Source organism: Tiliqua scincoides, chromosome 12 (genome assembly GCF_035046505.1).
Source record: "Tiliqua scincoides isolate rTilSci1 chromosome 12, rTilSci1.hap2, whole genome shotgun sequence".
In the NCBI taxonomy this organism is placed as follows: Eukaryota; Metazoa; Chordata; class Lepidosauria; order Squamata; family Scincidae; genus Tiliqua; species Tiliqua scincoides.
In genome coordinates, this window is record NC_089832.1 from 4916180 (window position 1) to 4988268 (window position 72089).

Consider the following 72089-nt stretch of genomic DNA (forward strand, 5'->3'; position numbering starts at 1 on the left):
GGCTGGGTTTGATATATGGTTACCTGCAGAAGCTTGATGGCAGGCAGCCCAAGAGATAACCACACCGTGAAGGAAACCTCTGGTGAACTGAGAGTTATGTGAGACTGTTCCACTGAACAAACTGTAAAACCCCCCATTTAAAAATGGTTTAGATTAGCCTGCTTATGTAAACTGCCTTGAAAGCTGTGTGGAAGAGTAAGGTGGTATTTAAATACATGGTGGTATATATGAGGGAGTCAGGGACATGCAGTCATGGGAGGCACACATGCTCCACTCAGTTTCTGAGTGGTTGCAAATTTGTCGGGGAGGCTGAGATGTTGCTACCACAAGCTGTAGTCAATTGGAAAGAGTCTCTTGGAGACTACAGCTTGCGGCAGTGACATCTCAGCCTCCATTGTGATTGAGTAGGTGCTGGGCTTCCAGGTAGCTTCCAGTCCCCCGGCGATGTGACATCACCCTGGAGCTCCAAGTGCTGGGTCTCACCAGCCCTGGACCTCCCTGTACATCACTGGTGGAAGCAAACTAATATGTCAGGTCATCTGATTCTACAGACTCTGCAGGTGAGCATCTTCCAGAGTAGTGTGTATCAGGGTCCGCTGTCCTACCTTGCTTTTCATGTGTGCTGGGGTCAACCATGGGACCCTCCAGCTCAGACAAGGCCTTGCCTGGTTCTGAGATGTGGTGAGACAGAGCAGCGGCATCCTTCCAAAACAGGACAGTTCTGCTCCTAGAAAAAGAACTCTCCAAATCCACTTCAAATTTTATCCCAGGCAAAATTCAGAAGCAATTTTTCCCCCCCACTATTGCCTTCACAATCCATCGCGATTCTAAATTATGTATCCGTCTCTCCTGTCCAGCTGCCTCCGTATGCTGAGACCGCGGTTCGTTTCTGGCTGGCTCATCTGACTGGTGATCTACAAACAGATGTCACAAATGAAATGGGAAACCCGCTGCCTTTGACATGTATTATCCCCCAAGCCAGATGGCGGGGGAAGAATGACTACCTGCCACGAGAAGGGAATTGTGCTTGACGTGTCCTTCATTTTGATGAACAGCATGGCACTCCTGGCCAAACTCCACATCTGGTCCATCAAATGCTATTTGACAGGACGAGGCATCTGACTGCTAGAATGGCAAATGCCTGGCGATGTTTACATGACATAATGAGCAAAGGGATGGTCAGGAATAGGGCGCAAGGAAGCAGGAACCCAGTACTGAACTGGAAACTAATTATTTCACCAAGCTGTACCCTGCGTTGGCCTTTGCTTCTCTCATAAGTCACCAGCGAAAAAGGACTGCTACCTCCCATCGCTTGTCCAACGTGACTGCTTCTGAGCAAAATGTGTGCCATGATCACAGCTGGGGTGTGAGCTTGGAGAGAAGGCTCATCTGCAACAAGGACTCCTGGGATTTACTCATGGAGCTAAAACTTGTCTGTCCCGTCTGTCGTGTCCAAGGTGGCTAATCACAAAAATGAAAAGAATCCCTGAAATGCTAAAATCATTACAATAGTAAGACGAAGCCAGCACAGAACATTCAAACATTGTCCTCTGAAAGCTTGGAAGAAAAACTGCTATCTTCCCCTGATGCCTGAAACAGAGACAAGGCAAGGCCTTGGGAAAGTGTACTGCAATCAGGGGGTCATCACCAAAGGAATCTGTCTCCAAACATCACCCTCTTAGGGTCCAAACCCATCCAACTTTCCAGTGCTGATTCAGCCATGCCAGGGGGGTGCTCGCTGCACCCTGCAGTGGGGAGGTAGTCATGGAGGCCTCCTCAAGGTAAGGGAACATTAATTCCCTTACCTCAGGGCTGCATTGCAGCTGCACCAGTGCTGGAAAGTTGGATAGGACTGGGCACTTAATCTTGGAAGCCAAGGACCTCTGATGATCTTGAATAATGGATGGGTTCTTATGGGAGCAGGTGGTTCTGCTCTCTTAAGGGACTACCACCTTTTGTCATTTGCAGTTCTCTATTGTACCTACTCAGAAAATGTGCATCACTATAAAGGGTGAGCTGTTGCCTCTGCTGGCCTGGTCCCAAGCCATAGGTTTGTTTCTGATAAAATCGCATTACAGCCTAAGCTACATCCTGAGCACTGGCTCTGGGTGTCACAAATATGCCATATGGCAAATCCATGGCACCAAGAGGAGAGGCCATTGGTACTGAGCCCCAGCACCATGTGAAGGGCCGGCCAGTGCTCCAGCAGCACCAGTTGGTGGTAAGTCATTTCAGGTTGTTTACCAGGACTTACCAGTTGGTGGTAAGTCGTTTCAGGCTACTGGGGCTCTTCTTATGTTCTTATGACCAGCGGAGCTCTGCTCTGCTGGATCCTGAACTCTGTGTTGGGTGGGAAGACCTTACATGGAGTCTCTCATGTCTGAGTTGACAAAACAGCCAGTGCAGACTTGAGAAGCCCCACTATGGGGCTTGGGGCTTTCCCCAGGGAAAGAGGACAAAAGTCCCCTTCCCCTGAGACCACCAGCAGCCTCGGCAGCCGCTGGTTTCTGGATTAGCCGCTGGTTTCAGGATTAGGCTGTATGTCTAACTGAACACAATGGGCTTACTTCTGAGTAAAATAAATAACACCTTTTTCAAACACTTCTACATATAAGACTTTGTAGGTCAGTCTCGATTTGCGCCCAGAAATAAAATGAAATGGGAATTTTAGCGTTGCCTCTTCCACGGACTTTAACGGCACTTTTGTAGGAAGACACTTTCGCTGAGATTTGGAGATCCTGGGCCGGGCAAGAGTTTTCCCCTTGCAAACCAAACTCAGAACGCAAACCCTTTCTAGAAATAGGATGATGGGTTCATATGACAGCCCTATGACTCAGTACGACAATTCTTATTTCTTACCAATATCAAGTGAGTCGTGCAACAGCTGTTAGGTACTAAGGGGAAAGATGGCCATTAGACTCCAAAAGAGATGTCCACAACAGCAACAACAAAATAGCCTTTGGCAATCAAATATTGTCATCATTATAAATCCAGCTCTCAGTCCGACTACATTCCTGGGAGAATGCCAATGATTATTTTGCTTCTCCAACGAATGTTTGTGCCCGCTGAGACTCTTCAATGCATGAGATACAAAAATTGATTGTTTATTTTTTGCTTTGAAGAAAAAAATTATTTGAGCAATTTGGAATTAGGAATCGCAATCAAGTTCTAAGAATGCAGCAACAGTAGTTTTATTCATTTATATCAATATGCATCTCCACTTTCAATTTTTGCATTCCTGAAGCATGATAGAGGAATGAAGAAGGCGGGAGAAGGGTAGCATTACAATTCCCCGCTGTTATTGGTCCTACAGACATTTAATTTTCATCCTTTTTATACTGTCCCTCAAATGGAAAGCAATTCAAAAGGAGACTAATGATACATATGGGCAAGTTTTGAAAAGCTTCCCTGAACTGACAGTCCTTTCTTTTTGAGATCTATTGAAACAAGGGAAAAGTTTGTCTTGAAGAGTTGACCAAATATCTTAAATTTGACATCTCAGCAGTCATAGAAGCAGTAAAAAAAAAAAAATCTAACCATCGTTCAATCTGACGTATAAAAAGTCTAGCACAGTGTATCTCACTTGTGGATTGGGACCCACCAGTGGGCCGTGAGTTGATTTTTGATGAGTTGTGAAGTTTTTGAAACATTTTTTTTAAAAGCATTAAAAAACTTTGCAAGCACTTTTGCCCGGTTTGCTGGAGAAAATCATTAGCTGGAATGCTCACTTGTGCTAGGAGGTCATCTTCATGCTCCCCCAATTTAAAATGTCACATTTTTCCTATTTTCTCATGTGAACCTAGTTTCAGGCTTTGGCCTGGAAATCGCTATCTGCACATCTTGTTCTCCAGTTCACTGTTCTGGGTACCTAGAATGATTGTAAAGTTTTGGAGGAACAGTCCTTGAAATCCATTTCTAGGGAAAATCTAGCAAATGTCAACACACAAATACTATGTATAAGGTCTCTAACAGCCTTGGGAGCACAGGACCCCAATTATTAATTATTCTTATTAATAAATAAAAATATTATAAACATACTAAGCTTTTGCGGCTGAATGAGTTTAAAATGTAATTTAATATGCTGCTCGAGCCTGTATGTCACAGATTAAAACACATCCTATAACGTGCTTAGACTCCAGCAACGTATTAAATTATGTCTTAAATAAAAATATTATTTCATTCCAGATTTTTTTGGGGGGAGAGGGGATTGGGAGTGTCTTGTGGGTCATGATAGACTATCATTTTAAAAAGTGGATCCCAGTGCTAAAAAGTTTGGGAAACACTGCTCTAGTACTTAGATGGATGAAATGCATATGGAACCAGAGCCTGTATATACTGCACAAAGATACACTGAATAACTCTAGGGGGTCTCTGTTCACAGAGGGCAGACCAGCCACAGGTGAGCAGATTTTACACCACTGCAATGTTTTTGTCAAGCACAGTGATCCTCCCCACCATGTGAACATCTTGGACAAAGGGTTGCAACTGGAAAACACCACTGGAATATAGACTGAACTGGTCCCTTGTCCCGGTGACAAAAGTGAGTCAGGTTTTGCTCCCTCTCAACTGTTTTCTTGACTCATTTGTGTTACCCCACAGACTTCGAATGTGAGCCCCACCCTGAACCCATCTTCTTCCTAGACGATAAGAGTGCATAAGTCACTCGATATTCCCTTTATTGTGACATCCTTGTTCCTATCTCCTACCAAAGAAATGAGCAAGTATGCTGGCAAAGCAAACAAGCTGAACTGAAAGCTAGAAGGGGGATTTCTGTAGCAAGCTGGCTCTGACAGCAGCTGCTACAAGCGCTAGGAGGCCTCTGGACACATCGATGGCTATTCTGCAAACCAGACTACAGAGGTTCCCCTAAACCCAGAGCTTTTGAAAAAAAAAATGGACAGAAGCCAAAAAAAATAATTTTTCAAAGTGAATCCTTTATTTCTGCTGGCACTGCTTCTCAGGTGGGTAAACTGCTGACCAAGGGCACTAACCAGATGCTCAGCAAAAGCAAGAGTGGAGTCAAAAAATAAACCCCAAAAGCACCAGGGATTTGATTCACAATGTAAATTCATTTCCCCAAACTGCAAACTCAAGCATCTTCTCTTACCTTCCCAGATGTGAGCATCTTCTCTCACTGGAGCTCGCCAAAGGCTCCGTTGACATCTCTTAGAGTAGGCTTTCCTAGCTGCAGATCTTTAAATGTCATCCCTGACCCCAATGCTCCATTTTGTTGAGAGGATGAAAGGTGGAGCCAGTTCTAGACATTAGAACAACAACAACGAAGTTGGATGTGCAGGTAACCATTGCTTATCCATGGCAAAACATCATGTGGTTACTGTTTCCTGGGGGGGGGGGGATCTCCTGTCATTTCTGTAGAGCTGGGGCACACTCATCAAAACCCCTTTCAGTGGTCACATATCACAAATACACACGTTACAATCCTATACTGCTGCAAAGGGCATTGCATCCCATTTGAATTGCTTAGTTGCCATCACTAAGGGTTCAATCCTAACCAACTTTCTAGTACTGATGTGACCACAGTGCAGCCCCTTGGTAAGGGAACAAATGTTTCTTTACCTTGAGGAGACATCCATGACTGCCCTCCCAATGCAGGATATAGCACAAGCCCCATTGACATGACTGCATCAGTGCTGAAAAGTTGGATAAGATTGGACCCTTAGTGAGGGCAACCGTGCTTCTGGTGAGCACGTTTAGGTATGGGTAGTGTCTAGATGAGGGAACCCCATGTTCGTCTCCTGGAGCTATACTGAAGAACAGTTGGAACAGTAGGAGAAAAATAACATAATGAATCAAATAAATGTAGGGCCACACAAAATGTGTCCTGGTACAGGAGACGACTACCTGATGACACGAAATATCAGTTGGAGACAGCCCTTTAGATACTTGAACAGCAATAATCTTTCCCCTTAGTCTTCTCCAGGTCTAGCAAGCTAAAGACAATAAACCTAGAGGAAGGATTAATCTGGCTGTTTTCAGACAAGAACTTTGTAAATCATCCAATGCTGAGAGAGAGAGAGAGAGAGTTTTCTGACCCCAGCCCACACAGACCAATACAAGTGGCATTGCCAATTCAGCACTGAATGCTGAGCTAAATTACTCTTACATCTGCCACAAATATAGTTCTCATGCAAGGCAAAAAGGGGCCAAAGTTCAATGATAAAGCACATGCTTCGCATACTAAAGGTTCCATGTTCAATCTCTAGCACACAGGTCTGGGAAGGACCTCCATCTGAAATCCTGGAGAGCTACTGCCTGTTTGGATAGACAGCCCAGAACTAGATGGGCAATTGCCTGATTCAGGATAATGCAGACTCCTGTGTCAGTTTTGCTGTTTTGAAGATAGTAACGTGGATACTGAGAACCTCTTTATTTTCTTTTTAAAGTGAAATCTGGGGTGTGCATGAGTTTTAATGGAAACAGCCAGTCTTGTAAGAAAAGAAAAAAAAACATAACCAAAGGGAAATGTTGGCAGAGAAAGAAAAGACATCACATTCTGCTTTACATTATATATTCTTCTGAACTGCAAGAAAGGAAAATAACAATAAAAAGATGTATTTAAAGAAGGACAGCACCCTCATGTGGTTCAGTGATAAAGTGGTAAAAGATAGGGGTTGAAGCTTGGTGAGAATTAAAAAAAAACACATTTGCTACACAATAGGGCTACAATTTAGATTGGGTCACCTTGAAATTCAGAGTGCCTTTATGAGTTTCCTTGCCACAACAAGCAAAACACTCAGCGTCTAACGAGTAACTGAGAAATACTTAAGAACGAATGCCCCATTGGGGTATTCATTGTGACAGTTTAAATTGTTAGCATGTGATTCTATGAGCACATTTTCATGCTATATGAGAGATGTGCTCGCTTCCAATTATTTAAAATGCTTATGTATTCTGCATAGTTGTGCACAGCCTTGCATAACCCTTTTCAAATCCAGGAAGAGGCACATAAATTGTGAATGGAAAGGCGTTCGGTGAATGTGTAATTTATCATCCTATACAAATATGGGGAATGATCCAGGCAAATGTTACGCACTTGCAGTCCCTTAGGTTTCACTGGGAGGAACTTAAGCATGTATGTTACTTTCCTGTTGAAATCAATGAGACTTTAAGGCCCCATGGCTGTGCCCATGTTTTTAGGAGTAGGTCCGATTTAATATTACTATTAAAAACAAAAATCGCTGTCCCAAACGAGATCACAATCTAAAAGGAGACACAGTGGGGATACCAGCAAGCAGTCACTGGAAACAGGGATAAGTTGCACTCCCCTTGCTAAATCTAAAAGAACCACCACTGAAAAGGTGTCCCAGTTAACATGCACAATTTTGTGGGACTTCTGAGTAAAGCATGAATGTCTTGCATTGCACTCGGTATGTGCAGAATTGTGCCCATTGTGTGTGTTGTAAATAAATATTTCCTATATTCAGAGCATCAATTACAAGTTTGCCAAGAAAGATCAGGATGGGAGAATTGGCTTGTGGGCCATTTTTTTTTTAAATGAAAGCAAAAATTACTATTAATGAAAAAGGGAGCTGCTAATGAAGATGTGAAGCGAGCATCTGTGTCCTCTTGTTTGTTTGTTTGCACCTTCCAAGATGAATGAAATTAAGCATGAAATTAGAATTTTGCTTTCATGCTCCATATAAACTTTTCTGAAAAAGGACCAAAGCTTTGAGTTCAACAGAAAATGAAGCTTTGATTGTAGAAAAGGGTGGAAGGTTAACCCTATTCCACTGGTAGGCCACGGGCCAATTTCTGCTGTACCACTTAGTGCTTGCAAGACAATGTGGCAGTGGCATCACTAGGGGGTGCATTATGCTCTGGGTGACACGCATGTGAGGGGTGACTGGCCAAAAACTGGCCAAAAAATTTTAAATCTTGGTATTTTCGAATAATACCATTATGTTATATATCATTTGATGTGTGTTTTCATGCAGAATGCAAAGGAACAAACCACAATGTACAACCATTTTAATAGTATCTAAAATAATTGATTAAAAAAAAGAATCAAGACAACTGGTATTATCTGAGAATTCAGTTAGCCAATAGCCAACAGGAACTTTTAATGACACGCTACAGGGAGCTTCCATACTCTCAAAAATTAATAGCTATCATGAATAGCAAATTATATGTATACGTAAGGTACCTTTTGAGATCAGACCATGGGTTTTCCTGATACAGAGCGTGGCACTGCTTTGGCACACAAAGCTTCAAGTCATACCAAAAGTCATTAGAAAAGGAAGCGAGAATAAGATAAGATTGCTAATATTAACATGCCCCTATACAAATTATGGTGCAGCCACATTTGAAGTACGACGTGCAGTTCTGGTCCACACACCTACAGAAGGATACCCAGAGCAGAAAACATACAAAAGGGTGGCTGAAATGCTCAGGAGCATTTTCCTTTCAAGGAAAGGCTACGACATTTGGCCCTTTTGTAGTTTAGATAAAATATGCTTCTGGAGGGAGCACGGTAGAAAATTATGCATTGTGTTGAGACAAAGGTTTTCTCCCTGTCTCACAATCCTAGAATCTGGCTACGTCACTCAATGAAACGGATTGACAGGAGATTTAGGTCAGACAAAGAGAGGCGCGACTTCACACAACACATCATTAGTCTATGAAATTTACTTCTTTACTGCACTATTTATATACTGCCTCTCTCATAGACTTGAGTCTTGTAGACTCAAGGTGGTTTAACAAAGACAGGCTGACAATATTTTTCTTTTACAAGTGTTACTCTATGAGAGAAACTCATAGAACCCTCAATTTCTCCGGATGTTTTTCTTCATGGTGCAGTTGTCAGCCTGGCTGCACAGCTCTTGCGCTTTCCAGGCTACCAACTGCCAAAAATGCCTGCCACGGGCTGGATCTCAGGATGTTTTATCTGTTTCTTGCCAGTTCACTTCCCTTAGTCTCTAGCCAGCCAGCGGCTCCTGGTCTCCCAAGTTGTGGTGATGGCTCCACTTCCTGGCCAAACCTCCTGCCAGAATTAAGTGCCAGAATAGGGACTTTCAAAAGGGACTGTACCAGTGGTTCTCACACATTTAGTGCCGGGTCCCACTTTTTAGAATGAGAAACTGTCAGGACCCACTAGAAGTGATGTTATGACCGGAAGTGACATCATCAAGCAGGAAAATTTTTAACAATCCTAAACTTCAATCCTACCCACACTTACTCAGAAGTAAATCCCATTTACTATCATTACTAAAAGCATATACATAGTAGCTTGTTAAAAGTACAGAGGTGTAACATTTGCCCAAATGCAGTCACATACCATGGTAGCATCAAGTCTAATATATTAAAAATAGAATATTGAAATGAATGGGGGTTCATCTGAAATTGTCTCGTGACCCACCTAGTCGGTTTCAACCCACAGTTTGAGAAACAGTGGACTGGACAAATCCATGGAGGCACATTTATCAATGGTCACTAGCTATGATGGTTGTGTTACCTTTGGGTTTGGCAGTAGGCTGCCTCTCAATACCAGTTGCAGGGTAGCAAAGGTGGGAGAGAAGTCTGTCCCTCTCACTTGAAGGCTTCCCAGAGGCAGCTGGTGGGTCACTGTGCAAACCAGGATGTTAGACTAGATGGGCCTTGGGCCTGATCCCACAGGGTTTCTTATGTTATCCCATAAATATCTAATTAGCATGAATGGAAGGGAGAAAGATACACACACCCTTATTAAGAAAAATGAACAGGAGTCTAAAGTCTAAAGAGAAATTTGTGCTGATTTTGTTCCCATTTACAACTTTCTGCATGGGCAATAAAGACAGATGTCTGCCGTAACACCATTAATGTTATTGCCATCTTTATTAGTATATTTTTTACCACAGCAGACAAGATGTTATTCTTTCCAATCTTAAATATGATGTTCAATAGGATCATTCCAGACACGTCTCCTCTGCTAGCTATTTTATTACATTTGCTGCAGATGATGCAATACTCTCAATTATCTGCCTTGTTACTGCCTTGTTACTGCTGCCGCAGACTCTGGTTTAGTAGCCAAAACCACCATTTACAGGAATAAGCTCCCTTTATGACTTCTATCATCTCCAATGTAGCTGAAGTGATATTCATGACCATACCCCTCACTATCTCCAATGTGAAAAATGCCTTCCAGTCCTTAGAAGAGAGAACTTCCCATGTAAGTAGTGGGGAAAACGTACACGAATGCCTTCCACTCTGGTATGAATGCAGGTGCTCAAGACAAGTTCACCTGGCTCATGATGACACCCCCCTCCCCCAAGCTGCTGATGCAGCATGCTGTTCCCAGAAGTTACTGGCGATTACATCATTGCCAGTTACGTCCCGGTTCGGAGACAACAAACACTCAGGCAGGCCTTTCCAAACACACAAAAAACCACATGCAAGAGATCTGTCCCCCGAAGTGAGCCTCCTGCTTCAGTTTTGTTGTGTGTCATGGTCTTGCTACCAGGGAGCAACGCGACACATAGTTTGGGAACCCTGGTTTAAGGGAATGGCCATAGTTCAGTGGGTCTTGAGTAAAAGCCCTGCAATATCCAGGTAAGAGTGGGGAAGACCCTCATCTAAAGCCATGGAGAGGTGCTGGCAATAAGTATAAATGACCTAGATCAGGGGTGTCAAACTCGTTTCACACCAAGGGCCAAACAGCATTCATAATGCCTGCTGAGGGCCAAAAGTGATGTCATTAGGCAGGAAGTGACATCATTAAACAGGTCATAACCAAAAATAAGCACTTTTTCTCACTTAGGAACTCATTAGCTACAAACGACAGAAGAGAAAATACACAAATCTTGATCATATTTCAAGATATGGGAGGGCCCAATTTTCATGCGGGCTACCCTTACAGCAGTAACATCTCAGGAATGCTCAGCAGCCGAGAGCTTGAAGGCCGGATAAAAAGCTTCCGCGGGCCGCATCCGGCCCCTGGGCCTTATGTTTGACACCCCTGACCTAGATGGTCCAACAGTCTGAGGGAAGTCTCATATGGCAAAACTACACCTTTTGGATGTCACTCCTCATGCCAGTGATTGCTTATCACTAGACTATAAGGATCAGAGTGAGTCACTCAGTTTCAATTCTGCTAAACTGGTGGCAATAACACAGCAACCCTGAAACAGAAAGTAGCTATGAGATACTTCCTTTTGTCTTCCTTGCCCAGTTTTGCAAATTCTGGTTCCAGTGTTGCTGGGGAGACATTGACTCCCATACAAAGCCCTCAAGAGAGTCTTCTGAACCTAGGGTCTGCACCTAGGGTCACAACTGCTTTCAGGCAAAGGGCTAGGGGTTGTCAAGTTGTGTACATGTACCTAAAAAGACCATCAAGGCTCTGAGTAACTTTTGAGGCTATCTTTTTCCCCAGATCTGTGTTCCTTGAGGAAAGACAAAAGAGTAGATCAGGCCAGGAAGATCAGGCTGTCTCCTGAAAAAAAAAACATGAACAGTCCAGCAATGTTGCATTTAATATTGTAAAGTACCTGGGTACCTTGATTAAAGAAGAAAGGTGGTATGGAAATGCATTAAAATAAAAAAGGAAAAATCACAGCATCCATGGAGGCAACCACTAGTATTATCTGAACACAACAATCATTAAACTTGCCGAGCTTCCTCTAGGTCATTCATCAATCTGGAAATTCCAGGTGCACAGTCTTCCGTCACTATATGTACCACATTTGCAGGGGTTGGTACGCACATCAATATGTGTGTATATCTAGTTCTCATTATCCTTTCATGGACTGTGCAAATTGAGCAGCACACGTATATGTGGATGCATGTCCAGTGCAAACAGACATTGGGGGATTAAGGCTTCATTTATTTTCCTTTCTTTATTAGCTCAGAGGATGTACTTTATCCTTTTAATGCTGGGCTATATTACATTTTATGGTTGTTATGCACCTTGGGGGCTTGAAGAGGTTCAAAAGATGGATTATGCATTTACTAAACAAATTAATGAATAAATCATATTTATAATTTAGGAACTTGTAGGTGTGAAATATGGGGCTGGAGGAATGAAAGACAAGCTCTAAGTTCCATGCAAAGAAGACCCAAAGGACAAGAAAAGGAGGCAAAAATCCTCTGAAGATAAAGCCAGGGATATACCTTAGAAATGAAAGCGACTTACGAAATTAGACTGACAGGCAAGGGAAGTCTGTTTTGATGTGTCTATTTTCACTTCTTGTCCTTTCTAAAACTTCCCACCCAATTTGCAGTTTAAGTCAGACATCTGCAGGTACAGAAATAGCACCTCCCTTGATCTTCCCCACAATGGAAGGAAGGCTTTTTCCCACGTCACAGATAATCTCTCACTCACAAAATATCTACTACAAAACAAATTAAGCTCTCTTTTCATCTTCCATGTGATTGTCGACACATATAACTCTACGTTCATGGATCTTTGTGAAGGACAAGTTGCGCCTAGTTTGTGGGCTCTGGTGTAATCTAACACACTGAAGAAGTACATAAGAGTAATTTAATAGAAAGACGATCAGCAGTTTCATTAAGGGCTCGATTCTGAGCCCTGCGTGCCGGTTTACTGCCAGCACGGACTGTTGCAAACATGCCATAAGGCACGTTTGTGAGCCCTTACTGCAGGCACAGAGTCAGAGCTAGCCCAGCAAGAGCCTGTGCTGGACCAGCTCCGTTGCTAGGCCCGCATTCTGCCAACCGGTGGTCGCCTGGACCGCTGGGCAGTGGACAGGTGAGTGGGAGCAGGAGGGAGGCAGGGCAGAGAGGAGGTGTGGCAAGGGAGGGCAGGACTGGCCGAGCTCAGCTCCACCTAATCTGAGCCCCATGTCAGGCCACGCTGCCCAACACAGGACTCTTCGATTCTGCGGTAGCACTAGAGCTGCCGCAGAATCAAGTAGCCCCATTGAGAGGCTACTTCCCTTACAGGGGAGAAGAGGACGAATGTCCCCTTCTCCCAAGGAAGCAGCTGTGGCTTCCTGGGGTGTGCAGGATACCATGGCAGCTGTTTTTGATGCTGCAGCAGGCTCGTGTTCCGGGCAGCTCAGGACTGGACTGCCCTGCTGCAAAGCTTCACCTTGCCAGAAAAATAAACTCAAGCTTTAGTTGATTAGTTAGAAGGGACCAATTTTATTTGGCAAGGCCAGTAGTTAAGAGCACACTTTATACGTTACTATATTATCTAGGTTCTGGTGGTAAACTGAAAAGCTTGCTGACTACTTCGTAATTTTTTTGGGTCATAATGAAAGATACTTTAACTGGTTCTCCAGTTTTACACCAACTAGAGAGCCTTGGGCTGTATCCAAGTTTTATCCTGGAAGAAGAAAGTAAAGAAACCTTAGCATACAACCCAATGTCAGTAAAAGCGAGATGCATTGCTGCCTATTAGAGAAGTGATTTTCAACCACTGTGCTGTGGCACATTGCTGCGCTGTGAATGATCTGCAGGTTGCCTTAGGAGTTTGGAGAAGAGTCATTTATTAGTAGAGCCACTGGGGGATGCGAGTTCCTCTCCACTGGCAACATGGGGTGCCTTGTCAACTGCCCCCAAACCGATGGTGTGCCTTGACAACTTTTGTTCCTTGTCAATGTACCATGAAATGAAAAGGGTTGAAATTGCTGTGCTTCAGCAGTGGTTCCCAACCAGGGGCACGTGCATCCCCAGGGGTGCTTGACTGGACCTTTAGGAGTAATTGAAAAAGAACTGAATAATGGCAGGTCTATATCAGAATGCCGAGGCCTGGCAAGGCAGAAAGCAAGGCAACTAGCTGGCTGTCAAAGCCCCACCAACTGCTAGTTTTGGGTTAACAATTCATGTATTATCCGATATGGATCACTAGTTGAAAACCAGAACAGTAAAAAGGCGGAAACCCAATGAGGAAAGTTATCAATCTCTTAAGAATTTCTCAGGACGTGTCTAACACTTCAGTGCTAAACAGTGCAAAGCCAGTCTTCCATTCTTCAAACAGATAAAAAGATAAAATACTGCAACTAATACATGAAGTATGGGTTTTCGTATATAGGAGAAGAGGACTGTTCTCACGAGGAAATGAAATATGGGTTTTCGTATATAGGAGATAAGGACGATGCTGCGTGTGGGCTAGCATGAAACGTTCCTTACTCTTGTGGCATTTACAAACAAAACATGACTGTTATACAAACAAGGATATGGAGCTAGTGGAGAGGGCTTTCTCTTCTTAGGCCTTCATAAAAGATAAATACCTAATTAAGCTGAATGCACCTCCAGATTTAAGATTGTATAAACAAGCTCAAAAAGAAGCTCAAGGTTCACACTGAACATTTCCTGTGTATCAAATATTTGTTGTTTTATAAAATCTATTCCATTGCTTTTTAGCACAATTATTGGGCCATTGATTTAGAGTTACAACATATAGATTTAGAGTTACAAAATACAAAGACCACAGGCAGTCTACATCTCCATTCTTCTAAGAACACCAACCGCTAAGGGAAGGTCAACCTAGTACCAGCCATTGGCCGGACAAGGCGCTTGGTCCTCCAGACTACCAGAAAGAGTATTTTATTCCAGCTACATGCTAACTTTATTCTCACTTGCCTTGGACCTACAGAAGAGACCAGTGCACCTCGCTGTTTCCAGACAGAGATACAAGGGCAACTAGGGAGGTGTGTGTTTTTACTGTCAGTTGCCTTGGATATTTACTACCTTAATAGCCTGACTTTTTTCCACACTGAAACTCAATGCAGCATTCATAGGGTTCCCAAATGGTTTCCCATCCAAGCCTTGACCAGAACCAGACCTGTGCCTGTGTCTACTCAGACTTAAGTTCAATGAGACTTATTTCCAACTAAATGCACATAGATCACAGCCTGATCTTCTCCTCCTACCTGTTTGGTGTTTTCTGCTGGTCGCAGAGGTGGGTAACTTTCTAGCTTAGCCAAAAGGCTGCTAGAGCATCTCTCTGAGGTCTCCCACCAATGTCCTCCTGTTGCTGCCAGAGTCCTATCTCATCTTGCAGCCATCAATTCCAGGGCTTTGTGAAACTTCGCCAGGTAGTTTTACACCAGTTGGAGAACCTTGGCTGTAGCTTGGCAGAGCTGTTTTTATGGTTGTGCTCTCAGCCAGCTGCTCCATCTTCAGGTGCTCTCTATGTAAGGAAGTCAAAAGAATGATTCCACATGTGTTCAATTCTCATTTAAACTTTAAAGAGCTATCACTTTCTGCAGTGTGGAGTTTAGGTGACCATTTTAGCCCTCTTTATTGAATCTGTAGAATGCCGTTAGAGTGGAGGTGCTGGAGAATCGATTGCAGAGCACCACTCTAGGAACCGCATCACCTGAAAGCAGCAGAAGGATTAGTGGGGCCAGGAGGTCCTGGAATGCCAACATCAAACATGGTGGAAGTTATTGACAGTGGGTGAGGGGGGTGCACTGACGAACAAACAAGTACTTGGGTAAAATGAAATCACTTACAGCTGGAAACATGGAACTGCAGTGAAAGACTATTCTAAAACAGACAGCTCTATTTATCTGCCTAGAGCAGTGGTTCCCAAACTCTTGGGATCCACAACGCTTCTCTTCATGCTACAAATGCAGTGTGTGGCTCCTGGAAGTAACTGGTATTGATACCATCGCCAGCTACTTCTAGGTTTGGAGGCCCGAAACAACTCTACAAATAAAGGTACGGGGGTCAAGGCAGGTGGGTGGGATTTTCCCGGTGCACAGTTGGAGCTCTTCCTGCCGCACCAAGTCTCCAACCACTGTTTGGAGCAACGCAGTGTGTTATCACGTCACCATTGCAGATACATTGCAGGACAAACTGAACATAAGAACAGCCCCGCTGGATCAGGCCATAGGCCCATCTAGTCCAGCTTCCTGTATCTCACAGCGGCCCACCAAATCCCCAGGGAGCACACCTGATAATAAGAGACCTCATCCTGGTGCCCTCCTTTGCATCTGGCATTCTGAAATAGCCCATTTCTAAAATCAGGAGGTTGCACATACACATCATGGCTTATAACCCATAATGGATTTTTCCTCCAGAAACTCGTCCAATCCCCTTTTAAAGGCATCCAGGCCAGATGCCGTCACCACATCCTGTGGCAAGGAATTCCACAGACCAAACACACGCTAAAGAAATATTCTTTTTGTCTGTCCTAACCCTCCCAACACTCAATTTTAGTGGATGTCCCTTGGTTCTGGTGTTATGTGAGAGTGTAAAGAGCATCTCCCTATCCACTCTGTCCATCCCCTGCATAATTTTGTATGTCTCAATCATGTCCCCCCTCAGGCGTCTCTTTTCTAGGCTGAAGAGGCCCAAACGCCGTAGCCTTTCCTCATAAGGAAGGTGCCCCAGCCCCAAAATCATCTTAATCGCTCTCTTTTGCACCTTTTCCATTTCCACTATGTCTTTTTTGAGATGCGGCGACCAGAACTGGACACAATACTCCAGGTGTGGCCTTACCATAAATTTGTACAACGGCATTATAATATTAGACGTTTTGTTCTCAATACTTTTTCTAATAATCTCAAGCATAAGAACATAAGAACATAAGAACAGCCCCACTGGATCAGGCCATAGGCCCATCTAGTCCAGCTTCCTGTATCTCACAGCGGCCCACCAAATGCCCCAGGGAGCACCAGATAACAAGAGACCTCATCCTGGTGCTCTCCCCTACATCTGGCATTCTGACTTAACCCATTCCTAAAATCAGGAGGTTGCGCATACACATCATGGCTTGTACCCCATAATGGATTTTTCCTCCAGAAACTCGTCCAATCCCCTTTTAAAGGCGTCTAGGCTAGACGCCAGCACCACATCCTGTGGCAAGGAGTTCCACAGACCGACCACGCGCTGAGTAAAGAAATATTTTCTTTTGTCTGTCCTAACCCGCCCAACACTCAATTTTAGTGGATGTCCCCTGGTTCTGGTATTATGTGAGAGTGTAAAGAGCATCTCCCTATCCACTCTGTCCATCCCCTGCATAATTTTGTATGTCTCAATCATGTCCCCCCTCAAGCGTCTCTTTTCTAGGCTGAAGAGGCCCAAACGCCGTAACCTTTCCTCATAAGGAAGGTGCCCCAGCCCCGTAATCATCTTAGTCGCTCTCTTTTGCACCTTTTCCATTTCCACTATGTCTTTTTTGAGATGCGGCGACCAGAACCAGACACAATACTCCAGGTGTGGCCTTACCATCGATTTGTACAACGGCATTATAATACTAACCGTTTTGTTCTCAATACCCTTCCTAATGATCCCAAGCATAGAATTGGCCTTCTTCACTGCCGCCGCACATTGGGTCGACACTTTCATCGACCTGTCCACCACCACCCCAAGATCTCTCTCCTGATCTGTCACAGACAGCTCAGAACCCATCAGCCTATATCTAAAGTTTTGATTTTTTGCCCCAATGTGCATGACTTTACACTTACTGACATTGAAGCGCATCTGCCATTTTGCTGCCCATTCTGCCAGTCTGGAGAGATCCTTCTGGAGCTCCTCACAATCACTTCTGGTCTTTACCACTCGGAAAAGTTTGGTGTCGTCTGCAAACTTAGCCACTTCACTGCTCAACCCTGTCTCCAGGTCATTTATGAAGAGGTTGAAAAGCACCGGTCCCAGGACAGATCCTTGGGGCACACCGCTTTTCACCTCTCTCCATTGTGAAAATTGCCCATTGACACCCACTCTCTGCTTCCTGGCCTCCAACCAGTTCTCAATCCACGAGAGGACCTGTCCTCTAATTCCCTGACTGTGGAGTTTTTTCAGTAGCCTTTGGTGAGGGACCGTGTCAAACGCCTTCTGAAAGTCCAGATATATAATGTCCACGGGTTCTCCCGCATCCACATGCCTGTTGACCTTTTCAAAGAATTCTATAAGGTTGGTGAGGCAAGACTTACCCTTACAGAAGCCATGCTGACTCTCCCTCAGCAAGGCCTGTTCGTCTATGTGTTTTGAGATCCTATCTTTGATGAGGCATTCCACCATCTTACCCGGTATGGATGTTAGGCTGACCGGCCTATAGTTTCCCGGGTCCCCCCTCTTTCCCTTTTTAAAAATAGGCGTGACATTTGCTATCCTCCAATCTTCTGGCACCGTGGCCGTTTTGAGGGACAAGTTGCATACCTTAGTCAAGAGATCTGCAACTTCATTCTTCAATTCCTTAATAACCCTTGGGTGGATGCCATCAGGGCCCGGTGACTTATTGATCTTTAATTTATCAATGAGGTCTGAAACATCTTCTCTTTTAACCTCTATCTGACTTAACTTCTCGGTTAGGAGGGGCCGTTCGGGCAGCGGTATCTGCCCGAGGTCTTCTGCCGTGAAGACAGATGCAAAGAACTCATTTAATTTCTCTGCCATCTCTAAGTCTCCTTTTATCTCCCCTTTCCCTCCCTCACCATCCAGAGGGCCAACCGCTTCTCTGGCGGGTTTCCTGCTTCTAACATATTTGAAGAAGCTTTTATTATTCCCCTTAATGTTGCTGGCCATGCGTTCCTCATAGTCTCGCTTGGCCTCCCCTATCACCTTCTTACATTTCTTTTGCCACAGTTTATGTTCCTTTTTATTCTCCTCATTAGGGCAAGACTTCCATTTACGGAAGGAAGCTTCCTTGCCCTTCACAGCCTCTCTAACTTGGCTGGTTAGCCATGCGGGCACTCTCCTGGATTTAGTGGAACCCTTCTTTCTTTGCGGTATACACCTCTGCTGGGCCTCTATTACTGTTGTTTTAAGCAGCCTCCATGCACTCTGGAGAGACTGGACTCTTTTTACCCTCCCTTTCAACCTCCTTCTAACCAGCCTCCTCATTTGAGGGAAGTCCGCCCGTCGGAAGTCAAGGGTTTTTGTTAGAGATTTGCCTGGTATTCTTCCCCCAACATGCACGTCAAAACGGATCGCAGCATGATCACTGTTCCCCAATGGCTCAGTAATGTTTACATCTCTAACCAGGTCCTGCGTACTGCACAAAATTAAATCCAGAGTCACCTGTCCTCTGGTGGGCTCCGTGACTAGCTGATCTAAGCCACAGTCATTTAGCACGTCAAGAAATCCGGTTTCCTTATCGTGACCAGAACACAAATTGACCCAGTCAATATGAGGATAATTGAAGTCCCCCATGATTACAACCCTGTCCTTCCTTGTCACCTCCCTGATCTGTTTCCTCATTTCAAGGTCCCCATCAGATTTCTGGTCTGGAGGACGATAGCACACCCCCAGTATTACATCGCTGCACAAGCCTGGTAATTTAACCCACAGAGATTCTACGGTGGAGTCGGACCCACCTTCAATCTCTACTTTGCTGGATTCTATCCCTTCCTTAACATAAAGGGCCACCCCACCTCCAACACGCCCCTGCCTGTCCCTCCTGTAGAGTTTATAGCCCGGGATTGCGGTATCCCACTGATTCTCCGCATTCCACCAGGTTTCCGTTATGCCCACTATGTCAATATTTTCCCTTGTCACCAGACATTCCAGTTCTCCCACCTTTGCTCGTAGACTTCGGGCATTCGCATAAAAGCATTTATACACGGAATGCCCCAGGATGGGCTGCTTATTCGCTCCTTTGTCCCCGCATCCTCTCATTTTGCCAAACCGTCTATCACATCCCATCTCCCTACCTTTCCCAATTTCTTCTCCTACCCTGCCTTTGTCTTGTTGTTCTCTAACCTCCATAGAATTGGCCTTCTTCACTGCTGCCGCACAGTGGGTCGACACTTTCATCGACCTATCCACCACCACCCCAAGATCTGACTCCTGTCACAGATAGCTCAGAACCCATTAGCCTATATGTGAAGTTTTGATTTTTTGCCCCATTGTGCATGACTTTACACTTACTTACTTTGAAACACATATATTTTACACTTTACACTTACTTACGTTGAACTGCCTATACCAGTCATTTTCAATCACATTTCAATCACATGGCACACTGGTGTGCCATGAGTGGTCCATGCTTTTTAAACCCTTCCATGTTGAGATGCACCTGCCAAAATTCCCTCTTCTATACAGTTAGCCACAGTATAGAACCAAGGTACAGGCACTCTGTCCTCCATTGTAACTGGTCACCCTGCCTGCAACACCCTGGCAAGTGCCTCAAGATGCCCCAGGTGCTGTGATGAACAATTTGGGTACAGCTAGCCTAGAGTAACAGTAGCACAGAAGAAGGAGGCCCTCATCCAAATCACGTATAGGATCTGGACTTTCTAAGTGCCTATATTAAAACACCATTATCTTGGTTTGTTAAATGATGCCCGATCTTGTCTGATCTCCGAAGCTAAGCAGGGTCAGGCCTGGTTAGTACTTGGATGGGAGACCATCTGGGAATACCAGGTGCTGTAGGCTTATACCATGATCTCGGAAGCTAAGCAGGGTCAGGCCTGGTTAGTCCTTGGATGGGAGACCGCCTGGGAATGCCGGGGGCTGTAGGCTTATACCATGAACTCGGAAGCTAAGCAGGGTCAGGCCTGGTTAGTACTTGGATGGGAGACCATCTGGGAATACCAGGTGCTGTAGGCTTATACCATAGTCTTTCGAGACTGAAGGTTGCCAACCATAAATGGGTTTTTTTTAAAAAGTGTGAAACTATTCACAGTATTTGTTTAACAAAAAAAAAATTCACGAAGTAGTTTACCGAAAAAAAGTCAAATAATTAAATGACTCCCTTACCCACACCTTTTAATTCAACTGCTCTATACAGGTGAATAAGCCAACAGGTAAGCACGTATGGTTGAGCTTACCTCTTCAGTACGTTCTGAAATTGGAGCATCTAATCAGAAACTTGGAAAAACATGAGATGCAGCTGGGTTGCACAAGTTAGGCAGGATACTGGAGGCACTATGGACACACAAAAAAGGAATAATGGTTCTAGATTATTTCAGTTCTCTTCTCAAACACCAGCGGCAGTTGCTTGTTATAAAGATCATTCTAAATTACTGTAAATTAAATTATATTCTAAATTATCATTTAAATTATAATAAGCTAAGTTAAAGAATGTAGGAAAATATTAGCATTCTCAAGGCAAGTGTATGCTGACTCATTTTCCTACATTTCATATAATGAATACTACAAAGGAAGCATTAAAAGGGAGAACTTATCTTGGGGAGCCATCTTGTGGTAAAGCCCAACCATGACAACGAATGGGTGGCATGGAATTACCATAGAGCTATGGTGATGTGATGGTAAGATGCACAGCGATGCACAGAAAGCAGCACATCTCCAACTGCTGCGTAAGACCAAGAGAACCCACCGCACAGTGGAGCAGCTCAGCATGCTGGAGCCTGGGGCCGAGCTCAAAACGTCACCCCAAAATGTCACCACTCCTGGGTATGACGTCACACCTGTATTTTCAAAACATGTGGAAAATGTAAAAAAAAATCAGATGCCTCCCCCAGCTGCTTACTGCCCCCTCGCTTTGGCGCCTTCCTCCCCAGCCCCCCTCCTGCTGTCCCCCCCAAGCTGCAAAGCAAGGGGCCGGTGAGTGGCCAGAGACCTCCACCTCCACCGCCTCTCCAACAGGGAAAAAAGTCAGCAGTGGCAAACAGTCGCTGGCCTCTCACCCCCTTGTTCAGCTGGTTGCCTCCCCCCAGCTCCAGACCCTTCCTGCTCAATATCTTTATACAAAGGCAGGGAATGATAACAAGCAGCAGAACGTAAAGCTTCTCTGTTGTCATCCCAAAGGTCTTGATCCCACTTGAATTCTGGTACGAAAACAGGTTGGGGGGGGGGGCTGAAGCTGAGAATGCTCCCCGGCCACCCCTCCTTTCCTATCCTGGTCACATGAAGCAACCAGCGTTCAGACCCCTCAGAAAGCAGCCTGGAGAGCATCTTCCAGGGCAAAAACTACGCACCCAAGCATGCAGAGCAGAGCCTATAGCAGGAGTGAGGAGGAAGCATGTCGTCTGCTGGGAGCTTGCGGTCTTGAGACTATGTGAGATGGTGGAAGGCTTGGAGGGTGCTACAGCTGCTGGGTAGGACACAGCAGTGGCTGCAGCACGGCAGCCCCCCTGGCAGAGTGGAGCCCAGGGCAATTGCCCCCTGCCCCCTTAGCAATGCCACTACCAGTACATGTTGGGCAAGACAAGAGTATTAGAGTTGGGTGGATGCCACTTATGGTGCTCACTGCAATACACAATTGTGCACAGTAATACACAGGTTGCAGCAAAGAGTCCAATACATAGACATAAGACAATACAATACACAGGGCATAGACCATACAAGCTGCTGTTTTATCTTATTGAAAGCCCTTGGAGTGCAACGTTTCCCTTCAACTAAAGCACCAAACAAAACTCCTGTATTTTGAATTAGCCTTTAGCCACCAGGACACCACAAAAGCAAATCACCCACCACCAAGTGTTCATTTCTCTCCCTCAAGCTCCAGAACAGTAGCAGTCACAATAGCCTGCTACAACAAAGTCACAAAGAGCCCAATCCTATGCATGCCTACTCAAGAGTAACTCCCATTATAGTCACTGGAGCTCACTTGCAAGTATGGATTGGATTGCAGCCAAAATATCTGATAAAGTGGGGACAACTTGAGAAAAACTATATACTTTAATAAAATTAAGACTTCCAGATGCCCCCTTTTGTATTCTTTTCAAGGCTTCCCTCCTTCTGTCAAGTTTTCCTCCAAGCACCAGAACTGAAACACAAACACACAACAGTTCTTGTTATCTGCTAGGGTTCGGTTCCTGGGAAACCTAGTGGATACTGAATTAGCGGATACTGAATCATTGAGCCTATGGGGAAAATGGGGTTGGCTTCCAAGGGACTCCCTTCTCCATGTGGACCCCCTCTATGAACTTTATGGACCTGAATCAGCTTGAAGTCTATGGGGCTGGTTGACAGCACAAATCTATAACATCTGATGCTTCCTTCTCTGAGGTGGCAATCCCTTGACCTGCTGAAAGTTGCTGGCCCAACAATGACTCCTCAGAGATCAGTAGTGGGGAGGGGGTTGCATCACCCATCCTCTTCCTCCACCTGTCTCTTGGCTCATTGCCTGAGCTTACCCCAGCACCAAGTAGCCTTCCAAAGACCTCTCAGCATCAGCCTCTCCTCACCTCCAAGGCTCAGTTAGAGTCCCCGAGATGGTGGGGCAAGTCTGAAAAGTGGACACAAACGTACCTGATGATTTTGCATAGGCCAATACCAATGCTTGCTTGATGTGGCACAAGCCCAGTACTTGCAGATAATGAGAACAGAGTTGCAGATAATTTATTTAAAAGATGTTTATCCTGCCTTTCCTCAGCTGCAGCAGATGCCCAAGGCAGCCTACAAACTGAGAAACAATGAGAAAACTCAAAAATAAGCTTCAGAAAAGTCTCCAGAGGTGAGGGGAGTTCCCTACGGCGTTTGGGCCTCTTCAGCCTAGAAAAGAGACGCTTGAGGGGGGACATGATTGAGACATACAAAATTATGCAGGGAATGGACAGAGTGGATAGGGAGATGCTCTTTACACTCTCACATAATACCAGAACCAGGGGACATCCACTAAAATTGAGTGTTGGGCGGGTTAGGACAGACAAAAGAAAATATTTCTTTACTCAGCGTGTGGTCGGTCTGTGGAACTCCTTGCCACAGGATGTGGTGCTGGCGTCTAGCCTAGACGCCTTTAAAAGGGGATTGGACAAGTTTCTGGAGGAAAAATCCATTATGGGGTACAAGCCATGATGTGTATGCGCAACCTCCTGATTTTAGAAATGGGTTAAGTCAGAATGCCAGATGTAGGGGAGGGCACCAGGATGAGGTTTCTTGTTATCTGGTGTGCTCCCTGGGGCATTTGGTGGGCCGCTGTGAGATACAGGAAGCTGGACTAGATGGGCCTATGGCCTGATCCAGCGGGGCTGTTCTTATGTTCCCCGGTGGTTAGAGGCTTAGGGGGTGCAACCTCCTGACCAGTGGTGGCTGCTGCACATGTGACTTGTTGCTGGCTTGGTTGTTAAGGCATGTACACTTGTCTTTATATACACACACATACAGATAATAATAATAAATTATATACCGCTTTTTCACAAAAAGTTCCCAAAGCGGTTCCCAAGGCATGTACACTTGTCTTTATATACACACACATACAGATAATAATAATAATTTATATACCGCTTTTTCACAAAAAGTTCCCAAAGCGGTTTACAGGAAAAAAATCAAATAACTAATGGCTCCCTGTCCCAAAAGGGCTCACAATCTAAAAATATGCAAAAGAACACCAGCAGGCAGCCACTAGAAAAGACACTGCTGGGGGGAGGTGGGCCAGTTACTCTCCCCCTGCTGAATAAAAGAGGAGCACCCACTTGAAAAAGTGCCTCTTACTAGTTAGCAGGGGTGAGGCATACACAGTTAAGATATGCATAGCTGTTTGTGTGTGTATGTATGTATGTGTATATATATATATATACACACACACATATACACAAGGCATGCACATCTGTGTGTATATGTATACACACACAGTGGGTACATATATGTACACATATATATACTGTATACACAAATACATAGTTAAAGCACGCACACAGAGATGTGTGCCTTAACTATGTGTATCTGTTTGTATACACACACACACATTTAAGGCAGGCACGCACACATGTACATACATGTGTATGTGTGTACACATAAGTATATGTAAATATATGTACATATATGTACACACATAACATTTAGGTGTACAGACATGTACAAAGATGTACACACACATATATACACAAACAGTTAAGGCATGCACTCACAGTTCAGTGTGCCTTAACTGTACATGTATCTATGTGTGTATATACACACACACAGTTAAGGCACACGCACGTGTGTGTGTGTGTGTGTGTACACACATTTATATGTGTATGTACATCTATATACACACATAATATATATGTGCACACACATGTACATAAATGTACACACATAAATACACAAAGTTAAGGCACACACAACTACGTGTGTATATATATACACACACTTATGAATACATTATAAGTCAGTATTATATTAATATACGTTGGTGTATGTACATATACATACTGGTGCATTCATCTATATTAATACATAATACAGTATTAACTAACAGTAACACCGGGTAGATGGGACTCGTCAGCCTAGGAAGGCAGCTCATCTAAGAGAAGGAAACTCTGATCCCAAACCTCCACTGCCTTGTGGCTACATCCAGTTCTGGAAAAGGCTTCAGGAGTCAACCTCGAGGCAAAATCAGGAGCCGGAGTCCCTTAGGCAGTTCATGGCTGAACACAGTCACGTTCTGGCAACTCCTGCGACGCCGCTGGAACCAACCGTATTGGCTTCTGCCTTTCCATTGGACCATTCCAGCGACGTGGAGAGGGGGGATTTGCTGCATGGGTAACAGCCTATCCTCCATACCTTCTTTACCCAGGCTTCGCGCACTGGAGAGGACACTCCAACTTCGCCATACGGCGTCGGCACAACACGGGAAGCAGCAGTTTACCGGTTATAAGTCTTTGCTCGATTGGCGTAGAGCATGACGCCAGGGGCTGCTTCCGACGGTGGGAGAGATCATTGCATCTCATTGGGCAGCTACCGCCCGCCTTAAGCTGGGCAGTCCCCAGCCAGTAAGGTGTTGCCTCGCCACGGTCCGTTAACCTCATGGGGTGCGTGGGGTTTAGGGTGAAAACCAACAAGCGGATCGACAACTCTGCACCATGCAACAGAAAACAGAAAACTACTGCCCTAAAGCTGGGCACCTGGAACGTTAGGACAATGACACCTGGCTTCTCTGATGACCTGCAAGAAATAGACGACGCACGCAAAACAGCTGTCATCGACATGGAGCTGAGCAGACTGCAGATGGACATCGTCGCCCTTCAAGAGACTAGGCTGCCAGATTCCGGATCTGTCAAGGAGATAAATTTCTCATTTTTCTGGCAGGGAAAACCACCAAACGAAACCAGGGAACATGGCGTTGGCTTTGCGGTCAGAAATACCCTGCTGAAATCCATCATCCCACCTACTGTGGGAAGTGAAAGAATTTTGTCCCTGCAGCTCCAGTCATCAGCAGGACCTATCACTCTCATCAGTGCTTATGCACCGACTCTGTCGTCTCCAGCAGAAGCCAAAGACAAATTCTATGATGACCTGGCCACCACTGTCAAGAAAATCCCTGTAAAAGAGCCATTGTTCATCCTCGGCGATTTCAATGCTAGAGTTGGTGCTGATAACAGTTCATGGCCCACTTGCTTAGGTCAGTTTGGCACTGGGAGGATGAACGAAAATGGCCAACGCCTGCTAGAGTTTTGCTGTCATCACGGTCTCTGTGTCAGCAACACATTCTTCAACACAAAGCCCCAACATAGAGTCTCTTGGAGACATCCAAGATCAAAGCACTGGCACCAGCTCGACCTGATCCTCACCAGACGCTCCAGCCTTCCCAGCATCAAGATCACACGCAGTTATCATGGTGCTGCCTGCGACACTGACCACTCCCTGGTGTGCAGCAGAGTGAAACTGCAAACAAAGCGACTGTATCACACGAAAAAGGAAGGAAGACCTCGCATTGATACCAGCAAGACCCGGGATCAGAGAAAAGTGGAGGAATTTGCACAAGCGCTTGAGGAATCTCTTCCAGGCCCGGCCGACGCAAACGCATCCAGCAGATGGGAACATTTCAAGAATACCGTTTACAACACCGCCTTGTCCATATTCGGCAAGAAGACCAACAAGGCGGCAGACTGGTTTGAAGCCCACTCTGAGGAGTTGACACCAGTCATTGAGGAAAAGAGGAGAGCTCAAGCAGCATACAAGGTCTGTCCCAGTGAGCGCAACCTGCAGGTCCTCCGAACTGCTCGCAGCAAAGTCCAACAGACTGCCAGGAGATGTGCTAACGACTACTGGCTCCAGCTCTGTTCCGAGATACAGATAGCAGCTGACACGGGCAACATCAAGGGGATGTATGATGGTATCAAGCAGGCCCTAGGTCCAACACAGAAGAAAATTGCCCCTCTGAAGTCTGCCACAGGCGAGGTCATCCAGGATCGGGCGCAGCAGATGGAACGCTGGGTGCAGCACTACTCTGAGCTATATTCCAGAGAAAATGTAGTCACCGAAGAAGCACTGAACAACATTGAGTGCCTGCCTGTGCTGGAAGAGCTTGACAGTGAACCAACCCTAGAAGAACTTCACGTGGCCCTGGACTCCCTTGCCTTTGGCAAGGCACCTGGAAAAGACAGCATCCCTGCTGAAGTCCTAAAATGCTGCAAAGAGATCATCGTCACTGAGCTGCATGAAATCCTCTGTCTCTGCTGGAGAGAAGGTGGAGTACCTCAAGACATGAGGGATGCAAACATCATCACGCTGTACAAGAACAAAGGTGACAGGGGTGACTGCAACAACTACCGCGGCATCTCTCTCCTTAGCGTTGTAGGAAAGCTGTTTGCCCGAGTTGTACTAAAGAGGCTCCAGGTACTTGCAGAGAGCGTCTATCCAGAATCGCAGTGTGGATTCCGAGCCAACAGGTCCACCACTGATATGGTATTCTCCCTTAGACAACTGCAGGAGAAATGCAGGGAACAACGACAGCCACTCTTTATAGCCTTCATAGATCTCACAAAGGCTTTCGACCTGGTCAGCAGAGACGGCCTCTTCAAGATTCTCCCCAAGATTGGATGTCCACCCAGGCTCCTCAGCATCATCAGATCCTTCCACAAGGACATGAAGGGCACTGTTGTCTTCGATGGCTCCACATCAGATCCTTTTGACATCCGAAGCGGAGTGAAGCAGGGCTGTGTTCTTGCACCAACCTTGTTTGGAATTTTCTTCGCTGTCCTGCTGAAGCAGGCCTTTGGAACTGCAACAGAAGGCATCTATCTCCGGACCAGATCAGACGGAAAGCTCTTCAACCTCTCCAGACTGAGAGCAAAATCCAAAGTCCAGCTGAAATGTCTGCGTGACTTCCTCTTTGCCGACGATGCAGCTGTCACTACCCACTCTGCCAAAGATCTCCAGCAGCTCATGGATCGTTTTAGCAAGGCCTGCCAAGATTTTGGACTGACAATCAGCCTGAAGAAAACACAGGTCATGGTTCAGGATGTGGACTCACCTCCCTGCATTACAATCTCTGAGCATGAACTGGAGGTTGTCCATGACTTTGTGTACCTTGGCTCAACGATCTCCGACACTCATTCTCTCGATGCCGAGCTAAACAGGCGCATCGGTAAAGCAGCTACCACGTTTTCCAGACTCACAAAGAGAGTCTGGTCCAACAAGAAGCTGACGGAACATACCAAGATCCAGGTCTACAGAGCTTGCGTCCTGAGTACACTTCTGTACTGCAGCGAGTCATGGACTCTTCGCCCACAACAGGAGAGGAAACTGAGCGCTTTCCACATGCGCTGCCTCCGACGCATCCTCGGCATCACCTGGCAGGACAAAGTTCCAAACAACACAGTCCTGGAACGTGCTGGAATCCCTAGCATGTATTCACTGCTGAAACAGAGACGCCTGCGTTGGCTTGGTCATGTCGTGAGAATGGATGATGGCCGGATCCCAAAGGATCTCCTCTATGGAGAACTCGTGCAAGGAAAGCGCCCTACAGGTAGACCACAGCTGCGATACAAGGACATCTGCAAGAGGGATCTGAAGGCCTTAGGGATGGACCTCAACAAGTGGGAAACCCTGGCCTCTGAGCGGCCCGCTTGGAGGCAGGCTGTGCAGCATGGCCTTTCCCAGTTTGAAGAGACACTTTGCCAACAGTCTGAGGCTAAGAGGCAAAGAAGGAAGGCCCATAGCCAGGGAGACAGACCAGGGACAGACTGCACTTGCTCCCGGTGTGGAAGGGATTGTCACTCCCGGATTGGCCTTTTCAGCCACACTAGACGCTGTGCCAGAACCACCTTTCAGAGCACGATACCATAGTCTTTCGAGACTGAAGGTTGCCAATACAATTATATTAATATACATTGGTGTATGTACATATACATACTGGTGCATTCATCTATATTAATACATAATACAGGGAAATTCTAACAGACTAATTAACATATTGTGAACAGTAACTAACACCACTTACACTGATTACAACTCATGATATACTAACATAATATAATAGAAAACTATTCATACTAATAATTATATTTTCCCACAAAGAATAAAAACTACAAGGCAAGCAACTTTCAGACCTCCCCTTCCCTGCCCGACTGCACCTGCCTCTACCCTCGGGCGGACCTTTTAAACACTAGGTCCTCCCTCCACCCCACCCCCTCACTCTTTTGTCCCGCCCCCAAACCCCCGATTGGCTTGAACCAACCCTTACCTGACATCTAATTGGTGCAAATCTCCGCCACTCCGCTGTGCAAAGCTGAGGGCGGGGCACGAAAAAAGAAGAGGCGGGGCCAACGACCCAACGATGGCCGTTGGGAGGGAAAGTGCGCGCGCTCGCACTCCGGCCAATGAGAAGACGCGGCTGTCACGTGCGTGAGGAGGGAGGAAGGCAGGGCGCGCGCGCTAATGAGGCGCGTGTGTGGGGAGGGAGGGCGGCAGCCAATGAGGAGACAAAGCGGTCACGTGGGTTAGGGAGGGAGCGCGCCAATGAGGAGACCGCGCAGGCGCGCGTGTGGGAGGGAGGGCGCCAGCCAATGAGGAGGCGGAACAGTCAGAGGGAGGGAGGGGCGCCAGCCAATAAGGAGACGGGGCAGTCAGAGGTGAGGGCGCCAACCATTGAGGAGACGGGGAAGTCAGAGGGAGGGGGCGTAAGGCAATAAGAAGGCGGGACAGTCAGAGGGAGAGACGGAGGGAAGGCGCCAGCCAATGACGAAGCGATCACGTGCGTGAGGTGGGAGGGAGGGTGCGTGTGAGGGAGCGAGCCGAAGACGTTCTCGCAGCCCAGCGCGAGAGCCGCGGTGCCTTCTGGGAGGCGCCGTCGTCTGTCAGCGTCGCTCGCCTCATCCAACTCTCGCGAGAGGACGGGGCGCCGCGCGCTCGCCCTCCCGCTCGGCCTGCCTCGCCTCCCTGAGCGCGGCGCCCAGATCCCTCCCACTGGCTCCGGCTCCGACTCGCGCGCGGGGGGACGGCGAGAGGCGCGCGTCACGTGACGGCGCCGGGCTGTTCATGTTTACATTCGCGGCGGGCCGCCCCTCCCCCACGCAGGGCCCCGCGCGCCGCCTGCCCCTCCCCCCGCCGCCGCCCCCGCGGCGCGCCCTCCGGCCGGCGACCGTTCCGCTCGCGCTCCCGGGCAACGGCGGCGGAGACGACGACGAGGAGGCGGAGGGCGAGTAGCGGCGACGGCCGCCCCCGCCGCGAGGGGGAGGCGAGGAAGGGGCCGCCCCCCCGCCGCGCGCCCCCGCCCGGCAGCCGCGCCGCCACTATGGAGGAGCTGGTCGTGGAGGTGCGCGGCTCCAACGGCGCCTTCTACAAGGTAGTGCCCGAGGCCTGCCCCGCCTCGCGTCGGTCTGCTGGGCCACAGGCGGGGGGACTGAGGGGTGGGTGCCGGAGGGGGGCCCCAAGGCCTGAGAGGGGCCTGTGGGGAGGCCTGAGGGTGGGGGCCTCCGAGTCCTGGGCCTCAGGCGGGGGGCTATGGGGAGAGGAGTCTAAGGGGGCTCCAAGGCCTGAGGGGGCGCTTAGGGGCGGTGCTCTCAAGGCCTGTGGGGGGACCTGAGGGAGCGGGCGCCCAAGGGCTGAGGGGAGGGGGTCTAAGCGGGTCCCAAGGCCTGAGGGGGAGCTGTGGGTCTCCAAGGGCTGAGTGGTAGGGGCTTTGAGGATGGTCCAGGGCCTGAGGGGGTTGGGGGGCCTGAGGGGAGGGGTTTCTCAAGGTCTGGCGGGGAGTCTGAGGGGAGAGGGTCTCCAGGCATGTGGGAGGGCCTAAGGGGGGCCCAAGGCCTGTGGGGAGCCTGAGGGGAGGGTCTTCCAAGGCCTGAGGGTGGAGGGAGCTCCTGGAGGGGTCTTTTTCTGCGAGGGAGCTCAGCAGCGATACTGAGGGGGCAGAGGAGGAGAGCAGCAGGCCTTGGGATAATGGCAGAAGCTTGTGGTCTGCAGGGGGGTCTGACCAAGTGGGAGCCCTTCCTGCTGAGGCCTATGGTGAGGGGAGTTCCTGTTCTGTGTAGGAGCAGGCCCAGGAGGGGGTTCAGCAGGGATACTGGGGGAAGGAGGAGGGATAGCCTCTGGTGAAGCAGGGGGGAGAGGCGTGGAGAGTGGCTGAATGGGGGGGGAGACAGGTGGCAGAGTTCTCTTGGGGGGGAGGGGGTAGTTACCTTGATGTGGGTAGAAGAATAAAGTTTGGGGGGAGGGATTCTGGGGGGAGGAGGGGGTAGCCTCTGGTGAAGCATGGAAGCAGAGGGCAGGTGAGCAGGAGGGGAGCCAGGAGTGCATGGGGTACTCTTCTTTGGGGGGAGTGACTGAGCAGGAGTTTTTAGGGGTGCCATTGTGGGGGGTGAGGGGCTCTTTGGGAAGGGAGGGATGGGGGTTGAAGTGGTTCTTTTCCAATCCACTTTTGGGGATTTTTTTGTGTTTGAGAGGATGCGGTGGGGAGGAACATAGCAGGCCTTTTGGATAACAGAAAATCTGTGATTTGTGTGGGGGTGGCTGAGCAGGAATTGGGCCTGGAGATTATGGGTATGCCCTTCTTGGAGGGGTGGCCAAGCAGAATTTGATGGGTTGCCCTTGTTGGGGAGGGGATGAGGGGGTAGACTTTTATTTGGGGAAGCAGGGATAGTTACTTTCATGTGAAAAAATAGAAGGATAAAGTTTCTCTTCTGTTCACTTTTTTATAATTTTTTTTTCTATAAGAAATTTGGGGGGATGTTGTGCAGCATAGCAGAATAACAGGCCCCTGAAGAAGCCGGGGGGGGGGGGTGTGACCAAGCAGGCATGGGAACAGGAGTTCAGGAGGGTACACTTTCTTGGTGGAGGGGAAGCAGGTGGTAGTGTTTTATTTGGGGGAGAGAAGAGATAGTTCCTTTAATGAGGACAGGTGGATAATTAAGGTCTCTAGTTGATTTTTAAGTGTTTTTTTTTGTATCTTCCTTTTCTATAAGAAATGTGGGAGAGATGTTATGCAAAATAGACACACACAAAGTTTTTGGTGTATATAACCTATATGTGTTACTGTATACAGTATTTGCATGTGTACTATATGTGCTCGCCTGTGTATTTGCGCACACACAAGGATAGGGAAGTCTGAGTTTGGAACAGGAAGACTTCCTTAGGCTGGAAGGCTGCACAAGAACAGTAGGAGGAGGATAGCAGGGTAACGGCTCCTGGAGGAGCCTGGGAGGGCGGGAGAAGTGTGAGAGGGTGACCGAGCAGGAGTGGGGCCAGGAGTTCATTGGGGTGCCCTTCTTGGTGGTGCGGCCAAGAATGGGGTTGCCCTTGTGGGGGGGGCAGGTGGCAGAGTTTGCTTTGGGAAGAGAGAGATGGTCACCAGGATGTGCATAGACAAATAGATCTGGTCTCTCTCCAGTTCACTTTTTTGAGATTTTTTTTGTCTTGCTTAACAGTAAGAAATGTGTGTGTGGGATGGAGAAATGTTATGTAGCATAGCAGGATAATAGGCCCCTGAAGAAACCTGTGATCCACATGGGGAGTGGGGGTCAGGAGTTGATGGGGGTGCCCTTCTTGGTGGGTTGGGGGACATGTGGTTGTGTTTTATTTAGGGAGGGAGTCTTACCTGGATGTGTATAGGTGGATAGATAAGGTCTTTCTTATTCATTTCTTGGGATTTTTGTGTCTTTCTTTTCTATGAGGAATGTGCGTAGGGGATAGTTATGTAAAATAGGCATGTACGTACACACGAAGAGTTCTTGGTATGTGTATTTGGTGCATGTGTATTTGCACATGCACAAGGACAGGGAAGACTTGCGTTTAGGACAAGGTTCCTTAGTCTGGTAGGCTGCACACGGACAGTAGAAGGAAGATAGCAGGATAATGAAGCCACACAATCCTTGCAAAAAATCCATTGCTCTATACAATGTATAGGATTGTAGCCCTAATGGGGAACCATGGCCAATAGGCCTGTAGGTCAAGGGAGCTGCCAGTCCAAAAAATTTGGGAACCACTGGGTTAGGCAACGAGGGCTGGGTTTTCTGTTCTCGGTGTGATAGGTCTCAGCATCCAGACAGCCTGAAAAGCAGTGATGCTGCCTTTGGGGGGGGGAAGGGGGTGAAATTTGGAAAATGAGCAGGTAGAGATATGGGAGTCAACTATTCAGAAGAGTGGAGTTGAGAAACAGGGAAGGATGCAGGATGTGAAGGGACTGTCATGCTTTGTCAGCCAGAGATACTAAGATGAGCAAGGGGGCTCTAGGCAAAGGATTGAAAAGAGTTCTGCTGTACAGTGTGAAGTGGCACTGCTGCTGTTGTATTCTCTGCAGCAAAGAGTATCTAGAAGTTCATGAGATTTATTTTGCAGTTTTAAAATAGGGTCAGTGTGCATGTGTGAATTGTAGGATGTAAAGTAATACTATCATTTGCATCTGCGCTTCAGGCTATAAACTTACACTGGGCCTGGGTTGACTTTGCTGATGCAACGAATAGTTGACTTCAGGCTGTTAATAACTCGTTGCAATGGGACTCCAGTTTATAGAGTTTTGTCCTGGAGATTTTTTAGTTTCCTTTCACAAATTATGCTCAAGCAACAGGCATTTTGTCTCTTAATTTGGGACATACTTTGAAACCAAATTTTTTAGCAGAGCAGTCACACCACTTTATTGTTAGATTTGCTTCATTTGGTAGGAGAGTCATACAGTGACTGCACACACTGAGCATAAAGCACAGTTTATAAAGAACCAAATTCATTTATATTATTTCAGAAAAATCAGAGGTATCTTAGCTTGTTCTCTGAACCTAAACTTCCAGGGAATACTTTTGCATACTCAGTGCTGTGGACGTAGTCCTGGAAAGTACTGGTAACTCTAGCTTGAAAGCCTGACTTAGATCATTCTTGCAGTTTATAAGGAATAGAAGTCAACTTTCAGAACCATAAGTCACACGGGCAGAAGTGGATGCTTGTTAGTTGAGCATTGCATCCATCTCTCTCTCTGGTAGCGTCTGGGCAACTTGTCTTCACCACTCATATAATCTTTTGACTTAAAACTGTAAAGCAATCAAACTAGCCAAACCTCCCTCTTGGGTCAAATGGGTGCTGCCTCCCATAGATGGAAGGGATGCAGAAAGCAACAATGCAGTCTTGATGATTTTGTTGGCCTGTTATATCCAAAGCAGACTGTTGTTTTCAAGCACTTGTGTCTGAACAAGACAATTAGCAGTTGCCTGATAAAATTGACATGACTGTCCTTTTAGAAAATAGTGTGGTTCTTTATATTGCTAACAATCAGCTTTAAAATAAGGTATTTAGCTGAAGTTAATCCCATTAATTTGAGTAAAACATCCAAGTGAGTTCATGGTTTGAAGAAACAACCTGTTTTGTTGCATAATCTTAGGAGCATACAGTGTGGCTTAAATCCCCATTCTCAGGCAGGTTATGCTTATTTTGAAGATCTTGGGACAACCAATTGATTTTAGGATTAAGGTGCCTGAACAGACAGAGGTGTGAGGGGTTCTTAAAAGACCAAGTAAAAATATTGATTACTTCAAGAGAAATGAAAGTTTGTGTTGAGGAGAGGGAAGCTAAAAGAATCAATAATATGACTTATGCTAACTTGAGTTTATAATATTTTGCTCTTTATTCCAGCAGGCTTCTTAATCTGTATGCTTTTACTTTATAAAAACATAAATGTTGCTCTTAAGTTGCAAGTCTACCATTAAATTGGTTTGACTTTGTGTACCTTGGAGCAATCAGCACACTTTGTTAGAAAGACATCCATATACTTTTCTTTCTAGAAACTTTTCTTCCAGATCTGACATTTGGTACAGAGATGTTTAAAGGTTTTTGTCCCATGTTTTTTTCAAGTAGGTTTTGCATTTTTTAATTAAGCCGTTTCTGCCTAAAATTGCATATATGCAACAGGGATCCAATGTGTTCACCTGAGGACTGGGCAAAAATGGGTTAATTCAGAGTTGGAATTCCAATATTCAGTTTACTGCAGAACTTTGTCCCTCTTTCTCAAGTCCAACTGTGGTGGTTGTTCACACTGTGAGGTTTCTCAGTGGAAATCTTATTGGGACCTAAATTCACTAATAATCGTTTCTCTAATTGTGGCAGTTGCATACATTCCAGAGTGCAGAATATGGAGAGCCAAGATCAAAATAAGCTAAGCCCTTGTAATCTAATGGGCCACAGTGATTTGATCTTGGTTGAAAAGAGTAGATTTAAATTTAGATTAAGTAACCACCTTAGAGTAGGTAAGTTACTTAAGTGCCTGTTCTAAAAATTTGCGCCAGTGTACATAGTGCTAGAGCAGTGGTTCCTTGATTTTTTAGCACCAGGATCCACTTTTTAAAATGACATTCTGTTGGGACAGACCCAGGTTTACTAACCTTTAAAAAAGTTCTAGAAAGAAGTATTTTATTTATAAGTAATGACAACTCCTCGGACATATATCTCCACTCTTGCAAACTACAGGAGTTCAGCTCTTTGCAGGACAATTAGTAGCTACAGTATATGGTTTTTATTAGGCTCAGGGCTTGAGGAAATTACTTATATGAACTTGCCATCACCCATTAGTGACCCCCCAAAAATCAGGTCATGAGCCACCAGTGGGTCCCAATTCACAGTTTGGGAACCACTATGCTGGAGTAATATCCACACATTTCCAGCTTAACTTTACAATTTGTGGTGTAATTGTGTTAAATACCCCACCCATTACATTTAATATTTGCTCATTCAGTGCTATTTGAACTGTGCTTTATTCTGGACCACTATAGAGTCTTGTTTATTATGTTTGAGCCTGCCATGAAGTAGGAGAACAGATGAAAGTCTTCCAAATCAAAACTCATCCACCACAGTTATCCTCGGTGTTCCTGATTCAGCAAAGCTATTTGTGCAGATAGGGTGAATTACATTTTTGCTGTGCTCCTGCTGAAAGTTCTGTGTGGTGCTTTGAGCATGTTTGAGTGGAGATACTCCACTGTATGCACCCACCTCAAATCTTCACATAATATGCTTATAATGTGTATTACCTAGGATAGGTAAGAACTGCAGTGCTTTGCCAGTTCAGTGCATTTAGAATGAGTGCCCAGAGCTTTCATTTTATGGTGCCATTAAAAAGAACTCTTCATAGATCAATAATACTTCAAATGTTTCACATACCATTAAGTTTTTCTTTTTGTTTTGCAGGCATTTGTGAAGGATGTCCATGAAGATTCAATAACTGTTGTGTTTGAGAATAAGTACGTATGGTCCTGATACTATATTGAAAAGTTGTATTAGATGTGCTTTTGAACATAAGAACAGCCCTGCTGGATCAGGCCATAGGCCCTTCTAGTCCATCTAGCTGTATCTCACAGTGAGCCACCAGATGTCTCAGGAAGCACACAAGACAACAAAAGACCTGCATCCTGGTGCCCTCCCGTTCATCTGACATTCTCACATAACCCATTTCTAAAATCAGGAGGTTGCACATAAACATCATGGCTTGTAACCCGTGATGGATTTTTCCTCCAGAAATTTGTCCAATCTCCTTTTAAATGTATCTAGTCCCGATGCCATCACAACATCCTGTGGCAAAGAAATTATATGAATTTCATATAATTATAAACACGTAGTAACATATAGTTGTGGTGGATGAACTTTAAATAACCTAATATTTAGAGCTTGATTTTGATGTACCTTCTGGAGGCTGTGGTTGCTTGATGCTGTTGCCAGTTTCTTTGGACTTCGAAGAGACCCAAACAGCAGTAGTAGCAAGAGATTCCCATGCTTGAAGTCACTATCCCACCCCCAAAAAACATGGCAACACAACTACATTTAGTATTTCAAAGGGTCATTACTGTGAATGTTTATACTGCCATAAGTTAACATCTGTCTGGAAAGGAAGAACTTTTTATACACTGTTCAGGCCATTAAACTAGAGACACACAACTCAAAATTAGTTTTATGAACTCAAGAGGGTTACATTGCTAATGAACTGTTTAAAAAAAGCATTTTTGTCGATCATGTTAGAAACTTAATACACTAAGCGTATTTCTGTAAATTTATCTGCAACTTGAGGTTTTTTTTCATTTACTAATAATTACAGGCTGTGTTGTAAATGTCCCACCTCGCATCAAAGTCTAATATGAAAGAGACGTACTCTGTTTTGTTTGTGGCATTTTTCTCCCAAGGCGGCTTTCTGACTTCTTTCTATCTTCTATTCCCCGTCTCCTAATTTTTGTTTTATCTGTTAGTCTATTCACATCTTTTCAGCCATACCTTTCCCTCTTTTTCTGGACTGTACCATTGCAGATTTCTCAATACTACTTTTTTGCTTTGTTTCCCCTCCTGAAAACAACTTCACAGCTTTTCTTTTATCCCCCTTTCTAGTGTGCTTGCATTCTTAAGCTCACTACGTTGCTCAGAATTGAAGAGAGTAAAGTGCTATAGTACTGTCCCACTGTTGATGGGTCTGAGTGTATCCTTCATGTTCCCACATTTTAATTGGTTGAAAATGACATTGACAAACCTCTGGAACTTCACATTTGGACCCCAGTTCACCCACATGCTGATGTTGTGCATTAAACTGTTAAGCGAGCTCATTCGTTCACTTTTTAATAGCTCAGGCTCTTGTTGTGTATTTCAGCTGGCAGCCAGAGAGACAGATTCCATTCCATGATGTCAGGTTTCCTCCACCTGCAGGGTACAATAAAGATATAAATGAAAGTGATGAAGTTGAGGTAAGAGTTGTGTTAACCTATATCTTTTAAGGATGGAGAAGCAGCAATCAAGTTGACCACAGAGAGAGGGGCTTTTCAGAAAAGGGGACTGCAGCACAGTGTTCTTTTACAGGCTTCCATAGTGATTTTAAGACTTGAAATCTGCTTCAGTCATTCTGACAACATTTTCAGACGCTAGTAAATTTCCAGATTAATCATGTTGAACAACGTCTAAGAAACCATAATGAGGAAGAATGTGATTCTCCTAGCTAGTTTTCCAAAGTGCAGCCAGTACCATTCCCCATCCGCCCCCCCCAAAAGAAAATATCTTGTCATTTGGGACTCACTACATATTAATCTCTTTTACTTAAACCCAGGTGTTGCCTGCAAAGGAATCTAGGAATCGGAATGTAACAAGTATAAAATGTAATAGCCTTACGTGAGTTAATTTAGAAGAGTGTAGATGGGAGTTGCATAGTCTATATGGTCTTTCTCTTTCTGTGCCACGCTATGGTTGGTTTGGTTGCTAGTCAGCCATCTGCACCTTATAACATAAAAAGAGCCCCCTGCAGCAGGCCAAATACCCATCTTGTCCAGCTTCCTGTATCTCACAATGTCCCCCCAGATATCTCAGGGAGCACACAAACAAGAGACCTGCATCCTGGTGCCCTCCCTTGCATCTAGAGTCCGAGGTAAATGTGACCAGACAGTTCATGTTGAGCAGAGGCCCTCTTCCACCTCCCTAGAAGCATCCAGATCTTGTTTCCCCTCCCACTCTAGCACAAGGCCAATTGGAGAGTAGCCTGTGTACTTCAATAAAGCAAGTTGCAAGGTTCAGGAAGGTTTTTGCTTGATTTGATCTTCTGGTTGAACTGAGATGCAGCAGTAACAATTTTGGTAGAATAGACTAGAGGAGATGACTCCACACTGTTCTCCACACCATGCCTATATAGGGTGCTGCCTGCTACATTGTATAGCAGAATGTGAATGTAAAGTATTGCAGAAAGATTCAAGACAGAACTTGGATAGGTGAGTTTATTTTGCAAGTAGTAAGGTTTCTTAGATGCTCAGAATAGTATGATGGATATAGCAAGGATTTAAGAGTTTGGGGCCTTGTGTTAAATTTTAAAAAAAGAAACATCAGGCTGCTTCTGGTACTTGGTTTTGACACATGCGTTTTTTAACTTACAAGTTCCAGTATAGTGGTGAGCCCGTTGCCGTGGTGTCCTGTTGCCCTTACCACTTAACAATGATGATTGTGTCACAATATAGTGTTTTACACTGTGGTTTTGTTTAGGTCTATTCCAGGGCTAATGAAAAGGAACCCTGTTGCTGGTGGCTGGCTAAAGTGAGAATGATAAAGGGTGAGGTAGGAATATATATATTTTCATATTCTGGCGTTGATGTGTTAAGTAACATACTTTAGTATCATGTGGGCCTTCCATTTCCAACTTCTACTAGGAAAATGGATTTCCAGAATCTAAATTAAACTGTATTTTTTTCCTTCAAAGTGTATGTAATCAAAATGGCAAGTGATAGGTCTCTGAATATATAACAGAGTGTAGTCTTAGCATATCTCCTCTTTCAATTTAAACAGTGTCTTAGACCACTGTGTTCTTTTTATTAGTTTTATGTAATAGAGTATGCGGCCTGTGATGCAACCTACAATGAAATTGTCACAATTGAACGTTTAAGATCTGTGAATCCCAACAAGCCTGCAACAAAAGATACTTTTCATAAAATCAAACTTGATGTGCCAGAAGATTTAAGGCAAATGTAAGTATGGAATTTGTTAATAGTTTAATCTGTCTTTTTGAATTTTTGAAACAGTGGGAAATATTTGCATCAATTTTTAGATTTTTGAACTTGCTAGCAAAAAATACATAGCATTTATTTAGTTGGTTATGAATTCGTTGCCGCTTAGGTGATTTATGGCTGAAAGTCCTTGAAAGATGTGTGCATAATGGCATAACACTTAATTAAACTATTACTTATGGCAAGATATTTGTGAATTTAAACAGTTAAGATGCTACATTGTGTGCCCATGCTACTGTTCAAATACCATTACACACTTGAGCCAGAAAGAGACCTAGTTAAAATCAGAAGCATAATCATAAATATAACAATCACCTGTAACTTGTGTATCATTTTGGTGTCGGCGACTTGGAAGACCATGTACGTATAGTGCTTACACCACTGTTTTCGGGGTCTAGGTCTTGATAAGGTAGTACAGTAGAGTCCTTTTGCTGAAATGTGTGGCATTTTTTAACCTATTGATGAAATTTGATCAGCTGAGAATGCAATGACTGACTTGCTTTCTCTTTCCCTACCCCATTAATAGATGCAGAATTTAGTAATAGTACAGATTATTATCCATGTGGTTCATTGCAATTCCTCCCCAAATGATTCCATTACCTGCACGTCCGACAGCACGTGTTATGACCAATCTACATTTTGACCAATTAATATAGAATAATTTGTGTCTAGGTGTGCCAAAGAATCTGCACACAAAGACTTCAAGAAGGCAATTGGAGCATTCTCTGTAACATATGATTCTGAAGCCCATCAGCTTGTCATTTTGGTAAGTACTTCTGCCCTTGGAGATCTTTAGGTAGACTATGTTGGATACCTGTATCAATCACGTGTCCTCCTTTCCCCCCCCTCAGTCTATCAATGAGGTAACAACAAAGCGTGCAAGCATGCTCATTGATATGCACTTTCGAAGTCTGCGTACCAAGTTATCGTTGATAATGAGAAACGAAGAAGCAAGCAAACAGCTGGAGGTATGATGCCTATTATTGGACTTGTCCAGAAAACTATAATATGAGGCCGGGAAAGCACAAGATGCTACAAATCTGGGAGTATTTAAAAATTGTATTTCCATTGCTACTAAAAAGTGATACATGGCAAAATAAATTGGAGGGTGGATCTAAAATTATTTCAGCAATATTAGTTATTTGATTTTTTTTCTGTGAACCGCTTTGTGAGCTGCTTGTTGAAAAGCGGTACATAAATACTGTTAATAATAATAATAATAATATTCAGTTTAGGATATTAGTCACTTTATCCCAAAGAGGGACGCATGACACTTTCAATTCAAATTTATTTTTTCAGTAACCTGGGAGGGAAGTTGTTTCAACTGTATAGATGGGAAATAGATATACTTGCCCAAGAATAATCAAGTCTTTAGAACTTGACCCCAGGTCAATTTTTGGAATCAAGAAGTTCATTGCCAGTGAACATACCCTAATAAGTCAGTGGATTGTATGTACAGTACATAATGCCTCTGCTAGATCACAAGACTTTACTCCCAAGCAGCCAGGTTTTGGTGGGTAGTCTTTGCTGATTGTTAGCTAGTGATAAAGTTCCACCTTACCAAGATTGCATCTTTTGACAGAGCTCAAGGCAGCTTGCTTCACGATTTCATGAACAATTCATTGTACGCGAAGACTTAATGGGCTTGGCCATAGGCACTCATGGCGCTAATATTCAGCAAGCCAGGAAAGTGCCCGGTGTGACAGCTATTGATCTTGATGAAGATACTTGCACATTCCATATTTATGGTGAGGTAAGATGCGTATGTAGTGTTAGTGCCATAAAATTACTCTGATTTGAAGACATGACAACATTTTAATGGGTGTTTTTATTTTCTTACAATAGGATCAAGACGCAGTGAAGAAGGCAAGAAGTTACCTTGAATTTGCTGAAGATGTCATACAAGTCCCAAGAAACTTAGTAGGTATGTTGGTCTTGGGGTATGACACTGAAGCTAAAGGCTTGCTTGGGAAGGAAGTTGTTTCAGTTGTATAGATGGGAAATTGATATACTTGCCCAAGAATAATCAAGTCTTTAGAATTTGAGCCAGAATTATTTTGCAATAGGATCAATTTTTTGAAGATATAAATTTCAGTTAATTCCATTTAAAAAAAAAAACAAAAAACCTGGTTTAAAATGAAATCCTAATTGAAGAACTTTCATCTACACTTCTTGTGGAGTTGTGATAATCTGTAAAAAAGGATAAGGCAATGGTTCTCAAATCTGCATTGCTATGCCCTGGGGCGTTGTGGGCCACCTGTGACTCAGCAGTCAGATTGCTATGCAAGCCTCCAGACAATAGCAGGAGGCTCATTGCAGAGCTGCAGCGCTTGAAAACTATATGCTGTGAAAAGCCCTTCTACTTACCCTGACCCTCTTAAGTGTTTGGAAGCTTGCGTTCATCCTCTGAACCCAGAATTGGCGATGTTACCGAATGGCGCACTTTGTGTCACCATCACTCACTTCAGTGTTTCAGGATGTTGCAGCAACTGTAAGTTTAGGAACCACTGGGTTGTGGTAGTATTTTAAAAAGAACCATGGGGAAAATAAATCTGTATTAAATGTGTGGTAGGTCTCTTACTGGATCTAAAGACTAGCAAGTCATCAGGCACTAGTTGCAGATGATGGTATCTTGTGTTCTGTACAGATTGCTCCTTGCTGTATCACTGCAATCCCTCATTTTATCTCAGATTAGGTGGTTCATGTAAATTACAAGATAGTTTTTGAATCCAGTGTTAAATGTTTGGTTCCTACAAAAAACAAAATTTGCCTCTGCATTAGGAAGTGAATGTCTTAAAACAGTGGTCTCCAAACTTTTTGGCAGGAGGGCTGCATGAAATATCTGGCATGGTGTTGACAGCCAGAAAAAATAAAATTTGAATAAATTTATATTTGGATAAATTTCAAAATTTTACATTTATATTTGAATAAATTTCAGTACCCATGAATTAGGAAAAAATCTGGTAAATCCTAGAAGCTCTACAGACCTGTTTCCATGATTTCTCCAAAAAGAAAAGTTTCTCCCCAAACAACTGAAATTAATTTTTTAAAAAATCTCTGAAAGGCAAGAAGCACCGCAGACCTGGTTTGCAGCAATCCCATTGCAGCAATGTAATTTCATTACAATTAATAAATACAATTAAATTAATTTAATCTTAATAATTTAATATGTATGGCAATTAAAGAAATACACAACAAGCAAGGATCAAACTTCTCTGAACTTGAATAGATCTTTTTCATTAAGTTACCTTGAGGAACTCTGATTGGAGAAGGAAGATGGATGTTTATGGAAAGAATGAAAACATGTTTGGAAGGAGAGTTGTCAAACTTTAAGGGGCAATGAGAAGGCATGATCAAAACAAGGTGACAGATTCAGCTGGGGTGGGGGGGGAGAATGCAAATTAAAGGATTCCGACTTTAACACATAGGATTAAAGGATTTCTCCTATGGGAGAAAAAGAGAGCCACAAGCTACTCTCACCATCACAAAATACTTCAAAGCTGCAGTCCTACACATGCTTGGTTGAGAGTTATGTTCCATTGAAAGCAGTACCCGTGAAAGCCTAATTACCAGAAAACTACTTTATTAAAATCAAGAATGGTCAACTTAGTGCTCGTGAGAGACTGCCCTGCACCAAGTGCCTTCAATCCTCCCTTCTCCCCTTGCTACTTCATAGGCTCCTTCCTTTGTGCCTTGGGTGCTATTAGGAGCTTCATTTCCTCCTTCTCTCCCCTCTGCCCTGAGCCTGGAAAGAGACAAGGGTAGGAGGAGCAGCAAGCCACAAGGGAGGGAATCCACACGTGCTGGCTTTGCTTGCTCTGTATTCTGGCCTTGCTTTCCCCTCTGCATTGGCTTCTACTGGGAACTTCATTTCCTTCTCCTCAGCTACCTCTGCTGGCCAGGATAGCCAACTGCTATTGCAGAAATGTTGCTACTTTGGCTGTTTGCATGATGGAGGCCAGGAGACCAAGCAGACACCACTGGGGCTAGATGAAGAAACTCTGTGGGCCTAATCCGGCCTGCAGGCAATTATTTTTGACCTCCCTGCCTTAGAAGGTTACTTCCAATTTTTCCAAAAACCGAAAGTGATGCTTTAAGGCCTTAAAAGGCCTTTAGGGGCTTCCAGAGGGCTTCCCTGGCCCTCTGAAGCCTCCCAGAGACCTTGGAAGGTGTTCTGAGGGCTGAAGAGGTCACACAGACCTCTTTGCCAGCCCTCAGAATGTCCTCTAGAGGCATTCTAGTATGCTCCCCTTGCCCCCAAAGGATTACAGGCCCCCAGGAGCCCTTGGAGTGCTGGAGGCTGGCCAGGGGTTGGAGGCTCACTACAGGCAAGGTACAAACTTGCTGCTGGCCTGTGGGCTGGGGTTTGGAGAGTCCTGTATTAAAACATGAGTTTGGGGTTCCTTAAAAGGACCCGGGGAGAGAGCCAGGGCAAAAGACGTAGGAAGCTGTCTCATCCTGAGTCAGACTTTTGGATTCTCTATTTCAGTACTGTCTTCAGCATTGGTTTTCAAGCTTTTTAGCACCAGGTCCCACTTTTTAGAATGACACTATCAGGATCCACCCAGCTTTTCAGCCTTTTAAAAAAGGAGATCTAGAAAGAAATAGTATTTTATATATTTATAATTATCAGAAAAAGACCCTCAAACCTTTCTTTCTATGTTTACTCAAGCTTGTAAACTGCAGAAGCTCAGCTCCTTGCAGGGCAGTTAGCAGCTACAGTATCTTGTTTTTGAATAGCCTCAGGGCTTGAGGCAATTAGTTATCTGATCTTTCCTTCACCCATTAGTGACCCACCAAAAATGAGACCCACAGTTTGGGAATCACTGGTCTATAGGGACTGAATTGGCTCTCTATAGTTTTAGACAGGAATCTCTCTACTGTACCTGGAAATGGCAGGGGTTGTGCCAGGGATCTTTTGCATATAGAAAGCATTGTGCTTTACTGCTGGGAATCGTCCCTTCCCGTCATTTTTTTGTTGGCAACAAAATCAAGTGTAGTAGTTGCAGGACTAAAGTTGCTGTGTTTAAAAAAAAAACAACAAAAAACAAGGGTGAAATTTTCAAGTGGCTGCAGAGGACTCTCTCTTGGTAAACTTGGCTGTTGCCTCCACTCTCTGATGATGCTTTTGTTTATCCAAATACAAGACTGAATGTCCTGTATTTTCTTTCTATAGGAAAAGTTATAGGAAAAAATGGAAAGCTCATTCAGGAGATTGTGGATAAGTCGGGTGTTGTCAGAGTGAGAATTGAGGCTGAAAATGATAAAAATATCCCACAAGAGGAGGTATGTGAAGTGTTTATGTGCTCATGTTTCATTTTTAGCAGGGCAGATGCTCATTCTCTTCCACATCCTAAGTTTTCACTATAGTTTGCTTCTGATTTGTATGTGCGACTATTCTGGGCTTTAAGTGTCCAGACACTTAAGTCTTGAAGTGTTTCTGGCTGATTAAGTGTCCAGACATTTTAACAAGCCCAGTGCTAAGAAAGTGCTTCTATTATGATAGTGTTTCAATGTTCAGTGTGTTATAATTTTTCATTCAAAGTAGGCTGGTCACTAAATTCATTTTGGAAATGCAGGGCTTGAGAGGGCTTTCCTCAAAACTACACTGGGTCTATGGCAGTGGTAAACGTAAACCCAGATTTCCCAGATTCAAAGTGAGGCACTAGCTGAAGGGCTTACGTTGGCATGGTAGAATTTAAAATAAGACACAGTAGGTTGCACTTGAGCAAAATATAGCATACATTTAAACAAGTGCTTTGATAAACAAACGGTCACAATACATGTTGACTTATTCCCACTTTGTGAAAGTGGGCAGTTAAGCCATATGTATAAATATGAGAGTTTCATTTCCATTTTGAGAACTTAGGATGATTTTCCACAGGTTAGATTTTGAAGTTTTATTTTGTTACGCATCTCTATCTTCATAAAATGTTTACATATCACAGTAAATTGAAAAGTGATTCCCTAACCCAATGCAGCTCACAGTCTTTAAAAAAAAAAAAAAGACAAGAGAGGTATCAGCAAACAGCCATCAAGAGAGATGTTAATGCTGGGATGAATAGGGGCAGTAGCTTTCCCTGTTCAATAGGTGACACGTAAAAGGTGACACAGTTTTTAGAAGGGAATTTTATGAGTAGTTAATTTTATGACCAATGTGTGTTTAATTACTACTACAGACTTTGTTTTATTGGGGTGTGCTAACCATAATCGACAAAAATAATCTCTATACAACAAGTAAACAAAGCTTGAGCACCTACAAGTCAGTATCTGGACCAGGCCTATGCAAGTTGTGAACTACCAGTCAATGCATTCAGCAACCTTGTAGGACAGCCCATGTGTTCTACTCTCTGCCTAAAATTGCAAAAACTGGATGTTTGACTGGTAGGCTGCATTTAGCTTGGTGGGTTATAATGAGGGGAGGCCTAGGTCAGAAGTCCAAGTTCGTTGAGCTGTAGTCCATCAGCCACATGGCCAAACTCCTGAGCTCATTAAGTGCCTCTTTGCACAACTTTGCATTAGTATGAAGAGAGGCCCATGCGGCAATCATGTGGAGAAACCAGCTAGCATTTGTTACTTTCCAGTCCATCTTTAAAAGGCAGATTGCAGTGTTTTTGTCCTGCCAAATTTTGAGCTGAAGGTTTTGTGTTAACCCCTGTATATATTTCATGACATCACTAACACGTGCATTCCTTACGCTGCAGGTGTTAGTTGTGTCATCAACTGTATCAGGGAGAAAGCAAAAATCTGAACTCAAAACCTGGCAGGTAAGATACATTTCCTTTCTCAACCTTGTCTTTAAAACATGTAACCCTTACTCATCCACTAAAAATAGTTTTTGGACCTCACCAGTGTTTTGCAGTGATACGTTTTGCAAACTTTAAAAAAAGCTCTAAGCCAGCATTGTTTTCCTCCCCTACATTTCAACACTTTGGTGTTACATGTGCAGATAATGAATGTAGGTCTTAAGAATTTTCATTTATCATTGTTGTTGGATCAGGTGACTTGCAACCATTTTGGATTCATAATGCATACTACATACGTCATATTTGTTTGTCTAATTCCAAATTTATGATTTTGGGTGTCTTGGTGTGGACGCAAGTTATCAGTTGTGTACTGGTATGAGCAGTATCACTGAAGATCTGACTTTAAATTGTTCTTTCAGGGGATGGTTCCTTTTGTCTTTGTGGGCACCAAGGACAGCATCACAAATGCAACAGTACTCTTGGATTATCACCTCAATTACTTAAAGGTGAGATAAGGGAAAATTGCACTTAATTCTCTCTTTTTTCAGTGTTGACTTAGATAAATTCTACTACTGTAAAAATGCTTAGTTTCGAAGTGCATTATTTCATGTTCTGCTGTTGAATCTTTACATAAAATTTAAAATTCTGAACTGTATGTTGAGTGTTTTATAGTTAGGCCTTAGATCACCAGCCTGTTTCTTAAACCAGTTTGAGGGAGCTGCTTAGTTTTTAACCAGCGCCTTCCAGACGCTGAATAAGAGCGGTCAAAACTGCAGCAACGAGCTCACTAAACTCCTACGTCTAGGAAGTGGATCAGCTACGTCTGGAGAGATTGCAAATTGATGAGCAGCTTCGACAGATTGGGGCAACTTCTAGACCACCACCAAACCGCACAGATAAAGAAAAAGGATATATGACTGATGATGGCCCAGGCCTTGGAAGAGGTAGCCGACCCTACAGAAATAGGGGGCACAGCAGGCGTGGACCAGGTTATGCTTCAGGTAGGTGATTTGGAACATGCTTGTATTTTCAAATTTAATATGCTACGTGGCCTCTTTTTATACAGTGTGCAGGCTCCTAGAATTATGTCAAATAAATGAGGTTAGCTTATGAAAGCATGAATGGAAATGCGCAAGTGAAAGCAAATACGCTTTTTTCTACATCGCCACAGTACCAATTTATATAAATTGGACACACAGCGTGTGGGGGGATCCGTTCCCGGAAACCCCCCCCCCAGACACCAATTTCCACAGGTAATTAAATTCACGAAAATTCCTCAAAGGACTTGCTGGATGTGACAGGGAGGGGCTTCCGTTCACATTCCAGGAGGTGTTTTGAGGTGTGGGGAGACCATATGCGGCCTTCCTGCACCTCAGAAGTCCTTCTGGCCATGACCAAAAGGGAGGTCCTTGAGACCCCTCACATGCAGAGTTGGCATCTGCGTTCAGTCAATCCACACATGCAGAACCTATCAATGAGAAGGGGCCACTGTATTCATTTTTTGTAACATTTCACTCCTATCATTTCACCAAGTAGCTAAGGAAATGCATATGGTCCTCTTCCCCACCCCCGGTACCTTTTTCTTCATTTATATCCTTGTGAAGTAAACTAGATGGGGAGTTGATAATGGGCACAGGATTCCAAGTGAGCTTAAGGATTTGAACATTAGTCTGTGCAATCCTACTCCCAACACTTGGCCTGCAATCTTATGTCGTACTTTCCTGAGAGAGGTCATTTTAGTCAGTGGAGCTTCTAAGTAGACATGTATACCCCAATCTTGTGCAGGTCTGTACAGAAGTCCATTGTGTTCAGTAAGGCCTGCTCCCTGGAAAGTGTGCATAGGCTTCTAGCCTTAGTGTACTAGTCTAGTGTGCTATGGATAGTGTGACTGGTTTGCCCACGATCTTCCCAGGCATTTATTTGAGTGAAAATATTTATCTTTAAATTTAGTCTCTCAGGCACCAAACCATGAACATCATATGAACATTTTGTTAACCTCAAAAAGGAGGCCATAATGTATCCAGTTCAAAAGTTCCAAAATTATTGACCTTTAAGAACTGTGCTCTATAAATTGACTGACTGATAAAATGAACCAGGAATCACTGCCAATAATGATAGAGAAATGGCAAATCTCTCATATAATGCTGTGTTCTACAACCACAAGCAGCAAATGTACTGAGAGAGGTTATACTCTCAATCTTGAACCTGTGGATTGAAATACATTTATTTCCTATTGGAAATTGTGATTGTCTGAACCCAGGATGTCACCTAGGCAGTTGTGGTCATACTTAAGCCATACTTAATATTTATGCTCACCATATGCAGAAGAAGCCTGTACATGGTTGACACTGTGAGGGAATAAAGCCAAGTGACCAACCCTTCCCTGTATCTAACAGATATATGTAGCATACCTGAGCCTTTATTGTAGCTGAATAAAGCAAGCTTGGAAAACCAGATGATTGGATTTTTCTGTTTTCAGATACAGATTGTAGGACTGAAATCACTTTTCTGAAGCAGATAACTTGCTTAAATGTAATCCAGGCAAGAATGCAACACTACTTGCAGCTGTTTTTTACCATTAGTTATTTGATTTTCTCTGTAAACCGCTTTGTGAACTTTACATTGAAAAGCGGAATACAAATATTTTTAATTATTAATACAGTGGTGCCTCGCAAGACGAAATTAATTCGTTCCGCGAGTCGTTTCGTATTGCGAAATTTTCGTCTTGCGAAGCACGATTTAAAACAAACCAAAACAAAAAAAAATGCAAAAAAATTCGTCTTGCAAAGCACGGCCATAGAAAAATTCGTCTTGCGAGTCACCAAAAAAATCACAAAACGCTTTCGTCTTGTGAGTTTTTGGTTGCGCGAGGCATTCGTCTTGCGAGGCATCACTGTACTTAGTTTTTTCAGCGTAGGAAGAGCAGCATGAACTGTTGCAACAAATATCAGAAATTCATTCTTGGAAAAGGGACAAGTGTGAGCTGGTGGTGGTTCACTTCGCTGGATTCTTCTAAAATATAATGAAAATAGACTGTGGTATGTTTTGGTCTTTTTGAACTCTTGATAGGAACTAACTCTGAAGCATCAAATGCTTCTGAAACAGAGTCTGATCACAGAGATGAGCTTAGCGACTGGTCGCTAGCCCCAGCAGAAGAAGAACGCGACAGCTACCTTCGCAGAGGAGATGGGCGAAGGCGTGGCGGAGGTGCACGGGGTCAAGGAGGAAGAGGTCGGGGAGGTTTCAAAGGTAAAAATGACATTATAATAGCAGAGAACAGGTGAACTGCTAGCCCTTGTCCATGCTGTACAGCTGTATATGTCTGTTGATGGTAGGTTTGCCAAAGGATATTGTGAAAGCCAAAGCAACAAAATTGTATGATGTACTACTATTTAAGGGCCAAGGGCAAGACTTCCTGCTTGCCTGAGACCTGAATATTGGAGATTAGCCAGATTGTGATTGGAACAATTTTGAACACCCAATTTTTGGTCAGTCATGAAACTAGCAGGGCAGATAGTACTATGTATATCGAGGGCTACACAAGCTGCTACTGGGAGAGAGCCCTGCTATCCAGTTACCATTATAGGCACAACCCTTGGCATTGATAAATCAGGCAGTGGCCTCTAGGCCTCTTTAAGAGAACGGTGGTTTCCAAAATGTGGTTTGGGACCCACCAGTGGGTTGCATCCTGATTTTTGGTGGGTTATGAAATGGACAAGCTGGTAGCTGACAAAGAAAATGTTTTGAGCCCTATGGCAGCCGAAATGGAGCAGCTCATGTCTTTGTTTGCGAGTAGGCAAAGGTGCCTTGATCGACTTTGAGGGACAGACTGAGGGGAACGCAAAGCCTTCAGAGCAGTCCTGATTTGATGAAAACAGGCCCCAACCAATTCTTGAGAAGGAAGTGCTCCTCCCCCAGCTGACAAAGAAAATATATTGAGCCTGTGGAAATGAAACTGAGCCACATGTGTTGTGAGTAGGCAAATTTGCCTGTGTTTTTATCAAAGGCCAGGTGAAGGAATGCAAGGCTACCACAGTGGTCCCGTTCCAATGAACATGGAGCTCAAACACTCCAGACTGTAAAACCCCCACTCAGCCAAGTTAAAAGGGTAAAAACAGAGGCTTGAATGGCTGGTAAAGTGATGCCTTTTTGTAAAGTCTCAAAGCTAGGTGGCTTCTGAAAGTGTTTTTAAAAAATGGGTCCTGTTACTAAAAAGTTTGGGACCCACTGCTCTAGGGCATTTGAAGTTCTCTAAATCATTCAGTAGTATTGGGTATGTGCCATAATGCACAATATTGGGTCAAAAAATCTTTTTTGTAAGGCTAATCAAGTGTTTCTGGTTTGGGCTGTACAGTGTGACTGATGAGCGACGTTTGTAGGTGTATAGAAAGGTTTCTGAGTAAAGAGGTTATGTGTTAAATGCACCGTTTATGTTATGTTTTATACGTAGCAGAGTCAACCAAGCAAAATGCTACTTATGTAACCCACCAAAGTTGAGTGCAGGTATTCCAGAAAGAAAGACACATGCTGATTCTTTTATTGTGAACTCATGAACTTAAATTTGAAAGACCGTTCTAAAAAAAATCACATCTTATTGTCTAAAAACAATCACATCTTATGTGCAGGTAATGACGAACAGTCACGAACAGATAACCGTCAACGTAATACAAGAGATACTAAAGGAAGAACAACAGACGCGTCACTTCAGGTAACCTTTTTTAGGGGATTGTGTTTGTTTAGTTGACCAAGATTCTTTATATCAGTGAATATTTATTCACAGCTGTGTCTGTTTTGTTGTGTTGATGACATATCATACGTGTCACATCTGTTCTCATGTTGGAGTCTATCTTTGTTTTCCTGAAGTCACTTCATGTTCAACCCCAATTGCCTTTTGTCCCCATATGGCTGCAATCCTAACCACACTTTCCTAAGAGTAAGCCCCATTGAACAAAATGGGACTTACTTCTGAGTAGACCTGGTTAGGATTGTGCCCTATGTTTTTTAGACACTTTGGAGCTTTGATGTGGAGGGGGCACAAGTCTGAGCCCTAATCTACATTTGCTGTCATAAGCAGTCACTAGCTCAGGGTTATGGTGTTCAAATGGGTGCATAACATCAGCCACTAGTAATGCTATAAGATTTTTGATTTATATTTTGAAGCTGCTACATTCTCAAAGTCAGGGTGAATGCTAACACTTTAGAATCATTTAATGCATTTTTGGGTGAGTGTTTTAAATATCCGACATACAAAAAAAAAAGGCCTCCTTAACCTGTGGGATGGAATGCATCCCTGTATAAGATCATCTTCTTGGATGATACATTTCAGGAGCTTTTAGCTTGTATGGAAAGTATATTAAGAGTTATAGCTGGAACACATAGCTTGTAACTTTGTGTTGTAAAGAAGTCTTTTATACAAACCTTAATAACTGAATACTATATTAAGGCCACAATCCTAACCAACTTTCCAGCACTAACATAAGGGCAATGCAACTCTGAGGTAAGGGAACAAACATTACCTTACCTTGAGGAGGCCTCCATGACTGCGCCCCCCCCCAACTGCAGGATTCAGCACATGCCCCACTGGTACAGCTGAGCAAGTGCTGGAAAGTTGGTTATGATTGTGCCCTAAATGTAATACCCAACTGATTTTTTAGTTAATTGTACACTTTACTAAAGTGTTTGGAAAATGCAGAGAGCATTTTTTTTTTCAGAAATGCCACCTTGAGCAACTCTTGGAGTATCCCTTTTGAACTGGCTAAGTCTAGAAAGGGTATACTGTATATAATTATAACTTATTTCAGATCAGAATTGACTGCAATAATGAAAGAAGTATCCACACTAAAACATTTCAGAACACCTCCAGCGAAGGTAGCCGGCTGCGCACGGGTAAAGACCGTAACCAGAAGAAAGAGAAGTTGGACGGCGCGGATGGTCAGCAACCGTTGGTGAACGGAGTACCTTAAACTGCATAATTCTGAGAAGACACATTTCCTAAACTGTTTTCAGTAAATCTTATTCCACATTAGAGAAACTTGTTAGGCCAAAGACAAATAGTAGGCAAGATGGCGCAGGGCATGAAATGAATATAAAAAAGTTCTGTTAGCCTTTTTTTAACATCAGCAGTATGCAGTTTTTTTTTCTTCAAAATAAGACGTTATACTTGCATTAAAATATCTTGGAACTTCTGAAAAAAACATGCTTTCAAGTACATATTGCACTTCAAACAATGAGAGGATCCTTTTGTTTGTTTTAAAAATACTGAACTGTGCATTGGTATTCTTTCTGTTCAGTTGTACCATTTTAACGCATCTGGTCAAAAATCACTGCTAAATTTCAATTTTCAAGAATAAATAGTGTTTGCGGTAATCAAATTGGGCTTCTGTTTTCAATCTATTAAAAGTTCATTTTAAAAACTAAAGAGCTATGTTTTATGTCCTGTGTCAGTTCACATTTTGGTTCACTTTTTCAGTATTTTAGTGAACCTGGATATATGTGTAATGTAACTAAATTGTCAATTTCATTAGCAAAAAGTTGTATGATCTGTGCCTTTTTTATATCTTGGCAGGTAGGAATACTATATTTGGATGCAGAAATCAGGGAAAGATGAGTTGGAAACACTAAATGTACAATATATGTAGCAAAACTTGTCCAACAACTAGTACTTTATTAGAAGATTGCATGCTTTCCATATTTTTTTCCTTGCATAAACATCGAGTTAGGCAGTTTATAAGAATAGGAAATTTATTTTGCACTGAAGATAATGGCAGATCGTGTTAATGAGATGGTGTGGTTTTTTGTTTTCCTTTTAAGACAGGACAAGACAAGTTTTTAACCGCATTTTTCCATTTGTGATAAACTAAAACAATTCATGGTTACCGAGGGAACAAATTGTAACTTGTTCATAAACTAGTGTGTGTACTTGCTGTTTTGGCCAGAGGACCAATTTAAAAAGAATAGCTTCCTTTTCAGTTCCCCTACAGTTTTTTATTTGTTTAATATTGGAGTTTATTTCAGATGAGGTAGGGATATAATTGCTATATGTGACGCCTAGTTAAAATTCAGGGATAGTATAGTTTGACAGTGATGGAAATAGAGCAGACTTGCATGGTCTCATTCACAAGTACGTTCCAAACATGTGACCGAAGTTGATGTAAAATTTAGTTGCCCATTATAAGGGGTGGGGGGATACTTCCTATTTCCAATCATGAATGAAAATGCAAATTGTTGTAGGACCTTCATTTTAAGCTATTCTATTTTTATTAAAGTTACTCCAGTAGGAGTGTTGCTGATTATGTACAAAATTGTACAAGCCTGGCCCCGCCTTTGTGTTGTGCGTTTATTGTTTCGCTGCTTCTTTCATTTTATTTTTTTCTTGCATACAAGCAAGCATATAAAAATGGCAACAAACTGCACACAACTTAAGAAATACAAAAAAAAAATGTCTTAAATATTGCCAAACATTAAATGTTGATTTCTAGTTATTTATTTTTGGGGGGAATGTATAGTATTTGAAACCTGAAATTGGTACCTTGCACACATCATCTGTAAGCTGTTTGGTTTAAAATACTGTAGATAATTAACCAAGGTAGAATGACCTTGTAATGTAACTGCTCTTGGGCAATATTCTCTGTACATATTAGCTACAACAGATTGGATTTTATGTTGACATTTGTTTGGTTATAGTGCAATATATTTTGTATGCAAGCAGTTTCAAATAAAGTTGGATCTTCCTCTGCTAACGGATGTTGATGCAATCTTTATAAATGATTGCTTTAAAAAAATCAACTTCAAAAGAAGCAAGAACCTATTTTTTCTGTGTTAAATTGGAAAACGTTGTTTGTTCCAAATGTGTGAAAGCGGAAACATTTTCAGTTTCAAGAATTGGGCTAGTAATGTGCTGTTACTGGCTGAAACATACATGTTTAGCAATTATATGCACTAATTTTACACTCAAGGCTGACTTCAGTAAGGTGCTAACTAGATTTGACTTAACTAAAACTGTAATAGGTTAATCACATTTTCGAATGACATTTTGCAGTATTTTTGTGCTTTAAACGTGTATCCCTTTCAATTAAAAAAATCCACTGTTTTTAAGTATTCATACATTTTAAAAACTGTAAAATCAAAATGTAAGACTCATTTTGAGAAATCATGCGTGTTACAAAGGTTTGAAAGTGCAGCAAATGTCTGATGTTTGGGTTCACTTCCTTATTGGTAACTTCACATATGGTCTAATGAATTACAATTATTTTGAAAAATAAAGTTTTTTTAAAGAGTGAAAGGTTATCTGTGAATGGCCACAAAATTCAAGTACCGTATGGTCAGACCAACCCTCTCGCCCCAAAGAATGCGGGGACCCCAGCACAAACTGGTTTTCTTTTTTCCTCTTCCTTAATGCTGCGTTAAGAGATGGACAAGAACAAAGAGTAAATTTGGGGCTTAAGGTTCCACAAAGAAGGTGGTTTCTGATGCTGGTAAACTAAAGTACCGTAAGCCATTTTGCCCAATGTTACATATACCCAACAGGGATCAAATGTGAACACCTGTGAGCTGAGCAAAAATGGGTTAATGCCACTTCATCCAATGTGGGACTGTGACTCCAGGTTTAGTTCTCCAATAAACATATCCTTCTCAGGATAATTGGAGTTTTGCATCTTAAAAGGGTTATTCCCACTGGTTTCTGATGTATATTCCTGCTTAGGAGCAAAGCCTGCGCTTTTATGTCAGTGCTCCAAGAAAGCTGCAGACTTCATGTAGGCTAACTGGCTTGTAGTGGACCTAACTCCTGTCTTGAGAATACGTAAATATTCAAATTGTGGAGTGTGGGTGAATCGATCTCTGAAAAACACTTCCTTGTTCTTTGTCAAACTACATAAGGTTTTCAAATAGGGAGGGGAGGATTGGATGGTAGTGGAAGCAGATAAAATCTTAAGTTGCAAAGTGTTCATACTCTCAGTCTACTAGGAAAGGGTCAGAGGAACATGAATTGACTCAAGGACCTTGGTGAGTGATCATTTCAGTTCATTTCAGAAACCCCTGGGCCTTTTATACTACCTTTTATTTTCTTGAAAGATGAGATTTGACCTCCCTTTCTATCTGCAGAGGTGTCGCTGTAGAAGACATCCCCTAGAATGCCCCCAGGCACTTCACCAAACCTCCATGGTTCCTTTGGTCATCTGATCACCAGACTAATGACCAAGGAGTTATCTTGCCCCAGTGAATGCTTATGCTGTTTTGTGTTCATCAAAACTGCTTAAAGATACCTTTCCTGAAGGCACTAGTTAAATAGAAGAAGCATAAAGATCCTTTTGAAAACTAGGGAGGGTTGGAAAATCAGAGTGTGGGATACTTCAGTGCAATTCTGCATTCCAATGCACATTTTTGCTAAATGTCTCTTCTATACGTGTTAGTATAAAAAGTGTAGTCTTTGTAGTACGTTGTAATTGTTATGAAACCAAAAGCTATGTTGTTTTTTGCTGGCAAATTGAAGCATCCTGTGTTGACAATGTTCAGCACTAGCAGTGTAGTGACATTTGCAAATTGGGTGCTTACTGATCTGTGGAGATTAGCATACCAAAATAATAAATGGGGCTATGTGGTTTTGATGTCTGGCTGTCAAGTGTGCTCTTGCAGGGAATCATGGCTTGCAAAATCCCATCAGGAAAGGGTTGACAAAGGCCCAAAATGTCTCAGTAACCAATGGGGGCATACAGTGGGATTTTTGATTTTGTGTGTGTATTTTAAACAGCAAATCCCCAGCTCTATTTCAAACAACCACTTGGCTTTCATCAGCAGTTTGCTAATGTGGCATGGTGGGTGAGGTTTGCCAGCAGCCAAGGAAATATGTGCTAACTCTGTGCACTCAAGTGGCAGCCCTACAACATGGCAAACATGAAGCAACCGAAGAGCTTCAAAAGCAGTTTTTGGTGTGCTTTGGGGGAGGGGCTACCATTGCAAAGTTGAGTAATTTTTTTTAAGCTCATTCCAGCAATACATCAGTTTCCTCTGTATGACCTGTGCAGACCTGCATATTGGCATAAGGAGTGGCTGGTAACACTGAAAGAGGAATATCTTGCTCTCATTGGAAAGCTCTTGGAAGTTTACATGGCCAGCCTACACGTGAGGAATTGCCTGGGTATATAGAGAGCTACTTAACGAGCAGCAGTTACAAGTAAGTGCAGTGGTCTTTCATTTGTAGGACAAAATGTTGCTTGGACCAAATGTACGTATGAAAAGGCCAAGAGAGTGAGTGAATTGGAAAGCTGTCGATCGGGGTGTCAGACTTGTTTCCTACAGAGGACTGAAGGGTCTGCCTTCTGCTGAGGGTCAGAAGTGACATCACTAAAGCAGAAATGGCATTGTTAAGCAGATGATGGCCCAAAATAAGCATTTTGTTCTCACCTGGAAACTCATTAGCTGCAAATGATGTAAAAAAAAATGTTCAAATCTTGTTCATATTTTCAAGACATGATTAGCCCAACTATCAACTTGGGAGAGCCCAATTATAATGGGGGCCGGACAAATTGTTTCTGGGGGTGCACTGGGCCCATGGGCCTTGTGGTTGACACCCCTGCTGCAGATGGTTTTTTTTATTTTCACCATACTGTGCCCACAGTTTAAGGACTCCTCCTTCAGTATCATTGCAGTTTGAATGGACGTATACTATTTGGTTTAAAAATTCCTTACATTTTGAAGTCTTGCAAAAAAAAATAGAAGGAAGCAATTTGCCTTTTCAGCCAAGATGGCAGCCACAACTGCTGTTGGGGGGGGAGGGGGTCCTATCACCTGAATGTACAAATCCTACCTTACCAGCATGAACATATGTCATCATTTTTCCCCCATCTTTGAATTTTGCTCTTGAGGGGTAGTAGTAGGGGAGATCAAAAGGAAACTGAATTCTGTAGCTTGCCCTTATGCCTCTTAACACCTCATGCTTTCTTTATTCACGTATTTATTTAAAATATTTGTTTTTTTACCTTTTTGGGTTTAAAATAAAATATCCAAGGTACTTCACATCAGAACTTTTAAAAAAAAAAAAAAGCTCTGATCCTTTACAGCAAGTCCTAACTTGACCATTTCCTTCTAAGTTGCTTCATTTTAAATTTGTTGGGAGAGATTGATTCCTGACCAGGGCCGCTGCGTAGAGTTTGCCCCTTCTCCCCATGTTTGTGTGGGTTTTCTCCAGCCCTCAAAGCTCACATTTAGTCCAGTCTTTAATATTAGAAGCATTTGAGGTCTTTATTTAGAAGTTTGGTGATTTTTTTTTTAAGACTAGAAATATGCTTGTTCACATATATCAGTTAGCCTAATACTGGTTTCATTATAAGTCATTTCACTTAAAATTACTGTTTCCAAGCACCTGTTGACATCTTTAAGTGAGAATTGGCTGTACAAACCTACCTGGGTGCTAGCTGTTCAGTTCGCCCTTCTTCCTAGCTGTAGATCAGTTGTCATGTCTGTTCATTATTTACCTCGTGACAGATTCTTGTGTTATCTTAAGACCTCCGGTGGCATAAGTGCATTCAACAATAACTCTTATTAAATGTTTACGGTGCCCAAAGACACTCTGTTGTGCTTGCTGCAGCAGACTTGGCCCAGCTCTCTGGAAGTTATTACAAATGAGGAAGTCATAATAGAGATCCCCATAGTGATACCCAGCTCTCTTGAGTAGCCTTATCTGCACTGATAGCTTTACAGTAGCTACAAAATACAGGTGTACTCTTTGACTTGGGGCAACTGAGTGTTACCAGAAAAACTAGTGTTAGTAGATAGTGGAGGAATTGGCTGAAGATTGAAGTAGAAGTGGAAACCTATTGTTAATCTTGCCGTAGCATTTTAATACTGGATCTCCTTTTTCTCTGAACCCTGCATTTACGTAAGTGATCTTCCACCTGTAGTTTACCTGAATTATAATTCTATTGATTTCATACCAATGCTAGAGTTCCCCCACCTTAAAATAATGTACAGCATATGAAAGATATGCTAAATATTGTATTTTACATTTCTGCAGTAACAATCCAAAATTTATTTATTTGGTCACAGATACCCCTTCTTTACAGTCACCCCACCTTTCAATGACAAAGTGACCCAGAAGGAGTTCAGAGTCTTGATCTTCTAAAATGTAATGTTTCTTGCATCCTAAAAGCTAACCAATGGACATCTCAGGAGGGGACATGATTGAGATATACAAAATTATGCATGGGAATGATAGAGTGGATAGAGAGATGCTCTTTACCCTCTCGCACAACACCAGAATCAGAACATCCACTAAAATTAAATGTTAGGAGAGTTAGGACAGATGAAAGAAAATATTTCTTTACTCAGTGTGTAGTTGGTCTGTGGAACTCCTTGCCACAGGATGTGGTGATGGCATCTGGCCTAGATGCCTTTAAAAGGGGATTGGACCAATTCCTGGAGGAAAAATCCATTACAGGTTACAAGCCATGATATGTATGTGCTACCTCCTGATTTTAGAAAAGCGTTATGTCTGAATGCCAGATGCAAGGGAGGGCACCAGGATGCAGGTCTCTTGTTGCCTTGTGTGCTCCCTGGGGCATTTGGTGGGCCACTGAGATACAAGAAGCTGAACTAGATGGGCCTATGGCCTGATCCAGTGGGGCTGTTTTTTTGTTCTTGGTTAATCAATTTAAAAATGTTTAATACAAGAATTTACAAAAAACATCGAAACAGATGAAGCTGACCTAGATGGACCAGGGACTTGACTCTGAAAAAGGCAGCTTTTAATGTAACCTAGAATGCATGATCATTGTTTTACTTAAAACAATTTAATGCCTTACTGTTAGATAAAAAGCAGAAGTATACCCATGCTCAATGGATCAAGTTGTTACAAGTGATACAGCAAATAAACAACAAACAATTTTGGGCCGTGGTATCAGGCTCTCTTAGCTCCAAAATGTATGACCCAGTTGTAATCTCTTCTTCTATATGGATCAAACATTTTTCAGAATTATTTTTTGATAAGAGCAAATCCCCAGATACCCGACCCAACTTTACTGCTTCTGATCTACCTGTCTGGCCCCCTGTGATGCCCATGTTGATTATACAGATAATAGATCAATTGAAATCAGGGAAAGCTGCCGGACTGGATCAAATACCACCTGAACTCTTAAAATGTGACCCTGAGTGGTGGGCTCACTTGCTTGCAACCTTCTTCACAATGATCGGTAGAACTGGCTTAGTTCCCAAAGATTGGGTCTCAGCAACAATCATCCCAGTTTTTAAAAAGGGCGATCCTATCCTCCCTGCGAATTACCGGCCTATCAGCTTGCTCTCTGTAATAGGCAAAATGTATGCGAAATACTTAAGTAATAAGCTTTTTACCTGGGTTAACTCTATCCTAGGTCTTGAGCAATCAGGATTTTGTCAGGGCAAATCAACAATGGATAACTGTTTAATTTTATCTCACCTAGTCCATAAACAGATTAAGAAAGCCAAGGCAAGACTCTGTGTGGCTTTTCTTGATCTAAGAGCTGCGTTTGATTCCATTGATAGAGATCTTCTTTGGGCTAAATTAGCCAGCATGGGGATTGATAAAAGATTATTGATGTTAATTAAGCTCTTATACTATAACACATCATGTAAAGTCAGATATACCAGGAGTGGTAGCCTCACACACCCCATTGCTATAAACAAAGGGGTTAAGCAGGGATGCATTCTGGCTTCCATGCTATTTAACCTGTTCCTGAATGATTTAGCCCCAGCCTTGAAGACAGTGGATGGTCATTGCCTGATACTTGGGTCCTGTCTAGTGCTGCTGTAGAGTATTTTACATCCAACAAGTTACAGATTAACTACTCTAAATCTAAAATCATGGTGTTTGCTAACAATTGGAAACCATTTAAATGGTCATTTATGGGCAACAAAATGGAACAGGTAAAGACATTCAGATATTTAGGCATTAATTTCCACCACAAGCATTTGTGGGTTTCTCATCGTGTGATTGGCAACCTTCAGTCTTGAAAGACTATGGTATAAGCCTACAGCACCCAGTATTCCCAGGCTGTCTCTTATCCAAGTACTAACCAGGCCTGACCCTGCTTAGCTTCCAAGATCAGACGAGATTGGCCATGTGCAGGGTAACAGTTCTCATCGTAATGCAGGCCTAAATGCATCAAAACTCTCATCCCTTGCAATTTCCTGGTGTTTTTTTTTTAGCCAGGGTAACAGATATGTTCCGGCTGCTTTAGAGGTATTCAAGGTGAAGGTACTTTCGCAAGTTGTTTATGGCTGTCCAATCTGGCATAAGGCCTTGAATCGTTCAACTGAGAGCATACAGGCCTCCTTCCTGCGGAAGATCTTGGATTTTCCCAGATGTGTTCCATACTCTGCTATGTGTCTTTAAGTGGGTTTTATCAGACTCAAAACGTTGGCTTGGTTGAGATCAGTAAAATTTTGGCTTGCAGTCCTCTTCAATGCTGCCCCCTATGGGCAAATGTACCAGCTTCTGGCTGATCCAGTACTGCCTGTGAAGGTTGCAGATACACTCACCAAGCTTAAATCGATAGGACTAGACACAGCAAGCCTGGGTATGATAGGTTTAAGCGAAGCCTACAGGACTATCAAGGAAAGATTGTTCGATATTGAGCGTCAAGAGCTATTCTGTGCAGCTAACACCATTTGCTCTCCTCTCCGTCTGCACATCCCAGTCAGTTTTGGGAAGCCGGCTTCTTTCTTTCATCACCCGCAGTGCCCGCATGCTCGCAGAGTGTTCTCCCTTGCGAGATGCAATGCATTTCCATCAGCTCTGCTAGCAGGCAGGTTTAGTGGCATTCCCTACTCAGAAAGAAGATGTACCTGTGACAGGAATTGTGTGGAGACATTACATCATATATTTTTTTATTGCCCACTTCATGACACCCTTCGTAAGAACTATCTGGCTCCATTGCTGAACAAAATGCAGGGTTGGGAGGATTCATTGAAATTACACACCCTTCTTTCTATAGAGGAAACTGACCCTCTTGACAAGGTTGCCAACTTTGTTTCTGGGATACTGGCAGGACAGAATTCTGGGTCTTCTGCTATATTATGGTGAATGGGGGGAGGGGGTATTGGATGATTATCATTGTTTTATTTTATTGTTTTTCTGTTTTTTTGGTGTGTGTGTGTGTTCTGGATGTTTGTTTGTTATTCTGTATTTTCTTTATCTATGCCAATAAAGGTCTTTATGTATGTATGAATGTATGTATGTATGTATGTATGTATGTTTTACTTATATCTGAACCTGAGTCTGTTCTCGCACTGCGGTTTGTGATCTGAAACCAGGATTTAAAGCCACAGTTGCATACTGTGTCTTCCTGTTTTTGCTTAAATTCACACCATTGACACTGACAAATGTTTAGGGTCATTGCTCCACCTCAAAAGGCTATTCCACCATGAAGACAAGAGTAAACTTATGCAGCAGAGCTCTGAGCAGATTGGGGAAAGGAACAGCTCTAAACTGTGGTTTGCTTTCTATATCTGGAAGCTCAAAGTATAGTGTTGATTTTCAGCTATGGTTAGCACAAACCATGGTTTCCTGTTCTGTTTGAACCCAGCCAAATTTTGGTCTTCAGATCCTGGTTTGTTTTTTCCCCCACTGATATGTACAGAATTAGATGGTGGTTCAGGGTGTCAGCTAAGCCCCATTCTAAATTCCTTTATTGTTGCATGCAAAAACTGATCCTGAAGCGGAAAAAGGTGTTTAGTAACTTATTTCAAAGATCTGAGTTGTTGGCATTTCTTTACTCAGTGTGTGGTTGGTCTGTGGAACTCATTGCCACAGCATGTGGTGATGGCATCTGGGGATTGGACAAATTTCTGGAGGAAAAATCCATTACGGATTACAAGCCATGATGTGTATGTGCAAACCTCCTGATTTTAGAAATGGGCTATGTCAGAATGCCAGATGCAAGGGAGGGCACCAGGATGCAGGTCTCTTGCTGTCTTGTGTGCTCCCTGGGGCATTTGGTGGGCCGCTGTGAGATACAGGAAGCTGGACTAGATGGGCCTATGGCCTGATCCAGTGGGGCTGTTCTTTTGTTCTTAACTACAATTCCCAGGAAGCCTTGCAGGTCTTTTGTTATCTGGTGTGCTCCCTGGGGCATTTGGTGGGCCGCTGTGAGATACAGGAAGCTGGACTAGATGGGCCTTTGGACTGATCCAGCAGGGCTGTTCTTATTTTCTTATGTTCTTATGGTGTTTACTGTTGTAGGAACCATATAGATGATTTCCATGATGGGGATGTTAGCAAACTGCTGGTGTCTGATATATCATGTCACTCTGAGTGAGTATTGCAGAAAGCACCTCAAATGCAGTTTAGTGAATGAGTTTGGCAATGTGGGGGAGGTGAATAGAATTGTTCCGAAATGGTATTGTAATGCTTGGTGCTTCCAATTATTATTTTTTTTCCAAAGGCAAATCAGTAAGACTTTGGAAACTAGAGATTTTTAACTTCATTTTAGCCAGCTCGACCAGCCATTTTCAACCATAGTGCCATGGCACACTGGTGTGCCGTGAATGGTCCCCAGGTGTGCCGCAAGAATTTGGGGGAGGGTCATTTATTAGTAGGGCCATTGGGGGATGTGAGCCCCCACCAGCAGCATGGTGTGCCTTGTCAATTGTCAAAAAACTAATGGTGTGCCTTGACAATTTTAGCAACTTGTCAGTGTGCCGTGAGATGAAAAAGCCTGAAAATCACTGACCTAGCCCATGGCTGGAAAAAATAGGAAGACTCTTCTCCAAATGACCTCTTGCTTTTGAAGCTTCAAGGGTGAATGAAGAGTTGAACCACAGGTGTCACTTGTCTAGGTCCAGTACAGGCCACTAGATCGCACTGGCTCCAACACATGGTGAGACGCTTTGTATTTTACATGGTCTTCCAGAGGGGCGCATGAATGTGTATACACAGCACCCCTCTGTAGGATTCCTGTCAGCGAGGGACAGGCCATCAAGTGTCAGGAAGGGCAGGTTACAGCACAACAGTGTCCCCAAAGGTAGCAAAAGGAGAGAAGAGGCATATGATAGAGGGGGAACCCAGTCCTCTACTCTGTGACCCTATGCATTATGAATAAAGTCTACTTCTGCCAATATGTCATTGTTATTAATAACAGTCTTTATTGTCATCCCTGTCGTACACTTGGTCTCACACTCCCAGGGTTTTGGGTGCTCAGAGTTGTTGGTTCTGAACCCTAGAGCCCTCAAAGATCCCTGTTCAGTAGTACTGCCACCACCCTGTAAGAGCCAGCGCCTCAGTCCAGGGACACCGGGACCCTCTAGGCTTAACTATATCCCTTGTAGGCACTGAGCACTTTCTTTACTTAAAGTCTCAGTCCTCAAGTTACTAGTCCACAATGAGGATTTTTGGTAGCTTGCTGAACGGCTAGGCAGGATTCTGAACCTTTGTCCCCAACAGACAATGAACCAACATGGTAAAAGGATTTACTTTATTAAGTACATAGGGTTACAAAAAGTTACAAAAGGCAGCAAATGCTAGAGGCATAAAAACTTCTAGGAAACATATCAGCATAAAACAACAAAGCTAACTGGCTAACTATTATTCTCTAACCCTCACCTGGGTCAGCTTCTTTTGTAGATCCTCAGGCCAGTTACCTAAAAGGCCACATGGTCCTGGTGGGGCAGGATGTGCACCCACCACCTCTCTCACCAAGAACCCAGGAACAAAGACCCTGTCCTATGGAAGTGGGGCTGGAAGTTCACCCTCTCAGCTCTTCCCTCCCCCCCTGGAGATCTGCAGCTGCATTCCATCCTTGATGGGCATCTTTCTGGCTGCCTAGGTGCTACATAATCACCTTCCATTGAGTTGTAAATTCCTAGCAGCTAGGAAATGCAAGCCACTTCTGTGTTACTGTTTTAACTTGGTTCAGGCTTTACATGTTACTAGGCCTAAACTGTACATATTCATGACAATCCCTTATCCAAATTGCTTGGGATCAGAAGCGTTTTGAGTTTTTCCATATTTAGGAGTAAATGCATATAGCTAATGAGAGATCTTTAGGGGTGTGGCCCAAATCTAAACACAAAATTCATTTATGTTTCATATACCCCTTATACGCATAGCCTGAAGGTAATTTCATACAATATTTTTAATAATTTTGTGCATGAAACACAGTTTGTGATTTTATTTCTGTGAGGCAAAACAGTATTTAAAAAAATCACGTTGGTGCTCAAAGTTACGTATATTGGAATATTCCATATTTCGGAATTCTGGATAAGGGGTATTTATTTTGTATACTGCTTTTCCAACAAAACTAGTTTGCAAAGTGATTTCAATCACAAAAATCAAATAACTAAAAATCAAAATCAAAAAGAAATAACTAAACAGCTCCCTGTCCCGAAAGGGCTCACAACCTAAAAAAAGATGCAGAAGAACCCAAGCAAACAGCCACTGAAAAAGACACTGTGCTGGAATGAAAAGGGACAGTTACTCTCCCTTAGCTATTTAATAAGAGAAATACTACTTGAAAAAGTGCCTCTTGGCCCAGGCACAAGGGCAAAAGCAAGACAAAGGCAACAATATCCTTTCAATGCTGCCTTTACTGCTTCAAAATTTTAGTGTACACCAATAGCTTTAGTGGAAACCAGGGTTCTTCAAACCCCGGCCCGGGGGCCAGATGTGGCCCGCAGCCAGTCTCTGATCCCCTGAGAGACTCTGGCCCAGTTGACCAAACACAACCGGAGTTGTGCATGTGGGATGGGGTACTGGGGGTCCATTTAAGTGTATGTTTTATTTCTTGGGCCATGTTGGTGCTGGGAGTAATCCTGAACATTTGAGCCCATTCATTCATTCATCTAAGTTCCATCTCTAATGTATTTATTTAACGTATTTATTTATATTTAATTTTTTTCCGGCCCTCAACACTGTGCCAGGTATTTGATGTGGCCCTTCGGCCAAAATGTTTAGAGACCCCTGGTGTAAAATGATAGCTTACATAAAAGCATTTGGGGAGCAAAGTAGGTAAATAGGGCTTTCTCTCAAGTTGCCAGCATGTGTTAATTGTTAATCACTCTTAGGTTTGGGCTCCCCAGTCCTGCACCCATTAAACAAAACGGAAGTCACTCCCAGCAAGCCGAGGCTGAAACCAGAAGTCGTATCTGAGCATGTGGTCAATTTCTTCAATCCAGTGAGTAAGTGCCCCATCATCACAGCAATATTGCCTCTATTTCTGGTCACGGAGTGGATTTTAGATGCAGAATTTTACTACTACAGAGCTTCACTGAACTAGCCTGTCTTGCAGGAACCATTCAAGTTGTAGAGCAGCCATTTTCAACCACTGCACCGCGGCACACCGGTGTGCCGTGAGTGGTCCACAGGTGTGCCAATGGAATTTGGGGGAAGGTCATTTATTAGTAGGGCCAATGGGAGATGTGAGCCCTCCGCTGGCAGCATGGTGTGCCTTGTCAATTGTAAAAAACCTGATGGTGTGCCTTGACAATTTCAGTGGCTTTGTCAGTGTGTCATGAGATGAGAAAGGTTGAAAATCGCTGGTGTAGAGCATGATGCTCGTACTTGGTCAAGGAAATGAACTGGGAGTAATATTAGGAATCCAACTCTCCTTTGACTTCCACGCTGCTTTCTGAATTAATGCTAGAGTTAGCTCCAGTGGTACTTCCAATAAATGGACCACGCAAAGTGGTACAGTGGGGTTCAAATGTTGAGAAATGCTGGTCTAGAAGGTGTTTCCCACCGATCTGAGGAAGCAGGACTACAAGGGGAAGCCGTGATCATGAAGGTCTTTATGCAATATCCAAACCCTCAAGTGTTGCCTTGAGCTGTTGTGTGAGTTTAAAAAAAAAAAAAAAGTCTCACCACTGAAATTGTACATTTATTCTTTTCAAAGCCTGTCATCCCAAAGAAAACCAAGAAGTGGTGCCTTGCCAAGCTGGAGGGGATATCAATAAGACGTTGTGCCTGAAGCACAAATGCTGCGTGTCGTCCAAAAAACATGTTCGATTGGACTGCTATTCTCCGCTAAAAGACCGTAAGTGGTGTTGCTATATTGCAGTGTTTCTCAGAGTTTGTCCTCCACTGGACAACTTCACATGGTCCACCTTTTCAAAGTACGACCAGAAGTAACTGGCATTGATATCATTACCAATTCCTTCTGGGTTGGAAGGCCAGATGTGATGCAAAACACCAATAAGCTCTGGGTGGATGGGAGAGCTTTCTCCAGTGCGTAAATTGGAGTCTCCTACCACTGTTCATTGTGTCATGTTCATGCAGGTGTCCAGGGGTCACGCAAGTACCACCAGACACCATCTCAAGTACACTGGTGGTACCATACCACTGTGGAAGTTAATCTGTGGAACTCCTTGCTGCAGGATGTGGTGACGGCATCTGGCCTGGATGCCTTTAAAAGGGGATTGGACCAATTTCTGGAGGAAAAATTCATTACGGGTTACAAGTCGTGATGTGTATGTGCAACTTCCTGAATTTAGAAATGGGCTATGTCAGAATGCCAGATGCAGGGGAGGGCACCAGGATGAAGGATGCAGGGGAGGGCACCAGGATGAGGTCTCTTGTTATCTGGTGTGCTCCCTGGGGCATTTGGTGGGCCGCTGTGAAATACAGGAAGCTGGACTAGATGGGCCTATGGCCTTATCCAGTGGGGCTGTTCTTATGTTCTTATGTTCCTTGGAGGAGAAGGCAAAAGAGGTCCATTATGGGTTACAAGCCATGATGCGTAGGTGCAACCTCCTGATTTTAGAAATGGGCTATGTCAGATGCAAGGGAGGTCACCAGGATGCAGGTCTCTTGTTATCTGGTGTGCTCCCTGGGGCATTTGGTGGGCCACTGTGAGATACAGGAAGCTGAACTAGATGGGCCTATGGCCTGATCCAGCGGGGCTACTCTTATGTTCTTATGTTCATTGGTTGAGAAACACTCTTATATTCTACCATCTCCATAGATACGTGTTCGTTGTTAGGTGTCCTCTGTTTTAAGGTGTCTCCTTTCTGCCCCTGCCCCACCAAGTTTTTGTTGTTGCATTTCATATGAAGATGGTGGTCAGCAGTGCTTTTTTTGTAAATAAAAAGGTGCAGGAACTCACAACTTGTTTGTTTGTTTGTTTGTTTGTTTGTTTGTTTGTTTGTTTGTTTGTTTGTTTGTTTGTTTGTTTGTTTGTTTGTTTGTTTGTTTGTTTGTTTGTAAACCATTTTTTATTGGAGAAATAAAATGCTTCCCCCCTAAAGATGAACTTACTTCTGAGTAGTCATGCATAGGATTGGGCTGTCAATCTCCACATCCCCTTCCCCCTAGCTATTTTTTCTACACATGGGGAAAAATACTGTACAGGTGCACTTGTAGCGTGTAGTATGTAGTGTGGCACTACTTCGAGGAGAGGAAGCAGTGAATGGATTCCGAAAAATGGCTTACATGAGTTCCATGTAGTAAAATTACTCTAAGCAACTGTGGCAGTAAGAACAAAAAGGGAATTCGTACACGAGAGGTGTCCTTAGGTGCACACAGAAACAGCTACGTTTGCAAACAAGCAATTAAATATGGTTTAATTCAGGTATCAGAATACTCTGTGTCTTTGGGAAGGTGCTTGGCATGCAATTGTATGTTCTCTGCTGCCCTGAGCAGCTGCTGTGCATTGCTGGAGAGGAGCTGCAAACGCTGGCTGGCGGAGGGCATGCTTGTGGGAGAAGGACAAGGAGGATCTCTGGCAAGGCTGGACAGCACATTGTACACACGTAGAATCCCTTTTCACCTGCCCTTAGCATGTGAAAACGGGTGCAGATATATATCTCTGCCAGGATTAAGAGCCCAATCCTAGGTATGTCTACTCTGAAGTAAGTCTCATTCTAGTCAATGGAGCTTACTCCCAGGAAAGTGCCTAGGATTGCAGCCTAAGAGCCCAATGCTATGCATGTCTACTCAGAAGTCCACTTTAGTGAATGGGGCTTACTGTGGATAGGATGGCAGCCTCAGGGCCCAATCCTGTGCCTGTCTACTCAGAAGTCAGTCCCATTAGAGGCAGTGGGGCTTCCTCCCAGGAAAGTGTGGAGACGACTGCAGCCTCAGAGCCCCTCCTCTGCCTGTCTACTCAGAAGTCAGTCCCACTAGAGGCAGTGGGGCTTCCTCCCAGGAAAGTGTGGAGAGGACTGCAGCCTCAGAGCCCTTCCTCTGCCTGTCTACTCAGGCTGCAAGGCTATGACACTTTCCTGGGAGTAAGCCCCATTGAACACAATGGAACTTACTTCTGAGTAGACATGCTTGGGCTCTCAGGCTGCAAGGCTATGCACCCTTTCCCAGGAGCAAGCCCCATTGAGCACAATGAGACATACTTCTGAGTAGACACGCCTAGGCTCGTGCTGCAGATTGGCATGGGGCTGCACCAGCCAGCTTCCTTCCCCTCCTCCTCCACCAAGCCAGTACCTGGGAGTTCCGTGGGTGCCGCAGCCTGTCTCCCTGGCTGGCTGGCTGGCTGTCCGTCCTCCTCCTCAGCATCAGCGCATGTCCCCCTGCGCCCTCCACTGGCTTGGAAGCTGCGCTGGGAAGCAGAGCGTGGGGGGAGGGGAGGCAGGCTGGGCTCAGGCAAGAGCTTGGAGATGGGGCAGGAAGGGGTCGTTGTGTGGTCAGGCAGGGGCCAGACGCCCGCCGACCCTGCACCCCCAGCACCCACCCAGCGAATGCCTCTGTTTTGCTCCCCCCCTCCTGGAATGCCTCCAAAGGGGAGGGGCCCCTGCAAAAAGGTGCCGGAACTCCGTCGCCCCCGTGTTCCATTAGAAAAAAAGCCGTGGTGGTCAGGCTAGAAGACTGTCTGATGCCTCGGGGGTTCACAAAATGTATTCCAAGACCTTCAAATCAGAATGAACTTTTGTTCTGTAGCGAAAATCTCATCATCATTATTTAAAAAACAGTATCTTTACTCTACCTTTCTCCCCAAGGGGACCCAAGGCAACTTACAATAATAGATACAAAAGATTTAAAAATCCACAAAGAATAAAGAACGAGCCTATTTAACTGAAAGGTGCGTTCCAAGACAAGATGGACGTGGCGGTATTTTTTGGCCGTACAGGTGGAAAGTCTCGGGTTTGGTTGCCTCCAGTTAAAAGAATCTTGGGAAGCAGGGCTGAGAGCGACCTCTAAATAATCACTTCTGGGAGCCACTTGTCTTCCGGAGCAGGCAACAGGCTAGAGCAGGGGTGCCCACACCCCAGCCTGGGGGCCATTCACGGCTATCAGGGACTCCCAATTCTGTCCGCAGGGAGCCTCCAGTCTCCAGTGAGCCTCTGGCCCTCCAGAGACTTGCTGGAGCCTACGCTGGCCCAACACAACTGCTCTCAGCATGAGGACGACTGTTCGACCTCGTGTGTGAGCTGTGGGCCGAGGGCTCCCTCCATTGCTTGCTCTCATGTCTGTGATGCGGCAGTGAAGAAAAGGCCAGCCTTGCTTTGTGCAAGGCCTTTTAGAGGACTTGAGCTTTTACAAGACTTTCATTCACATAAATTCCTTGTTGGCATCCTTCAGTCTCGGAAGACTATGGTATCGCGCTCTGAATGGTAGTTCTGGAACAGAGTGTCCTCTCCAGTGCGCGAAGCCTGGGTAAAGTAGGTACGGAGGATAGGCTGTTACCCATGCAGCAAATCCCCCCTCTCCACGTCGCTGAAATGGTCCAATGGAAAGGCAGAAGCCAATGCGGTTGGTTCCAGCGGTGTCGCAGGAGTTGCCAGAACATGACTGTGTTCAGCCATGAACTGCCTCAGGGACTCCGGCTCCGGATTTTGCCTCGAGGTTGACTCCTGAAGCCTTTTCCATAACTGGATGTAGCCACAAGGCAGTGGAGGTTTGGGATCAGTTTTCCTTCTCTCAGATGAGCTGCCTTCCCAGGCTGACGAGTCCCAACTACCCGGTGGCTGTTTAGTCGCCTCTTACGACAAGTACAGCCAAACTGAGGGCCTATTCTTATCCCCCAGCCCCCAGGGGGAAGTACAAATGTACTTGTACAAATCTATGGTAAATAAATTATGGTCACATAAATTCCATCTCTAATATATTCATTTATGTAAATTTATTCAGATTTTAAATATAAATTATTTTCCCCCGGTTCCTGTCACAGTGTCAGAGAGAAGATGTGGCCCTCCTGCCAAAAAGTTTGGACACCCCTGGGCTAGCGCACCCAAGTGATTTGAGGCTTTGGACCAGTTATATGTTGAAGCATACAAAACATCTCCCATCTTGCCTTGGAAGGCATCTTTCAATTAAATATGGTTGTTCTTCTCTTTGAGGATTTTTTGTTGCTGTTCCCCCCCAAGTTAATCTGTTTGTAGAGCAATTAGGTACTTGAATGCTCCACCGTATGCAACATATGTCAAAAGGCAGCATACACTTATGGTTCACAGAGCACACGCTGAGTGCATTCAGTCTGTTGACAGAACTCATTTTGCAGGCATATTAGACTTGGGGCTCTTGCATCTTCCTAGGAGGGTGACTGGTTACCTCCTGCAATGGTGAAATAGGCAATTGTAGAAAAGTAGCCAGACGCTATCCTTGGAAGATGTGAGAGCCTTGGGGGTCATTTTTGCCCTGTTCAATTAGTAGATTCGCAACATCACTGAACTCATCTGGTGTTCTTTTCATAAGAACATAAGAAGAGACCCATTGGATCGGGCCCAAAGGCCCATCTAATCCAACTTCCTGTATCTCACAGTGGCCCTCCAGATGTCTCGGGGAGCATACAAGACAACAAGATACCTGCATCCTGGTGCCCTCCCTTGCACCTGGCATTCTGAGGTAGCCTGCTTCTCAAATCAGGAGGTTGCACATACCCATCAGGGCTTGTAACCTGTGATGGACTTTTCTTCCAGAAATTTGTCCAATCCCCTTTTAAAGGTATCCAGGCCAGATGTCATCACTACATCCCATGGCAAGGAGTTCCACAGATTAATTGCATGTTGGGTAAAGAAATATTTTCCGTTGTCTGTCCTAGCTCTCCCAACACTCAGTTTCAGTGGATGTTCCTTGGTACTGTGTGAGAGGGAAAAGATACCCCTGCTAATTGGGTAAGAGGCACTTTTTCAAGTGGATGCTCCTTTTTTAGCAGGGGGAGAGTAACTGGCCCACCTCACCCCAGCACTGTCTGTTCTGGTGGCTGTCTGCTGGTATTCATTTGCATCTTTTTAGATTGTGAGCCCTTTTGGGACAGGGAGCCATTTAGTTATTTGATTTTGCTCTGTAAACTGCTTTGTGAGCTTTTAGTGGAAAAGCGGTGTATAAATACTGTTAATAATAATAATAATAATAATAATAATAATAACACCTCTCTATCCACTCTATCCACCCCCTGCATTCCCTTCCCACTGGTTTTTCAACCACACCAGAATAGTTCTAGTACCTTTGGTTCCTTCTTGTAAGCTTCATCTGGCTGGGCACCTCTGGAAGGCATGATCCTGGATGGGACGGATACAGAGTCTGATCCAGCAGGACTCTTGAATTCTTAAGGGTTCTGTTGCAATTAGTTGGAAAATTCAGTACTTAAGCTGAAGATCCAATGCAAGCCCTTACTTATTGTGATCAAACCATGATAGGCGGTCAACGGATCCTGCGGCTGTGTGGCATTGGATTAATAGGAGTTTTCCTAGTGGGATGCCTTCCGTTCTGCTGTTGTATATGTGAGAAGAGGTAAGTCCTGTTCCCCCCCCCCCCCGGAGGGGTTGGCTAATGTGGTAGGTCTGGGAATTTCAGACACATTCCATCGCTCTCACAAACTACAACTGGGAATTCCCAAACTAAGTGTCGGAGGAAAGGGAGGACTTCAGACTGGGATGGTGAGAATGGGAGGACAGTAACATCTTTACATTTTGTGTTTGGTATTATAGAACAGGGGTCTCCAAACCCTGGGCCGGGGGCCAGATGTGGCCTGCAGCGAGCCTCTAT

The 72089-nt window shown here is 44.0% G+C and overlaps 1 protein-coding gene across 7 annotated transcripts; it reads left to right on the top strand.

Annotated features, from left to right (window-relative positions):
- The first annotated feature begins 29811 nt into the window (after positions 1-29811).
- On the top strand, positions 29812-54473 carry FMR1 (fragile X messenger ribonucleoprotein 1). 7 transcript variants are annotated; one of them, XM_066639932.1, is made up of 16 exons: positions 29812-30304; positions 36118-36170; positions 37559-37652; positions 38929-39000; positions 39259-39407; positions 40119-40212; positions 40298-40414; positions 41029-41199; positions 41292-41370; positions 44623-44732; positions 46151-46213; positions 46612-46698; positions 46998-47193; positions 49298-49441; positions 50818-50900; positions 51994-54473. In XM_066639932.1, the coding sequence occupies exons 1-16, from the start codon at positions 30254-30256 to the stop codon at positions 52153-52155; spliced, it is 1725 nt and encodes a 574-aa protein (XP_066496029.1). In that variant the 5' UTR covers positions 29812-30253; the 3' UTR covers positions 52156-54473. The 7 variants fall into 7 exon arrangements, with proteins under 7 accessions (XP_066496029.1, XP_066496033.1, XP_066496028.1 ...); XM_066639931.1 differs by having other exon boundaries at positions 29814-30304; positions 49262-49441; XM_066639935.1 differs by having other exon boundaries at positions 29815-30304; positions 52045-54473.
- Positions 54474-72089: the final 17616 nt, after the last annotated feature.

Excerpts from the sequence above, each read along its gene's own strand:
- FMR1 (XM_066639931.1), top strand. The coding sequence starts at position 30,254 with ATGGAGGAGCTGGTCGTGGAGGTGCGCGGCTCCAACGGCGCCTTCTAC. Across the intron at positions 44,733-46,150 it reads AAAATATCCCACAAGAGGAG|GTGTTAGTTGTGTCATCAAC; the intron begins GTATGTGAAGTG and ends CTTACGCTGCAG. Across the intron at positions 47,194-49,261 it reads TGGACCAGGTTATGCTTCAG|GAACTAACTCTGAAGCATCA; the intron begins GTAGGTGATTTG and ends AACTCTTGATAG.